Consider the following 72,089-nt stretch of genomic DNA (forward strand, 5'->3'; position numbering starts at 1 on the left):
CTAAGAATTGATTTTTACTTCTTTTTATCAGTGTAGTTGTGTACGTATAGCATATTTGAGATTTTTAACAATATAAGTAAGCATTTAGTATGAAAAAATGTTGATCTGACCTGTAGAATACAAACAACTAAGAATTGATTTTTACTTCTTTTTATCAGTGTAGTTGTGTACGTATAGCATATTTGAGATTTTTAACAATGTAAGTAACCATTTAATGTGGGAAAATGTTGATCTCACCTATAGAATACAAACAACTAAGAATTGATTTTTACTTCTTTTTATCAGTGTAGTTGTGTACGTATATCATATTTGAGATTTTTAACAATGTAAGTAACCATTTAATATGGAAAAATGTTGATCTGACCTGTAGAATAAAAACAACTAAGAATTGATTTTTACTACTTTTTATCAGTGTACTTGTGTACGTATAGCATATTTGAGATTTTGAACAATGTAAGTAGCCATTTAATGTGGGAAAATGTTGATCTGACCTATAGAATACAAACAACTAAGATTTGATTTTTATTTCTTTTTATCAGTGTAGTTGTGCACGTATAGCATATTTGAGATTTTTAACAATGTAAGTGACCATTTAATATGGAGAAAAAAAAGTTAGAAAACTCATCACTAAATTAAACTTAAAAATAATAGACATCATTCATATGATGTTCTGAATTATAGAATATAGAAGACTAGAGATGTTTTTTTATCTTATTTCCTCGTATTTGAGGTGATTAACTGTTATATATGTATCAATTAAATTTTTAAAAAAATATAAAACTTTTGACTGAATAAATTGGGAATAATGAACATTATTAATATGATCGGAATTATAAAATACTCCTCGTATTTGAGGTGATTAACTGTTATATATGTATCAATTCAATTTGAAAAGAAATTTTAAAACTTATTACTAAATAAATTGTAAATAATGGACACTATTAATATGATCGGAATTATAAAATATCAACAAACACGGACTTTTCTTATCTTACTTCTTAGGATTTGAGGTAATTAACTGTTATATATGTATTAATTCGATTGTGGAAATAAATATTTTTAAAAAATTCATCACTAAATTAAACATGGGTAAAATGGACATCATTCATGTGTTGATCTGAATTACAGAAAACAAACAACTAAGGATTTTTCCTATCTTATTTTCTTAGATTTGAGGTGATTAACGCTTATATATGATACGTATCCATTCGATTTTGAAAAAAAAATTATAAAACCTTAAGTCTGTAAAATAAAAATCTGAAATATATAGTTCTATTAACTTTACTAAAGAAGCAAGAAATCGGTCTTTTTTGCCAAGACCTCAAAGAAAATAGGCTTTTGAAAACTTGTGTGTGCAATTTATCGCTTTGGTAATCTTGTATTGGATTGTATCTACCGTATTTCTTTGTCTGTCTAACTTAATCTTCTTTATAGTTCAGTTACATCAAGAATAAAAAAGTTCCACCAGTTCTAAGAAAAATATCAAAATGTCATTTTCGATTGTAAGTCAAATATGTATTGAGTTAAAGTCATTTTTTTTTATCTTAGCTAGTAGATAAAAATGATATACGCTGGAACAATAAAAATAAAATTCACAGGAAAATGTTCGAAAATTTATATTTTTCTTTAATTGTTTGAGCTCACTTGTATGTTCGAACATATGAATAATAAAATCAGGAAAATTTTTAATGTTTAAATGCATTTATTACTTCGCTATCTTTTTTATTAATAATTATAAGTTCAAAATCAAATTTTACTTACTTGAGTAACTATTTGTTATTAACATTATTCTTTTAGGAAGTTTTTCAAGCATTTGAATTAGGTCAAATATCAATCCTTCATTTATTGATAAATGAAAACAATTTTATCAATATTATGGGGTTCCTTTCGTATTCGTTTTGTCAAAGTTAAAGCTAATATGCAGGGCGTCTTTAACTACCACTATCACCATCAGTAAAAAGACCATCCAAGCTAATATGCAGGGCATCTTTTACTATCTCCGTCACCAGTGAAAATGCCATTAAGGTACATTTTATACAGTATAATTTCTCATTTCTATAATACTAAAATGTTTATGTTAACTTATTGTGATTTCTTTCATTAAAATCAAGAGTGAAGAAATACTTAACTTCGAGGAAGACATTTTACAGATCATTTGTAACATGTAATTGAAACCTACGACTTCATGAGACTGTCGGGAACAAATGCAACAGCTATCAGTAGTTTTCTGGGCTTTTAAGTTGCGTCGTTTAAGCTATCTGATGAGGCCTCTCGGCATTACCAGTCTATCTTTCTGAACATCGCGTTCCAAACTATGGAATTGGTTTAGTTGGTTTTTGAAAGAAATTGATAGTTTAAAAAAATCAAAGCGGTGAGTAAATGGTGTTTGTGACAAAATGGTGAGAGTTTTAAAAAAATGTGTTAAGTGCTGTAAAAATACTAGATTACATGCAGGATAAAATCTGCCAACTTTATTCTGTAGTTTAACTTTGTGAATTGGGTCTTTTGCTTCGTCTAGAGTAGGCATTGTATTTGCCAGTCGGAAGTCATTGGTTTCCCAAATATTTCATGTCAAGTTTTAAGCATTATTACTAATAACCTACTGCACAATTTATTATTTATCATAATGATCACAATTGGCGAAATATAAGGCAAATATTGGAATAAAAATTGTGATAAAGAATTGCATAAAAAAATTCTTTAATGGGAATTTTATTAAAGTTAAGTGCCTAAATAATTACTTAATTATTTCTAAATGTTTACAGGCAGAAAACCAAATTTTGATAAAAAATAATTCAAGAAAAAAAATTTAAAAACTGCATGGATGTGCATGTATTTTTTAAAAAGCTAACTATTTTAACGAAAAATATTGTATATTTGTAAAATTAAATCAGTATAGATTTCAGGGTTGTTAAAACGTTAAGTTTCTGGTAATGGAATAGTAACCATCTGGATTTTCCTTTATATTAAATTTATATTATATCGTTTTGATATTCCTTCGCATAAATAATTAAAAAAATTGTATGTTTCAAAAGTTGTCAAATTATAAAGCAGTTTTTTAATACTTTTTAATCAATGACTTAATTAATTATTTACTACTTACTTAATAATTGACATTAACAAAATAATTTTAAATTCAACTCAATTCCTTACAAGAAATAGATTTATATATAAAAAGTTAAAATGTCGTAAATTTAAGCAGAAGCAATTTTTGTTGCTTATTTGAACTTCACGCCATGTTCAGTAGAAACTATTTCTCAAAAAAATAAGAGAAAAATAACATTTGAAAGGAGCTTAAATAACACCAAAGATAAGCAAGAACTTCAAAAAGTTGATAACTTCAAGAAACACCATTCCCGCAATCCTTCTGGAGCCTTTTAGCCTGAAGGCATATCTTCTTTCAGAAAATGAAGATTTTGTGGGAGTGAAGATCTAAAAAGAAAATTTTCATTTGAGAGTGTTTACTCTGTTCCTGAGCCCTTCATCTTTTCGAATGTGTATTCTCTTTGTGTTTACACTGGTAGTTGTGGGACATCTTAAATAAGTAAAGTATATTGGTTACATGTTTTTTTTTTAGTTTCTCTTTTTGGCCTAGAAGCTTATGGAAACTGTTTTGTTTGATTTGAAGAACTTTGATAGACACATCCAAAAGACTGAAGTATTATTTTTGTTTCCAAATTGCTTTTGTGGACTACCATCATTTGATAGGCTTTTGGAATTACTCTTTGATGTTTTGTTTGTATCAGAGATATCACCTGGAGCAGGTAAGTTTTGTGAGTTTTCTTTGATCAATTTTACAGTTTTATCTTCTTCGCATGTCGCTTTTAAAAGGTTTATGTATTGAATTATAACGTTAAGAAGATTACAAAACACTTTTCTCTTTCTTATTAGATTTTGTATAAGATTTTATTACTTATTTTCTTTTCAATTCTTAAATTCAAACGTAAAATTGAGACGTTTATGCAAGAAACAGGTAAGTCCATGTTAGATTATTAGAATCATTATTTCCTAACTTTCTATTTCTATTCTTAAACTTTTTTTTATTTGTTTTTAGTTTGTAATTGTAAAATACAATGTAATATCTTTTTGAATGTTTGTAATATATCTTTGGATTCAATTCAACATGCAGAGACAACTAGATACAAAATACAATTTTTAGATGCATTGTCTTTAATTGCTTTCATTTTAGCATAATCTTTTACAAGTTACTATGATATTCTGCTAGGAAACAAAAATTTTGTTCAAATTACCGTACCAGATGGTAATGATATACTGGAAAAATAAAGCCATAATTCAGGTAATAAACACCGAAATTACGGTATTTCAACCATTAGTTTAGTAATTTTCCTTTGCATATGGTAACGGTTAACCAGAAGTTCTGATTTCCAAAATTATAGTTCTTATTACAACACATTTAATAAAAAAATACGTAACTAAATGATTTTTACGCCATTCTCCAAAGTTTAATGGTAAAATTATCAAATTTTACTATGTTTGCCAAGTTTGACCACATATTATAAAACCATTTTTCATTGTTAATTTTACCAAAATCCTTCTCACTAGATTACAGAGATTTTTGGCGTTAACCTAGAACCAGAAACACGGTAAATTGTGCCATATTCTGGTAATTTAGACGATACTTTTATTCTCAGTGTCTCACGTCTTTTGGGTTTTTCTTTTGCCATATTATTTTAAAATGAATTATAGGTTTAGTTGGGTTGGCTCAATTAGCTTGACTTTTGGCAAAGCTCTTTTTAGATATGTCACTGATAACGGATCTCTTCTTGTATACCGTATCTTTACTTTATTTTACACTGTTACCTGTTGATATACCAAAATTTTGAAATACATAATTTTGTATACATACAAAATTTATTGTAAAGTATCACAATTATTCATGTGTAAGATACAACTAAAATGATGTAGTAAAATGGTCCTGATGGATGATCTCACACTGAGAAAAAAATTCTGGTCAAAACTATCAAAATATGGTAGAATCTATCATGTTTTCTGGTAGTAATACTTTTTGTAAGATTAACAATAAAATGTTGTTTTATGATCTTTGCTAAAATTTTGTAAAAGTAATAAAATTGGTAATTTTATCACAATGCTTTAGAGCATGACTTCAGTTTTTTATCAATTTCAATTTTTTGTTTTGTGTTTTTTTACTATTTGTGACGTTGTGTCGTAACAAGAACCATAAATTTGAAAATTATAATTTCCGGTACGTTACCATATGAACGAAAACCGTTACCATATGAATGGTTTAAACACCATCTATGAGTGATTTAACATCATCTATGAATATTTAAACACCGTGTATATTAGTTTTTTCTTTTACTAAAACAGTGGGTCTTTTTGTCAGAATCGTCTTTACGATACAATACGGTAATTTCTGTGCTCATTTGCGAACACTACAATGAGCTGTGCATTCATTACTTGCTTTGTCTAATACAAGAGCATTCGAAAACACATCGGTCCTCTCTGGAATCCTCTCTCGAGAATTGAAAATAACAATGTGAAAGCTAAGAAAAAAAATCGTTTTATTGATATTTCACATAGGATTGTAAGCTATAACACTTATTTCTTCAAGAATAAAATATAGCCTTCTTCTATGGAACAAAAGCGCAGTATATCAAAATCGTCCACCAAAAGAAAAGACAATGTTCGAAAGTGTGTTTTTTTACATAAAAAATGTTTTTTTTCTCTTTTCTTTTGCCGGTTTTTTTCAAAAAATCTGTGCGTTAAGGGGTTAAACCTTCATTTATTTTTTTACTTTTGCTTGATTTTTACTTAACTTTAGAGTGACGTTAGCAACCAAATCAAATAAAATATATTTTTTTAAATCTAGATTGACTTTTTAAAATTAATTGCATTAAAAAATAAGAGAGCTTTTTAAACACTTGTTTTGTCATTTGTCTATTCGTCCACGCCATTCTTTTCACCGCCATTTCTTTTTCGAAAGGAAAATTTTACACGCTACATTAATTGGCATTAGCAAACATAATCTTTTCGTACGTAATCCGACTTAATTGCAAAACTTAATTTACAGTGTAACGAGTAATTCAGAGTAAAATAATAAGGAAATAAGAAAGAAAACAGTTGAAACATTTTATTTATTCTTTTATTTCAGTAAGGTTTTTTTTAACCTTTGGAATGACCTTTTAATAATTAACTACTGTATGATTATATACTGAAGGGCTGTGGTAGCTCAGTAGTTGGAGAATCGAACTCCGGTCTGGAGGAGCTGGGGTTCAATCCTCGATTCCACTAAGACCCACTGGACACTTGCTTGAAAAATCTGTGGAATCGTCTATGGAAGTCCTGTGATCGGTTGCTGAGAAGTAGCATTAGAACCAGGTTCTGGAAGAAATTTCCTTCCCCTTTAGATCAACGTTTAAATTGAGAAAGCGACCTCCGGAAAGGGTGGTGTTATCATCTATCAGTGGGGTGTATGAGATAAGACATACTTTCACTCTTGTAGTTCTCTCTTGGAAAACGGATGGCTCACCTTTCTGACTTAATTTGCAAATGACCAATTGCTGGTGAGTTTTTGGCTGGTCCAAGTGTCATTAGGAACAACATGATGTACTTGGGTGGTTTTTATTAGCATTGGAAAAAAAATGCATGAAATATGTTGCTGTTGCCCCTAAAAAGATGCCATTTAGTATAAAACTAATATTCTGAAATTTTTAGCCCAATAAAATGAAAAATGAATTCCACTCAAGAGAGACAATGCTTGAAAAAAAAACATGATTTTTCTTGGAAAATAGCAAATTTTTTTTCGATGAAGTCCAAACGAATGATTGCAGAAACACAAATCTGAACTCATTTCATCAATAATGTTTTTATCTTTCCCTCTCACTACTGAAGCCAGTGCATAAAAAAAATAGACAAAAGGATACGAAAACGTGTAACATCCAGTGTCTTTTTTTATTTATTTTTTAAGAGTATAATAAAACTGTACACATTTTTACAGCTGTAAAATGGATCAGGTAATATAGACAATGATGACTTTTTTGATAGATGGATTGAAAAGCTTAGAGATTGACAAAAAGAAGAGGATAAAATTGAGTTTTAATATGTCTTATCTCTTTAGTAAATGAACACTTTTAGAAACCAAAGCATACGGATCTAGTTAGATGAAAATCGTGAAGGTCGTGATCGATAATGACATAAATTGTTGTGACTGGTAAATTATCACATTTTTATTTCCAAAAATAAACTTAGCTAGTTGTTTTCACATAACAAACATAATGATAGATTCAGTAGAGATCACTTTCGACAGAGGGTTAAATTAATGTTGGAATCTTAGCCTTTCCTTGTCTGGTGGTGTTGCAGATTTTGTGGGGAAAGGTGGGGAAAGACGAGTCGCGGAGTGCGACTGGTTACCTCGGTGGTGTCGAAATTTATTCTGTTTTTCAGCAGGCCTGAATTACATTTTGTTAGTTAAAAAGAAGGACAAACCATACTGTCGAGTCATTGAGGATAAATTCATGATATCTGTGTAGATAAGTTTGTTTTAATAAGTCAACCCTCTAATATTCTTTTGTTAAACTAGCCTTATTTGGTTATCGTTAGAGTTACGAAAAATAGGTTTAGCCTAGTTTATTATACGTTTATTAAAGATTTATACCTTAAGAAACAATTAGGCTTTGATCAAATGATAAAACTGATCTGTTACGTTTCGATAACATGTCGCATGATCTCGATAATGCTCTCGGGTTCAGACCGGGTACTACTCGATTTCGCCCCCACCCACCTTCCTGTGAGTTTATGCTAGGCCAACGAAAGCTGAGGAAAGGGAGAGAAATAACTGCATTAAAGGCTGAATAAAATCTTATGGGCTCAAAAATAAAATTCATCGCGGATTGCTTTCTAAAAGCGCAAAAATTATATTAATTAAAAATTATATTAAATAAAAAATTTAATATTTTTTTTTAATTTTTTGAATTGCCTTTATTAAAAATTTTAGTCTTATATAGATATAAAGAACTAATCAATAAGCAATACATTTTTTTTGGGGGGGGGGAGCAGTCCTGGATACTGGGACAATTTTCAATTTTCAATTTTGTTTAAAACTTGAAAACACTTACAATATGGTAAGTGCGCTTATATTATTACAGTATTAATTCAAGTGTATTGGAACTAACTTATGCATGGAATGAACTGGAACCCTCGGTCAAATAATAAGGAAATTCAATGCCAGCATATATTACACTATTTTGGAAGAGTGTCTGCATCCTACATTGTGACAATTTTATTGATTGGACCCATGCTATTATCTAGATGACAGTGATAGATATTATATCGAAAGGGATGTTGGCGATGAAAGTAACCGAATGAACACCTCTGCCCATTGCCTAGACCTCAACCTTATCTTGAACTTCAGGAACGAGGTAGATCACCGATTAAAAAGAGGGGGACAACCGTACAAAAGTCATCAAAGAATCTTACACGCCTATTTTTTGCATAATTTTTTTTTCCTTCATGTTTCAGCATGCTGAATAAAAGAAAATGCCACAGTCGTCATATAAACTTGCGGAAAGTATTCCTTGAATGTTTGAAGATGTAATTGCCTTTTGCAGAAGATTTACCAACTATGAAATATAAGCTTTTTTTTTAATTTATTTATTCATTTCTTTTTTTTTTTTTTTTTTTTTTGTCGAAGACATGTGAGCTTCTTCAGCACGTTGCGGATCGGATAGCCAATGCCCTCTCTTACTTAAGTGATCCAACTTTTCCCAGAGGTGGTTTGAACATTGCCACCAGACAAAGCCATCTCGCAAAATTAAATATAACATTGTTGTCCTGGAAATAGCATGGACGCAATTCGCAAAATAAAAAAAGTAGAAAAACGATGCCATCCACATTAGTGTAGTTAGTGTCAGCATTGAGCTAACCTTGAAGTTGCACTAAGATCCTACATCATACCAGGAAACAATGCTCCAGATCCATATTTCACCGCAGCAGATATGTGTTGGTCTCTAAATACTTATAAGCAGATAGCAAATCGTTTCTGGGGAATGAATAAAGGTATTTTTGATTAAACGATAATAAGTTTTAGACCTGAAATTTCTGAATTAAAGTACTGGAATGAATCTTTTTGTCTTTTTTCCAACATCAGTGCTTCGAATTTTTACTTTTTTTATTGCTTTTGTCTTAAATTCAAAATTGACGTACGATCTTTTTAAAATAATTGAACATTTTACTAATAGCAGGACATAATAACACTGCATCATTAAACTAATTTTTGTATTTATTCAATGATAAAATTATTCTTGATTCTGATTTTCTTATAAATAATGATTATCTTTTTCTCTTTTCATTATTAAATTTTATTTGATTACTTAGTGAACTTTTCATTAGTAATTCATTTTTTTTGTAAATGAAAAATTGACAAGAAAGTATGTATTTTCAATAAGTAAAATTAAGTTATTATTTTCACCTTCTAAAATAAATAAAAAATTGTGTTTAATTATCTTAAATGGATTAAGTACATATTTTAACATCAAGAGAAAAACGATAATAATATTCTAATCTAATATTTTGGAGAATCGAAAAAAAATTGCTGCATCTGTAATTTAAAAATTAGTTTCAATTTTGCGTCGTACAGCAATAGAAAGCCAACTGAAACTGAAGCACTTTCTAAATTAATTTGTAGAAAAAAAAAGTTCTTTAAAAAATTTCTTATGCGGCATCGAGACATATTTTTTGTGTGATTATTTTTTCTTTCATTTTTTGATTTATTTATTTATTTATTTTTTTCCTGCCTCGAGCGTTTATTTGATGGGAAATATTAAAACACAAGGAATAGTTAATGTAAATTATGAAAAAAAATTATTTTCTTGAAAGCAATTACAAAGTTTTAATACCTTTTCTTGTCTAGTAAAAAACGAAATTTTTTGGAAGGAAATTCTTTTGTTTGTTTTCTTTCATTACATTTTTTTAACCTGTATGCTAAATATGCATGTTGTTTAATTAATTGCAAGAAGCCTATTTACATAAGGTTTTCCTGTTATTTCCCTCAATGCTATATAATGCAATATTTTTCAATGCTATAAAATATAATTCAACTATTAGATATTTAATTGTATTTTTAACATAATGTATTATACATTTATTTCTAAATGTATTTTTATCATAAACAACACGCGTATTTTCTCTAAAATATGATTGTTGTGGGATCTTTTATATCCAAATAGCATCGATGACTTCAAGTAGAGAATTATTTGATGACTTCACGTATGCAAATTCAGGTAGCTTATTGAAAATTATAGTTCTGCTTCATATGAAGAATACAATTTATTTCCTTTTCATATTATTATTGAAAATAGTTTTTAAATGATACTTGGTTCTAGCCTTGAGAGGAATTTTTAAATAATAATTTTAATTACCATTATTTTAATTACAGATTATGTTAGAAAATGTAAACTAATAGCTTTGTGATTAGGATCTTAAATGTGACTGAGTGTTTTTTATTACTATACGCAAATAGCTTACCGACATATATTTAACGGGGAAAAGAAAGAAGCTAATTATAATAATAATTACAATTTTTTTGTTTTGTTTTCGGAAATGTAGCTTCATTTAAGTATTGTAAAAAACTTCCGTATCTTTTGTCACTGTATGAACAATAATACACGTTATATACCATAATAAGCGTTAATATATTATAAACTTAATGAGGTGATTATTTGTTTGATATGTTAATTCAATGCATTACGTTTCGGATATTATGTTTATATACTAATATATTACGTTTTCGAATGTTTGTTACTTCCTTTACATACAGATATGGACAAAAATACTCGTGCACCGAGTTTGTTTTTGAAGTAAACTAACCTATAAGCAAATAAAGTAAACTATAGTTATAAACTAACTTCTTGTACCGAGAAGATGAGTCATGCACGTCGCAGTGCGTTTGTCATAAAAATGTTAAAAGCGTGCTGTACAAGACGGCTGACAATCATAAGTGAAATAGAATAAATAAACAACAATAATAATGAAACGTTCGTAGTTTCTTCTGTCATAGAAATTGATGTCTTGTTCCGATTTCTACAAGAATTGAACCCTCAAAGCGTTGTAGTGAGTTAGAGATTGTTTTGGTTAATAAGCGGCGTTACTACCTCTGTAAATATTGAATACCAATTCACTAGTATATAAGACATGTTTAACTTGATTCCTTCATGAGGTACCTTTTGATAGATGCAGGTTGACATTGTCGATTTATAATTCCCCTCAATGGTAACCTACAGACGTGATATGAACTTGCCAATATTGATGGATGATCCACATCAAACATTTGATTTACTTAAAAATATACTGCTCAAAGAAAGAAAAAAAAATCCTGTGAAGTAAATAAAGTCACTCGGTCAATAAACAAAAATGAAGGAAAAAAAATAATGAACGAAATACTTTTAAAAAATGAAGAAAAAATATAATGAGCAAAATTGATATAAATAAATAAACAGCATGAATCAACTAGTGTTATCCGTTCATTGAATTTTATCACAGATAAAATTCTGGAAGGGGAGTAATGTGGTGTAACTACCACTACAAATATTAAATACCAATTCACTGGTATATAAGACATGTTAACTTGATTCTATCTTGAGGTACTGTTTGATAGATGAAGGTTGGCATAGTCTAAGATTAAATCCCCTGAAGCACATCTGGAAATTTTTTCCCCAGCCTATGTTACTTACAGTCATAAATATTTTAAGAGTTCCCTAAAATCGAGAAAAAAAAATCTTTTTGTTTTTATTATTCAAAGGAAATATTGCACAGGCATATTGAAAGCTAATTCATTCTGAAGATTTTCGGTGATAAAGCTGTAAACAAATTAATTGTACTTAAAATTGGAATAATAAAAATAAATAAATAAAGAGCTAATACTTATGTGTTGACCTTGTTTGTCAATGACCTCCTGAATTTAATTTGACGCGAATCAAAGTTGTTTGGTATTTCAAGGCTAATATTTTCCCATTTTTGTGATAGTAATTCTTTTAAATGAGTTTTTGTTGTTAATTTATGCGGTGGATTTCTGATTTTTTTCCCTTTTTCGTTCCATATTCGCTCAATAGGTTTAGTTTGTTGTAACTAGTGTTTTTAAATAATGTATTTTACTAATAAGGTGCATTGAAAAAATTCAAAGACGTACTTTTCCCAATGTATGTTGATCATTGTATTGTTGAAAATAATAATTCCTAGAGGGTCTTAATATTTGTACAATTTTCGCAAATTTTCTCAGCTGCTATTCAAATATAATTAAATATATTCATTACTCCGTCAAAAAACGTTTATTTTCCTAGGTGTTAACTCTCATAAATTCTTGTACTAACACCAATCACCCCTTTTTACAATCATTTGAATTTTTCTTCCTTCTTTCAATTTGGTATTCTGTTGTCTACAAATTATATAAATCATCTATCATTGAGAATAATCTCATCTCAGAAAATATTTTTATTCCAGAAACCATGATCACTTGTCTATAAATGCCTTTGCTAATTACAGCTTTTTGATTCTGATATTCTATAATATGATGTAGTCAGTATCATTTGCCAATATAATTTGTTCGATGAAGAACGCTATCTTATACGTTTTTTATGATTCTTTGTTTGCACATTTTTATTAAAATATATTTTTGATTGATAGCCCACAATTTCTGAAGAAATAAGTTTAGATTTTTTATTAACTGGATTTATCATATTTTATATGTTAATCTATGTTTTTTTATTTTTTTTTATCGACAGTCTTCCTGGGCTCCGTTCTCTTTTTATTTATAATTGAAGAGTGGTTTTGATAATGTACTAAACTCTGAATAGCAGATATAACTCTATCTAATATTATTAGAGCCGAGACAGATATTTTTTTGTTTTTGTTTCCGACAAATTCTAACAAAATTCACTCTTTCATTAAATTTTCTATTCACTAAATGATTTTATCAATACAAAATGATTATTTACTTTTTGCTTTTCTAATTGAGTTGATTTATAACATCAAACAATTTTTTGTGATTAATTATATTTGTCGATTTTTATTCATTAATTATTAATATTCTTATTTTGTTCTTGAGTTGCCAGTTTTTGATAAAATTGTTATGTGTACGAATAGATAGCAGAAATTATTGTTTATCAAGAACATTATTTGTTTTACTATTTTTCAATGCCCAACGTGCATATAAAATTAAAGACATAAGTATAAAAAGAGCTAAAAAATTCGATTAAAAAACAGTAAAAAAAATCGAATAAGAATTAGTTGAAAATTTGCAATAACGCAACTGCATGAATGATTTTTTTCTCATCTCGTATATCAAAAATAAACTTATGCTTTAAAAATAAGTGAAATGAAAAGGTTAAACTTTTTTTTTCATTAAAAGCAATTAAAGAAGATTAAAAAAAAGGTAGAAAAAAAAAGTTTTTCGTATTGTTTGATTCTGATAGCCTGAAGATAGTTCTTTTCCTTTCTTTATTTTCCTTTCTTTCCAAAAGAAAACGTTTCGAATTGATTGCAGTCTAATCTAGCGATCCTCATTTTTCCACAATTTCTTCTGCGGAAGACTTTTATTTTTACAAAACCATGATATACTCTCGTTATTTTCTATTAAAACTCACTGACAACGAGCTAGCAATTTTGAACACTTGATTATCTCAGAGGTGAAAAAAATAAAATAATTTGCACTTGTGCTGCCATCTATTATATAAATTAAGAAAATTATGTGGATTAAGTAAAGAAAACTGAAGGGAAGGAATGCGTATAAAATAAATAAATTCGATGAAGTTGTAAAATAATTTATTGAAGACAAGATAGATAATTATTCAATGTTTCTAACGCAGAAAATAATTCTCCAATTGATTTGATTTGAAGATTTTTTAAGGATGAAAAATAGTAATTTAAACAATTTTAGTTTTTTGAAAAAAGAAAAATTAAATATATGCATTTTTATAAAAAACATCAGATTTATATAAAATGATTGAAAGTTTATGGGAAGGAAGATCGAGTATTTTTCTCGATAAAATATTCAGAAATGCGGCAACTTAAAAGCAATATATTATTTTCAATTCTTCTCTTGTAATTATATTATACTTATTACTAATGGTATAAATCAATTTTAACTCTCACGCAACAAAAATTTGACATGAATAATCAACTAAATTAAATGCCTGTCCATTTCCTTTGCCCCCCCCCTAAAAAGAAGCTCTTGTGCATAAAATTACCTAATGTATTTATTCTAAAAATATCATTACATAAATGTAGTATTATTTTCCCTCAACTCTGAAACGTACACTCATAACTTAAAGTACTTAGAGCTTTAAAACTTAGAAACCGAGATGTGGGTTTATTGCAAGCGTAAATAACATGGAATAGTTTCAAAAATTTTTTTAGAAATATTGTCTGTTAGATGCTATTTTGAATTCATATGCTCTTCACATGATAAACATGCTATTTTGAAATAAAATATAATCAAAAATAAAGATTTCTTGCAACTTTAATTAATTTTTCGGAAAAAAAACTTAACATAAGCTTTGTGAATTACTAACAATAATTTCTATGACAAGAATAAAACATGTAGTTTCCATAGATTTTATTTAACGAAGATAAGACAAATTATGCCCCCCGAAAAAAAAAAGATAAGACAAATTTTGTGAAGAGAATCTAAATAAATTGTGAAATGAAAAATTATGAAATTATTTAAAAAAATTCGATGCATTCTTTTTCATAATAAATTTAACAATGGTATAATTTCGCTATTTACCATTTTTTTTTATAGACGTCAAATTAAGGTTTTTATATTAAAACTAAATTAAAATGGTCGCTTACAGTAGAAAATAACTTTTATTTATTAGTTATTGGCTAAAAATACTTTAAATGAAAGCCATTAAATTTTCCCGGAAATAACAACCGGTACTCATTTCCATTAACGCTAATTTTGAAAAGTATAATTTATAGAGAAAATTAGGACAAGAGATGTTCAAATATTGACGATTCTCATTTTTTTACAATAGATTATATTCAACATCGGAATAAAAAAATTATATTTTAGCTTATTTATGTATTTAAAATTAATAAGAAGCTTCATTCAAGCTTTTTTTCTCTTTTGAATAAAAAAAAATTATACACATTCTTCACAAGTTTTTAACTAATAAAGAAACATATAAAGTAAAGAGAAAAACAATGTATCATATACCTCTTATTCTTTTAGAATATATCTTCATGAAAAAGTTTTGTTCTGAAGTGCAGCATATAATTAAAATATCTCATGGAATGTCTAAGGAACATTCAAAATAAATAAATTTTTATGAGAGGAAAGCCATGAAGCTTGCATTTTTTGAAATAAAGATTTATAAAAATACCAAAATTAATGATGATATTCAATTAAGATATATCAGTATGAAAAGAGAATGAACAAAATATAATACTCCGAGTATATATATTTTTTAAGTAAGTAATCAGAAGCCAACCTAATAATTCTTTGTTTCGCAAGAAACAACGATTATAGTGCGGATTCCTTTATTGTGTAGTGATTCTATCTCAATTTTCATTTTTTTTTCATAACTTTGTTTTTATTTTTATATCAACTATCGATTTTAAGTTATTTAGTTTATAAAAGCATGCTTCAAAAGCATAACTATTAACAAATTGAATATGTTGGTTCAGATAACTTAGGAATACTAATTTGGTAATGTAGTCAACAAAAGCTACCACGTTCACGTGGACAGTTAAGCTTATTTAACGTAACGAAGAAAAATATATATAATTTTTAAAGAACGTGCAATAAAACTTTTCTTTTATCAGGCTAACAAGCAACAGTGAGGCCTTCTTAAAAATATTACATGGAAAAAATTCTGATAAGATCACTTTTTCCTCTTATCAACTGAGGTATAAAGGAATATAGTACAAAAAAGTTTTACAATTCCGAATTTGTATTTTACTGCTTAAGTCATAATAAGATGAACAGAATACGAATTACACGGCCAGAGAAGGTAATCATTTTAGATGCACATACCTGGACCTCAGGTTTTAACAAAGAAACATATTATAAATATTACAAATGTTAAATTACACCTAAAGTATAAACGAACACGCATAATGTTATATTATGGTTTATTTAAATACAATGATGAATAGATTTAATAATAATTCAGAATTTTTTCTTTTTAAAAATACGAAGTTTTTTTGCAATGTAATACAATACTAAATGCAATACCGATGCTTATCGACGCGTAAATGCATGACATTTTAGTTTCAAAACTATTTTAATTATGCAAACGACGCAAAATAAATAATTATTAAAAAGAATTTATTATTAACTATAAAAAAAATTAATTTTTTGGGGAAAAATTTCAAACTTACGGGAAAAAGACACAGAAAGTTGAAGTTATTGAATATATGTATTTACCTCAATATAAAGTAATTCATTAAAATACACATAAAATGTTATTAATTAGATATTAAATTAAATGCTTATAATACTGTGAGATTTCACTTGACTACTACGTTGTCATTAGTTTCGCCTTACGTACCAAGGTGAACCTGCAAATTATATACGTGAACCTGCATATTCTTGACTATATTACTTTTAAATATAAAGTAAATACAAATTTAAGAGCTTCATACAGATTACAGAACTATTAAGTAAAAAGAGAAAAATTATTTTCAGAATAACTTAATTATATAATATTTAAAATTAATTACATTGTCGAGGATGTGGATTTAGTGACATTTTTCGAAAATTGCTTCCGTTTACATGGATTTCTACACAAATAAATTACATGCTCAGCATCTATTGCGGAATCCTCAGAAAGTTCAAATATCCAAAAATGATTCAGTGAAGCTTTTAGAAGTTAAGAAGTGAAGATCCACATATGTTGTTGTTTATCCTCATCTGGCCTGACGAAATCAGACCAGATATATGAACCCGTTTAACTGAATGAAATCGAAGACCAAAAGAGGAGTGGTCTTGAAGATCCCCATGTGTGCACAGAGGTAATGAAGAAGATATTGATATTTCTGGTTAAAAAAGAATCGGTTAATAAAACCAAAATATATGATATTTAAACCTGTAATTTGGTAATTTTTACATTCATATTGTATCAGTTTGACAAGAATTCTGGTTTTCAAAATTCACAGTACGTACCACGCATTTAGTAAAAAAATAATAAAAAATAAATTTATAAAACCATATTTTATCGTTAAATATATCAGAATCTTTAATAAAGCAGCTCGGTAAACTCTCTGTTGTTCCCATAGAACCAAAAACGCAGCAAATTTAATAATATTCTGATTACTTAGACCATATTTTTTTTCCGCGTGAAAAAAAAAGATAATTGCGTAAAGTTTAATTTGCAATGCTGCCTATTGCTAAACAATCCGACATTTATCTTGAGCGATTTAATCAGAATTTTTGAATGATACTTGGATTGGAGGGCTTAAATCTCCGTTTTCAATTGCTGTCAAAATTCTAGGACCCTAGAGGAAACAGTTCAGGATTTATAAAAGGGCTTGTTAAAATTCATAGTTTTATTATAGATTATGATTTTATAATAGCTTTATCTAGTACAAAACTATGAAATAAATAAAAAAAAAATTAATCAGAATTGCTTAAAAAAACAGTTTTCGTAAAGAAAAAGAATATATATTTATTTTGAAAAACTGCAATGTAGTTAAAAAAATATCAATTACTCATTACCCTTTTCCATAATTCTTTTTTTTCAAAAATAAAGAATGAAAAGACTTTTTTATCTTTGAAAAAAAATGTTCTAAGCCTGCTTTTTTTCTATGAGAAAAATATATTACCTATTGCATCAAAACAAAAGAAATGAATGGCACATTTTTTTTACTTTTCAATTTAAAGTATCAAACAACTGGGATTTTTCATTGTCACATTAATCAAGACAGCCCATAAATATCACTAACCATTATTTTAATGGAATTCTTATTCTGCATTTAAAAGGGGAATCTTAAAAACTTTTATTTCCACATCATAGGTTTCTAGTTACAGACAACGTAATCGAATTATTCTATTCCTTAACTGAGACACATCAATTTCAACCCGCATTCACCCTATATTAGGGTTCGTTCCATTAACCAGAGACAGCACACGATACAATGCCATTAGTTATCCATTAAGTGACTTCAAATTAGGTGCAATAAATCCTTCAATTTGCAAAGCACTTAGATATATTTCATAATAGTTTAATGGAAAATTTAGGTATATGCTGGACTGACATTTAAAGGTATTTGAGTAATTTATTTTAGATAAATGATTGGTAATTTATCTAAAACAATATTTTCATTTAAGATAAAAATGAGCTCATTAGCCGATAAATAGATTTTTTTTTTGCATATTTATGTAATATCATTCACATGGAGTCTCTATTCTGTGTAAAATTTTTATTATTATTACTTTCATTTATAACGTTCCAAAGAAAAAAAATATCAGTCGGTAACGATGTATCTCGCTACACTTTCAGCAGATTTTGTAATCTTTCTTTAAAGTACGAATTATTTTGTTTGTTGTGTATCGTTGATGTGTTTTTGTATTCGATTGGTAGTTCGAAAATTATAACATGTTAAATTTGATATAAAAATGAACTATGTTGCTACTGTCCACTGAAAGGCTACTGCAGAATTAAAATTTGATGTGCTGATTGGACCATTTTGTAGTATAAGTTTAACAATAGTTTTTTCGAATTTCGCATTCGTACGAAAGTTATTGCCAATTTAAGTGCTCTTTCGTGATTTTTTTAAGCATTTTTACTTTAAATATTGACTATTTATTAATTGTTCTGGGAAATTTTTTGGATGTCAATCAAAAGTAGAAAACAAAGAGAGAGAGATTGCATGTTTCCAGATATAAATCTTAAAATTAAAAGAGAAATTTTAAAAATAATTTTAAAAAAACTTGATAAATAGCAATAAAAACCGTTTCTTATTTTAATTGTTACAAATTCCTTCAATGAGTGAAATTACATTATTTCTTATTATTATGTTTATTTATTTTATTTATTTTTACTACACTTGTTTTTTTTTCTTCCAATAAATCTCACAAACTGTATTCCTTAGATTGTTCTTTTTTTCAAGTCTGGGTAATCATATTACGTTACAATTAACGAAATGTTTTTGTATAAAGCCAAAAAATAGTTGCATGTTTTTAAACCGAATTCTTCTGTTTTTTATGAAATGTTGACGTTTAAGAAGAAATAAACAATGATGAATGAAAATCAATTACGAGGGTTGGTGAGCGGAGCTAGCATGGGGGTGAAGCTTCCTAGTAATTAAAAGTTATGTTTGGACAAAATAACTGGACAAAATAATGGACGTAAAATAAGAATTCAAATCTTATCAGGCTATTAACGTAATACAATTTACATCAGTCAATTTTAATATCATCGTAATCAAAGGCAAAGAACAACAAAGTTAATAAAGTCGTTACAAATGTTATTGCTAGACTAGTGCAATTAATATTATGATTGTTATTGGAAAGACTGCTATCAGTTATCTTTCTCTTAGCAGTAGTTGCTCTCTTGTCCAGAACATATGGTTTATGCATCATATGATCATAAAGGCTGTCAGATTCACCAAGAGCGAATTGAGCATTGATTACAGAGTGTTCTTTGTCACTAAAGTCGCTTAGAGAGGAATCCATGCTTCGAGTAATTATTTTATTAGGGTTGTCTTGAAGGGTAACATTTTTTATTTTAAGGTTATTGGAAAATGAGTCAGCTTCGTCTTCTGATTCTAGCAATAGCTTGTGAACATTAATATCTCTCCTGGTGACCTTTTTCTTACGAAATTTGTTTCTGTTAGCTGTTTTCTTCATACTAGATATATACCTATCAATACCAAAAGTAAATGTTAAAATTTTGAAATACAATACAAAGAATAAACTGATTTATTTTCTTAAAAAAATGATTGAATAAAAAGACTTCACGATGTAGACGCGCGAAGCATTATTTTTCATTTTTTATGCCGAATTCTAAGACAAAATCATATTTATGAGTTATGACTTCATACTTTTGACTTATCTACAGGACTAATATAGATCAATCATATTTGTAAGTTATGCATGAAGTATTAAAATGTATAATCTTTAATTATAATTAATTTCTTGTCTGAAACCACTAACTAAACAATTATCAGTACATATGCAGTTTCTTATACTAAATCAAATGAGATTAAAATAAAGTTTATAAAGCTGATAGTTCTGAAATTAAAAATTAAAAAAAAGAAGTTTTTATGCATAAAATCAATTCCATGTTTATACTTTGCTCTATACTCTAAAATTGCTAACTATATAAAAAATATTCGATGCTATGAATAATTTAAAGCTGAATCGAATAAATAAAACCAATTCAGTTGGATTGATAGCTTAGAAGTTATGCGATTTTCTAGTATACAGAATTTAAGTTTTCACTTACTACTTTTTTACCCTTAAAACCCAAATAGCATTGAAACTATTCAAATTATATGTTTAAATTTGCTTTTATTGAATTTAACGCAAATAAATGTATAATAGGAAATGCCTAACCAGTCATATAGCAGTGTTAGTCATATAAATGTGCATAAATAGTCAGTCGTATAAATGTGCATAGGTACAAATATTGTATTTTTTATGCATTAAAGCTTTCAGAACTGATAACACCTAAACTATTACACCTATTCACTTTATTTTGGTCTCAGATAATTTAGCACTAAAAAATATATGTATGATCCAATATTGCTATAACAGATGTGTAGATTGGTAAGTGCAAAATTGCACTTTTTATACATAAAAACTTAAAAACCTTTTGAACAATTAGTCCTACCGACATTAATTTGTTTTTATTACATTTAGCATGAAAAATACTTAAAAAATAATATGTTACTTGTCCAAATAAAAATTTCTGACTGAATGGCTGTCATCTAAAATTGTACAGTTTTATACTTTATATTAACTAAATCTGTTAAAATTACTGAACTATTATTTCTATTGACTTGATTTTGAATCTATTTGACTCATAATGAAAAAAAAGGTTATAATACCTTACTTGTTAAGATGGTGAGGATTAAGTTTTCCCTTTTTTGACTCATTCTCTTCTCAGTAAATTTAATATAATGGCTAAAACAATTAATCACAATCACAACTTATAAATCAATTTCCGGCCATCCTCAAATCATAACCAAATTTCCTTTTGTGACAAGGAAACTGGCCTCTAAGATTAATTTAAATATTTGAAGAATTAAGATTCTTATTTTATGTTTTATTTTAAGTACCTAAGTAGGTACAATTAAATTACATTAACTGAGTCACATTTACGTATATATTTAGTGATTTTGGGTGCACCTCGTAAAATTTATATTTTAAAATATTCAGTTACTTTTCAAACTTAGCAGATCGAATCTGTCTTAAATTGGTGACAGAAATATCAACAGCTGTATGAGATAATGACTTAAAAGACAGATATATAAGATCAAGGACTTTACTAAAATCATTATATAGGATTATATTGCACAGATTTGATACGAAAAGTTCGCCAAGTCTTATAAGACAAGTGAAGTAAGCACTGTAATACAAATTTTACGAATGAAATCAACTCTATGAGACGAATTGTGAATATTAACTCAAACAAGACAAGTAAGAACATTTTCGGAATATTCTTGAGTCTTACAATTTTACAGAAATTTTTGTTGCAAATTAGAAGTAAAAAATTATATCTCTAGAAGTACATATTTTCTAATAGGAATTGATAAAAGTGTATGAAGCTTAATAGCCATTCTATAGTTAATTGCTCGAAAAGCAGATGTTTATTTTATATCATTTTATGTATTTTAATCTTCGAATAAAATATGATTGCTTTCAGGTAGCTCAGGAAAATAAATTATAGTTCTTGCAGATTATCCCATCAACCATTTTCGCTAAATCTGAAAATAAATTTGGATGTGATTCAAATTTAATTATTCTGTGATTTTTAGCATGCAATAGGTTATATTTGTAGTTTGACTATTTCCTTATTATCAATTAATATATAAAAATAAATTTAGAAAATACCAAAATGACTAACGCGTGTTGTTGGCGAATATAGCAGCGGGATAACACATAAGTGCAAAATTTACATTTGGCTGCTCTCTTATTCTGGGCAATTTTTTTAACGGCATGATAAGCTCCAAAAAGTAATAGTTTTTTTACAAATCTTTTTAAACCAGTTAAATGCTATTAACACTTTTGATAATTATATTATTTATCAAGCAAAATTGTTTTTTTTTTCATGCATCATAAGCAGAACGAGATTCAAAACAATGATGAAAATAGCGTTTTCCTTCGATCGCCATTACGCGTCAAAAAGAATATTAATGGCAACCACAGAAACGAAGAGAAATTGAATGAAATTTCGTCGTTTTTCTATTGCAATGCAATATACAATAATGAAAACAAATCTGCACAACTTTTACATTCTATCAATTCTTGCACTTTTTTCAGAAATCAAATAAAATTTTATTTGATAATATTCCAGAATTTGATTACATTAATACAAACTTATATAACTTTTTTTAGCAGCAAAAAATTGTTCTTGTGATTCACTTTATTAAATATATCAAGAATATAATCATTGATCTTGTAAATTTAACTGACGTCACAAAGTAAGATCAGAAAAAAATGGAAACAGGAGATAAGAGGTTATGTCCTTTTTATTGGTTTCCAAACCAATATTATACTAGGACAAGGGGTAAATTGTTTGCAATTGTTGCTAAGTTAATGATCTAGTTTAGTTTTAGTCTAAGAAAAAGGCAACTTGGTTTTTTTTTTAATTTTTTTAATTTTTTAGACATAATATGGCGACTGTATGAAATGAAGTTTAAAAAATGTCTATTAATAAATTAGTCTGGTGCTTGATGACAACTATTTTTTAACATGTTTTGAAAGTCTGGAAAAGATAGGACAGGGATTTTAATGAAAATAGGATTCCATCTATTACTATTTACACAGGTACCATAATCATTTAGGAATATATTTCAGTTTCAATAAAATTACTGCATGAAGAGAGAGGCGTTTTATCAACAGAGATCTGTCAGGTATAGTTGATCAGTAATTCAACCTAATTTTCATTTTAGCTCTGATATACTATCTTCATTTTTATCTATTATACTGTTTTTTAAATTTATTACTTTTTTTGTTTTTCACTTATACATTTGCTTTTTTTTGCCAGAATAAAGGAATTGAAGTTATTTCTTCTCCAAACAGATATATTGATGATTATACTCAAAGAGAATTTCTATGAGCTATTTGTTCCGAATTTAATTTTCATGTGAATTGCATGTAAATCTAATCAAAATACGAATAAATTTAAATGTTTACGTATCATGGGTTTCACAAAGGCGACCAGCCTGTGTAGGGGTCAGGGAACTGACCTTGCATCAGAAAGGTTCAGGGCTCGAATTCCGCGCAAGGCATTAACGTTCTTTCATTCTCCGTGCTATCTGTCCTTACTGTGGGAGCAACGTTGGACCACCAAATATGGTGCCACCGGAAAGAGTGACTAACAAATCTGCCCTTCAGATGCCTGTATGAAGAAAGGTCATTCTCCAGGTGGGCAATAGAAAAAAAAGGTTTCACGGGAGTTATATTTTTTTTACCGAGGGAAGGAGTATAACAAGCGAGGAAGATGCTCAAGCATCTAGTGATACGGAGTAAAAAGCGAGCTCGAATCGCATTGTGAAAGAAACTCGAAAGCAGTTCAGAAGTTGAAGAGCGCAGTGTGCTGAGATGTATGACCCCCTAGTTTTTAACTCTCACTGAATTTGCTTCTGTCTTTCTTATTGCTTTACTTTTTTAATTTTAAATCAAGCTTGTTTTCAGAACTATAAAAAAACATTATGCGGAATTTATAACCATTTCGCAAAATTTATTATAATTCTGAGCTAGGATCTAAGGCCCTTCATCACTGTTGATGACCAACCCCGATAATTGCTTCGAAATAATTGTTGTCTCTTGGCATGTAATACTTTTTTTTAAATAAAGTTGTAATTAGTCACTTAAAGTACAGTCCTTATAAAGCCCATCAACCACCGATCCCCAACCATCACCCCTAGTTTTCCAAAAATTTAAGTAGACACTGTATCAGATTTATTGGTCTGGTTTTCAAAATAACATTCTTAATGCAAGAAAACAGAAAAACACACTTTACTTTTATTTATATTGAGTTATTGAACACATTTATCAAGTAGCCCACCCTTGGCGTTGACTACAGCCCTGTTTGAATCATCCGTTTGATTAATAGAACCAAAATTTGACAACGTATCTAACTCTAACAACTTTTAAGAGCCTTCTATAGATCTTTCGTGTTTACCGGCATCTACTTGCAGACCTTCTTGTCCCATTCATCCCACAAGAGTTAGACCAGATCAAGAGACTGTGGTTGCTACTCCGATTGGAATCAAATAATTGAAATTTAGATTCGTCAGTCGAGACGACCCTCCTCTGACATTGTGCTTTGGCCATTTTTTTTATGCTTTTTTGCCCAGATGCACAATTTAATTATTTGCAGCTCATAGAAGTGGGTTCTTTATCTCAATCCTAACATCAAATCTGCAATATTATACGATCTTCTTGAAAATCATTGGTGTGTTCAGATGCATTTATGCTTTAAAAATGTGTGTGCTTACACTCTTGCCGATATATTAAATACAATTTGTTTTGTGCATGCATCTCATTTCGCAGGAAGCTGATCGAATTTCCTGATAATGTAACGAATCTCTTTAACTGTTTTTTAAAATAATATATTAAACTCCGACAAAAAATATTAGTTATAAAGCGGTCAATAAATTTTGACACTGATGAAAATAAGTTTATCTTAAAATGTAGCGTATTATAGTAATTTCATAGATATTATAACAACAAAAAATTCTTTTAGTCTTAAACTCAATATTGAACAAAACAATCAAAATCCAAAACGAAATAATAGCAAAAACAGGAGGAATAAATAATACCGATAAATACGTTTTAATTCAGGGTAATTTAAGATATTTTATACACCATCTATATAAAAAACAACCTCTGCATAAAGTCTTGTTGTTTTCTGATGACTTAGAAGAACGTGACTATTTCTTTTTATTCAAATCTTTACTCTATAATGCCTTACTCTTTAATGTGTATTTATGGAATTTAAACATCTTAATTTCAGATACCAAATTGCTTCGATGCATAGTGCACCCAAAAGCGGGACAACTGTCACTACATGCAAACGATTTTTTTTTTCCATCAAGAACAAACAATATTGAAAAGTAAATCTAAAGATGATGCAAACAACAAAAAATTAAATAAAAAATGGAAATAAATGCAATAGAATCATCGACGGAAATTAAAGCAATCCTTGCAAATACTGCCCCTTACCGTTTGGAATAAATTCAATTGGAAAACGATGTATTTATGACTTCTATTAATTTCTTCATGATGTCAACTAAGCGTATATAGAATTTAAAGATATAAAACTGGATCATACCATGTGATTTTCTGGCTAATAAAAATGCACCGACAACAATGAAAAATTATGTTATACAATTTTGTTTTTATGTTATATAGAGATTTAAAGCTCGTATTTGAAAAATATTAATCAAAGCAACAATAATTTTTGATATATGTACGTTCCCATTTCTGATTGGTAGGTTGATACATTAAAGGCGCAAACTTTTCTTATTGTGAACTACTTCATTGGATCTTGCGTCACCTTCATTCAATTTTTTATATAGTTAGAAACATGTATTTTATTGAAATCTTTTTTTCCATCTTTTTTCTTCAATTTAAAATAAGTGTGTTTTCAGTATTGAACAAATAATTAATAATGAAAAAGTATACTCTAGAAATTTAAAATATTTTTATTGCCTGCTAACGTGATGCCATTCAGTCAATTTTAATAAAACCGTAATAATTTGCTATAAATGTAGCTGTTAAAAAAGTTGTTACAAACGTTATTATCAGATTGGTCCAACTAATATTATTGTTGATAACAAGAGTGTTATTAGTCATCTTATTTTCAGCAGTGTTAGCTGTCTTCTCCATATCGAGTTCTTTGCGTATCGTGATATTGTTTGGATAGCATGATTCGTTAGACGTTAATTCTGTATTAGTGGTAGATAGCTCTTTATCGTTGAAATCACGTTGAGGTGGAATGATGCTCTGAATTGTTATTCTTTTAGGAATGTCTTTTCGAACAGAATTCTTGATTTTATGATTATTCTGGAGGAAACCAGAGTCGTCTCCAGATTCTTTCCATAGTTTGTGGGTTTTAATTTCTCCCCATGTGACTCTTTTCTTACAAATATTTTTTGTAGTTTTATTCTTCATATTGTCTTATTACTCTATGATAATAAAAAAAATAGATCAATTTTAAATTGATTTGCATCGAAGCTGTATCGATAGACAACGAGGCACATTGGTTTAATTAGAAACGCTAAATATATAATTCACGCGGCATCTACATGGTTACCATTTCTTTCCTGTGCGGCACATTAAAAAAAACGAATATTATTTAAGCACTAAAGTGAGTCAATAAAGTTTTCACCCTCAATGGCTATCGGATTTTTGCGTACTGAGATACATACTTACGGTTTGTAGGGTGGACTTCGAAAATGTCAAAAGATTGATACTACATATAGATAAAGTTACGAAAGAGATAAAAAAAAAGTTATTTCCTTAAATAACGTGCCTTTTTTCAACAGAGTTTGATTTCGTAATTCATGGAAGATAGCCGAAATTAAGAAAATATGGTTCTAATAATCTATGATTCTCTTACAGTCAGGTTGGAAAATGTTTGTGAGTTTTTTCTTAAATGTCAATTACACTTTTTACGTAATTTGATGTAGGTTCACAACTGAATAAATCAATATTTATTGTATATACCAGCGCTTTGCATAGATCCAGAACTCTATATGAGATTTAAAAGAATGCTATACCGATTTAAAAAAAATGGTTTATAATCGCTTGCAGAAGAATTATTTTTAATTAAAAAAGGAAATATTTTCTTATCCATTTTATTAGTGATCCTCAGCATTTTGAGAGAATTTATTTGAATCAAATGAATATAAAAAGAGATTTGGTTCAAAAAGATGGCACATGTTAATTGTACATCTTTCGATTTTCGCACAAATCAGAAAACTGCCACTCAGTGGTAAAAACAGAAAAAAAAACTGAAATTAAAAAAAAGGAAAACTTTTCTTTACAGTAATTTATGCTACTTTTTTTATACACAAACGTCCTAAATATTTTTTCCCCGAAATTATTATATCCATAAAAAAGGAAATATTTTCTTACCTTTTATTCATTAGCGATCCACAACATTTTGAAAGAATTCATTGGAATCAAATTAATATAAAAAGAGATTTGGTTCATAAAAATTACACACGTTAATTTTACATATTACGATTTTCTTGCTAATCAGAAAACAACCACACAGAGGTAAAGACAGAAAAAAAAACTAAAATAATTTTACAGTAATTTATGTTGCTTTTCACACACAAATTATAGCATTATTTTCGTAAATTATTAACAAAAAGAAATTTCAAAAAATGGCATTTGTGATTGTAACTTAAGTACTGTAAGTAAGACGGTAGGATTTGGTGACACTGTATATGCAAAAAAAGGATATACATACTGCATTATAGTATGTATATCGTTTCCCTTTTTATATCCCTCTTATGTCCTTATATATTCTTTGTGTGTCCCTATTAGTTGAAAGAGAGACTCGAATTTGCCCTCTTTTTTTTTCTCTTGGCCAGTTTTAACTTACCAGCAGTAAAGAAGCTACTAATCGGTATAAGGGGAAAAACAATAATTGAGAGTGTTTCGTCCATTCATAGTGAAGACATTATAGGACCAACCAAAACCAGAGAACCAAAGATAAAACACATGATGATATATTCATACTTTGACAAAAGATGCTTATTACCAGAACCAGAATCTAAGTTTTTGTAGAAGAAAATTCAGTTACCATTGATTTAATGATTTATTCCTTTTTTAGGAGACACTAATGGTTATTTATTCTATTCTATTTTACTTAATAAATAAAATAGATAAGTTTCTATGTTCTAACTTTGAAGCTAATGACCTAAATGTTTTGTTGAAAAAGGAGTAGTGTACTTGTTTTCAGTACATTAACAACAGTTACCAAGATTGAAAACAATGATCTCTCGAAAATGAGTTGAGTTATAAACGTGGTTTTAGTTTTGTTCAATACCGAATAAAAATTTACACATGAAAAACTGATCCGATTTTTTTGGCATTACATACTAGATGTGATGTGAGTACTTTTTTCCGCCAAATTAAAGATTTTAAGCGTTGTGTTCCGTACATCTGAGAAAAAAACGCAAGTTTTTCACACAAAAAAATGCATTTACATTTTTTCGCCAGCGAATGCTTACAAATGTGACACCTAGGAATTTGCATGACGGATTAAATATGGTGTGATATGCAAACGATAACATTTATAGCACATTCATGTGAAGCAGACAGCAGTAGTGGCACAGTATAATGCGAATAAAAGCAGGTGTTTAATAGCAAGTTCCTTCATACTCAGTTTGTCTTCAAATATTATTTTCTGTTTTAAACGGTATTGTAATACTTCGTGTAAGAAGAAATATCTACTTGTGTCTGATTCTGATTAAGGAATGATGTCTACCGAGGTTACTACTTATCGTACTGTATTATTGCTACTCGCATTGTCTGAGACCCCATAACTATCCACAGAATAAGGAATCGTTAGGTTCAGGACGGTCAAGCGGAATGAGGTCAGGTAATGCTGGATTTAAGCGGGCCAATAGCCAAGATGACGATATCTTATTCACATGGTCACAAAAAGTTGTGCAACCAAATTGCGAAGCATGAGTGTGGAAATAAAATCGTTTGCAAGAGAAAAAAATTGTGTTCGAATAGTTCGTTAACGCTTGAAGTAGTATGGATTGTCAGCGTGGTAACCAATATCTGTGCTGTCTTCGAAGCTGCATCACAGATAGGATCAACTACTGTATTGTGATAGATGACAAACCTCTATAAACAAATGCTGGGTCTGTATATAGAGCCATGATGATATCATACGAGTTCATTGGGAACTCACAGTGAGCATCATTGGAAACTCACTTAGCTAAATTGCATTCGACACCTACTGGTTTAACAGCAGCAAGAATTTTAATTTGTATTATTGAATATGTGTTTCACTGGCCTCCTCTTTCTATTCCCATTTGGCATTTTGAAATCCAGCCATTACATTTCTGACGTGCTAATTCCCTTGTCTGTTTAACCCTCAAGGCCTCTCTACTACTTTATTTCATCAGGATAATGGACTACAACCCTGAAAGTCGGAACAGTATCGGAAATACTGTTCTGACTTTACTTGATGTAAAACAAACTCGGTAGCACGGGGAGAATGGTTGCCGAGTGACTGCCATACTCTCCAATTACTACTGCCCACGAACTGTGGTATAGACTAGATGCTGCAATGACCGAAGTTTTTGAAAATACCACACAATATTTGTTTGACTTCATGTAAATAAATGCTGTTATTTCTGTCAGAGGTAATACTTTTGGTTACTTTTTTTGGAAGATCATTTAATCATTTGCTCTTCGTTCTACTATAATGAATGTGTTCAATAAATGACTTTCTGTTATTTGCTATTACTGGTGTCGCAATTTTAAAACCCAGCCGTGTATTATAAATTTAATGTATGCTGCTAAAACGTGTTTACCAAAACGAAATATTTTTTTAGTTATTAGATGCATACGTGATGCACAAATTGTAAAAGAAAAAAAATGATATTATTGTTTTTCAAGGCTCTTAATATTTAAATAAATATGCTTGGGCTAAGATTTTTTTTAAATAATTTTCCCTAACACGGAAATACATTTTTTTCTCTATAAAACATATTTTTTTACGAGTTTGACGAGGTAATTAATTTCACTGATACCGATCACTAATATACGAGAATCAGTAACTTTTCATTTTTCTTTAGTTTGTGGAAAGTTTACTCTTTCTGAGTTGCATTAAATTGTAAATTTTTTAACAACTATAAAACTTAAAGCGTGCAACCTTTTTTTTATTTGCTAAAATATAATGGTACTCATCCGTAAAAAAGATCCGTTGGCGATGGCTAAATTCATTTCCCCAAATCAAACTTCAATCATAATAAACGCTGCTTATTGTTTGTTATAAGCTGATTAATCAAAGGTTGTGACCGTCATTCCCCGCGTGTTACCTTACATAGATGTTTTTTTTTTTTTTTTAAGGTTAAGTGCCACTGCCCGACATGCATGCACCGACTGTGTGGCATGTACTTTTCCGGTGCACCCTACATTGATTTATTAAGCTTAAGTGGCATTGACCCTGGTATTTCCCATTCTGACTGTTGAGGTGACTGAATTCACTCACATTTTTAACCGAACAGGGAAAAATATACTTGAGTTTGCCCCTTGGCGAAATTGGCGACTTATGTTTGGCGCCATACTTGTTTGCCCGGAACGCCGTGGTAACCCACAAACAGGACATTTATATCTATTACTAATTAAACCTTCATTTTTACACCAGTCAATCACTGTTTTTTTTCATTGTTTTTAAAATCGTACAGAAACTTAAGATTTATCTTATTGACAGTATTCATTTTTAGTACCAGAAGCAAAAATAACCTTACCAGCCGGTATCCAAAGTAGAACTAACGTATCTCTGAAATTACATTTAAAAATTCATTTAAAAACAACGCTAAATTCTAAACTAATCAGAATCACGATTGGTTTTCAACATCGCCCAGCTTGGCGATCAATCGCGATTAAAACTTGGCAGGGGCACTCTCAAGTATAGTCTACCCCCGAACAGTACCAAAACAACATATAATAATTGTAAAAAATTTAAATTATATACATCTAAATATTTTCTTCAAATAAGAGTGAATATTTTAATATAGCATTTTGGGTAGAAGTTTACAATAGGATGAATCTGTGATTTTGGCAATTCCTAATGTTCTTGCAGAAAAGAAGGAAAAGTATTTAAAAGTGAGTTTTTCTAACAATTTGAAACAATGATAAAATTAATTGGAAAATAGAAAATTCATATATAGTAAAAACTCAAAATTAAAGTGTCAATCCAAGCTGTTTTCTATTTTATACTCCAACCGCGTATTGATATTTTTTTAAAAAAATCAGTTATAAGAAACACTTCTTTCTTGATCATTAATAGTATATGTAACTTATCATTGTACTTATCATAAACAATGTAAGAAATATTTTTAAGAAGTAACCAAATATCATAAATATTTTATTTACCTGATTTTGATCCAATTTTAACGAAAGATAAAAGTTTTAAAGAAAAATTTAGCTAAGCAATTAAAAATAATTTGAATGAAAATTTTGAAAACTTTAGTATAATTTCGGCTACTTTTTTTAAGATTTCCTCCACTGTAACACATGCTTATGGTTAACCTTATTTAAAAATATTTAAAAATGAAATAATTATTATGGAAAATTTTCCTACTGCTGCAAAAAAGATTGGAGAAAAATTAAAAAAAGCATGATTCTTAAAATTTTTTAAAACATATATTGGTCTGAATGAAAAAAAGCATTAAAAAAATCTTAGTTTTAATAATTAAATATATACTTATTACTGACATTATTACTACGACTATAGCATGTGTCATATTATAGACATTGCCCTAATATCATGTCACTACTATGACGATGTTAAAATGCTGATTCTGGAAATAGTGGCTTGGAAGTCGATGATTACAACTTTTTTTTAAAGCCTAACGTTAGTTTTGGGAGAGATAATTTGAATTTTTGAAAATTTCATTTAATGTAATGCTATTTTTTTTTAACATTACAGCCATTTGTTATTGAAAACTATAATTTGTAAAGTCTAATGATTCCACTGCTCACGTTTGTTTTATTTTGCTACATCGACTGTTTTATTTAGTAAACGTGGTTATTTCAGTTAAATTCTTCTTCACTGGTTTGTCAGCCCTGGGTGGGCCCTGGCCTTCTCTAGGAGTTTCCTTTTATCTGATTTCCTTCAAACTCTGTTTGGTGATTGTTCTTGATTTTCAAAGTGTTAATGTCCTTCTCAACACTTTCGATCCACCTAAGACGTGGACTTCATCTGCTCCCATAGGTTTTGATAAAAATATTTTCTCGCACTTTCGGTCTTCCTGTATTCAGATTATATGTCCAGCCCATTTTAGTCTTTGTATTCTTGTGTACTTGACAACATCAGGTTCCCTTAAGATTTTACACAGCTCTGAGTCAGTTTCTAATTGTTAAAAATAGCTTCTTATTTGGTTTGGAAAAACTAAACCAAGTGTTTAAGATTTTAAGTCATTAGCGTATGTATATTTGACCGAAGCGCCACCTTTAATTTTCATCAGATTTATTTGTTTTAATATTTCACTTTAGGTTGCGTGGCAACCAGAGATAGTTTTGTTGTTGTTCTTTTTTGTTGTAATTTAGAATTATAATTTTTAGAATCCGTTTTTGATGCTAAATTATTTGTTATTAAAAGATTAAAGTTTTATAATTGTTGTCATTCATCTGTAGAACTTGTAGTTCATTTGATTGATTTTATTTAAAAGGCGTCCGCATTATTTATTTTCATTTATTAGCGACATTTTGTGGCGTCCGCGACAGGACGGTTGATACGCTATTTCTGATTTGAAAAATGTTTTTAGCATCAAAAGGATTTAAAAAGGAAGATCTTATTATTGTTGCCCAAGAAATTGGCGAAGTATTACCTCAAAAGGCTACTGTAGCGGATCTGAAAACGATCATTTTGAAAAGTAAAGAATATTTAGCTGATCCAGATTTTGTAACAAGTGTATTGGTAGCTACTGTCAATGATCGACGACAAAAGGAGGAATATGAAGAAAAAGAGAGACAAAGAGAATATGAAGAAAAAGAGAGACAAAGAGAATATGAAGAAACAGAGAAACGAAGAGAATATGAAGAGAAACAAAGAGAATATGAAGAGAGAGAAAGTATAAGAAACCATGAACTGGAGTTGGCGAGAATTCAAGCTACATCGCAAAGAACCGGTGAGTCTCCGCCAAATATTATTTGTGCCAGTGCCAGAAAGCAGTTTAATTTGCCAAAATTAGAACTTAGGCAATTTAGTGGAGATTTAAAAGATTGGCTACCATTTTGGGGACAATTTGAACAAATTAATAATGATACAGATATTGCCCCTGAAAACAAATTTCAATACCTGATTCAGGCTACAACTGTTGGATCTAGAGCTAGAGAAGTTGTAGAAAGCTTTCCTCCAACAGCTGCAAACTATACCAAAGCAGTAGACAGCCTTAAAGCCCGATTTGGCAAGGATGACCTTTTGGTCGAAGTTTATGTTAGGGAATTGTTGAAGCTCATAGTTTCCGTTCAAAAGCATGAAAAGATATCTATGACGTCCCTTTATGACAAACTAGAGTCATATCTTAGAGCTTTAGAAACGTTAGGTGTTACGACCGAGAAATGCGCTTCAATACTATTCCCTATGGTAGAATCTTGTTTCCAAGAAGAGTTTCTAAAAGCCTGGAACCGAAGTTCTTCCCGCGTTGCTTCAGTTGACGCCAAAGAGCGATTAACGAACATCATGGCTTTTCTGAAGGCAGAAACGGAAGGTGAAGAAAGAATTAATTTGGCCATGTCAGGTTTTGGCTTGGGATCTGATGAAAAACGCCAACCCTTTAAAAAGAAAGCAAGAGATTTGCCAACAAAAAGATTTTCAACAGCGGCAAATCTATTGACTACAGATGTAAAAGATTTGAAGAAAGTGTGTGTGTTTTGTTCAGGGAAACATAAAAGTTCAGATTGCTTTTCCGCTCGAAATATGACTTTAGCTGAAAGAGAGAACATAGTAAGAGAAAGTCAATGTTGTTTTGCCTGTTTAATGCAAGGACATCCAGTTCGTAAGTGCAAAGCTTTTATAAAATGTGTCATATGCGGTAAAAGACATGTGGTACTAATGTGTGAATCTTTAGCTGCAAAAAATCGTGAACCCGATAAATCCGGGCAGAAAAGTGAAAGTTCTGAAATAAACATGTCCAACATCACGTACGGTCCGAAAGTGTTCCTTCAAACTATGAAACTAAAGCTGATATCTGATAGAAAAGAAATTGTGGTGAGAGCAGTTTTAGATTCTGGATCACAAAGAACATATATTTTAAAAAATTTGGCTGAAACGATGAAATATGTTCCCTTGAGAAAAGAAACTCTCATACACTCTTTGTTTGGTGGTCATAAATCAGATAAATTTGAACACACGTGTTATAGAATTAGATTAAGGAATCCAGAGAATAACTTGACTTGTAACATGGAAGCTTTGGATCAAGCATCTATTTGTGATACTATAACACCTGTTAGCTTTGGACCCTGGTTAAAAGAGCTTGAAGAAATGAATATAAAGTTGTCAGACGTCGGAAATGAGTCACAACCAGTTCAAATTCTGCTTGGAGCTGACGTAATAGGAAAACTTATGACAGGAAAACGAAGAGTTTTGGCAAGTGGATTAGTAGCAATAGAGACACTATTGGGATGGACTTTAACAGGGAAAGCACCTGAAAATGATTTACCGTCAAGCAATGCAATGTTGGTTACTTCACTTTTAGTAAAAGAAATGGATATTTCTGAGCTGTGGAGATTAGATTCTTTAGGAATAAAAGATCCTTCAGAACAAAAATCTAGAGAGGAACTGCAAGAAGCCTCAATGGAACATTTCTTAAATACAGTGAAAGTTGAAGGAGATGGCCGTTTTATAGTTAGTCTGCCATGGCTTGATGGGCATTTGCCTTTGCCAGATAATTATGATTTGGCGTTAAAGAGATTGCAAATGACAACACGCAAGTTGAAAACCGACAAATTGTATGATGCCTATGGAGAAGTGTTCAAGGACTGGGAGAAAGAGGAAATAATTGAAGAGGTTCCAAAAGAAGACATGGGGATACTTTGTCATTACTTACCTCATCGACCTGTGATAAAGGAGAGCAGCACAACTAAAATCAGGCCCGTGTTCAATGCTTCTTCTAAGAGAAAAGGAGTTCCTAGTTTAAATGATTGTGTAGAAAAAGGGTTAAATTTGATAGAAGTAATTCCCTCAATGATAAATAAATTTCGGAGATATCAATTTGGCGTAACAGCTGATATACGTAAGGCTTTTTTGCAAATAAGTCTTTATGAAAATGATAGAAATTTCTTGCGATTCTTATGGTATGGAGAAGATGGACAGCTGAAACATTTTCGTCATCGAAGAGTTGTGTTTGGCGTTTCTTGTAGTCCGTTTTTGCTAGGAGCTACTATTCAATACCATTTGAATAATAAACTAGAGGAAGCAATGGGAGGGAATGAAAAATACCCTAAAGAGATTATACAGGAACTAATATGCAGTTTTTATGTAGATAATTGCCTCACAAGCGTGAAAACTGAAGTAGAGCTGAAACAATTCATAGAAGTTGCTACTAATATTATGGCTGAAAGACAATTTGATTTACGAGGGTGGGAGTCTACTAACCCATCAGAACTTAATTCTAGTGAGACCAATATTCTAGGAATGAAGTGGAATAGACAAAGTGATACTCTGTTAATTAATATTCCTGATATGAAAGACACAAAACTTGAAAAAATCACCAAAAGAAGCATTTTAGCTGCCTCACACAGAGTTTTCGATCCTATGGGGATAAGTAGCCCGGTATCGCTACGACCAAAATTATGGTTACAAAATTTGTGGAAAGCTAGAATTGGTTGGGACGATGAAGTTGACACAAAAACACGAGAAGATTTTACAAAGTGGCTAAGTCAGCTTGAATATCTGAAGCACATAGAAATCCCAAGGTGGTTACATTGTGACAAAGGTTACGAAAGCATTTCATTACATTTCTTTTGTGATGCCAGTAAATTTGCGTATTCCACAGTAGTTTTCCTGAGAATAGAAGATGAAAGCAATGTTCAAGTTCACCTGATACAGAGTAAAGCAAGAATTGCACCTAGCGGGAAAAAGGAAACAACGATTGCTCGACTTGAACTTCTTGGTGCCACAATTGCAGCTCGTCTGTCTATTGAAATAGTAAAACAGTTTCCGACGGACAAAGTTCATTTCTGGACAGACTCAACAACTGTATTAGCTTGGCTTAAAAGAGAAGACACATGGGGTGTATTTGTGGAAAATCGAGTTCAAGAAATCAGGAAATTGACTCCAGTAAAAGCATGGAGGCATTTGCCCGGATCTATGAATCCCGCAGACTTACCAAGTAGAGGTTGCTCTGCTCAACAACTTGGCAATTCGAAGTGGTGGGAGGGTCCCAGCTGGCTATATATTTCCCACACGCAATGGCCTGCAGCAGCTGACGAAATTTCCGTTAATGAAGAGGAAATAAATTTGGAAAAAAGAAAACAAGTAGTTATTTCCATGGTAAATATTGAAGTAACGGAAATATGGTGTAATTACTTTTCAACATATAGCAGAAATGTAAGAGTAGTAGCTTGGATCCTACGTTTTGTCCACAACGTTTCACATCAGGATAAGTTGAAGGGAAATTTAATCTGTGAGGAGTTAACAAAGGCAGAAAGTGTGATTTTTAAGTCAATGCAAACAACGCATTTCCAAGATGATAAATTTCTCGCCAAAATACAAGCTTTTCGAGATAAAAGTGATATTCTGAGAGTAAAGACCAAACTGGTACATAGTGATGAGAATGAGAATTTCAAATGTCCAATCCTTTTACCTGCTAACAGTGTTGTGTTAGAATTAATCCGTGAAGAGCATATAAAAGCGATGCATGCAGGTCGTTCCATCTTACTCTCAAGACTCAGAGAGCGATACTGGATTCTTAAAGCTAAAAAGTTAGTAAATAAAATTATTTCCAAGTGTGTGATTTGTAAGCGTCATCAAGCTAAACCAGTAGAAGTTCCGTTTGTGCCCCTTCCAAGAGAAAGAGTTACTCAGACAAAAGTTTTCCAAGTGTCTGGTGTGGACTATGCCGGTCCGCTGTTTCTAAAATCGAATGAAAAAGCTTGGATCGTTTTGTTTACCTGTGCTGTGTACCGAGCAGTTCACTTTGAATTAGTACGGTCTCTCACTACAGATGCTTTCATTCAAGCATTCAGACGATTTATCGCAAGAAGAGGTAGAATATCGGTCATTTACTCGGATAATGGAAAGAACTTTGTAGGAGCAAACAATTATTTAAAGAATTTAGATTGGGATAAGATTGCTGTGTACTCAACAGCTCAGAAAATAATTTGGAAATTTATTCCACCCACAGCAGCATGGTGGGGTGGATGGTGGGAGCGGATAGTTGGAATGCTTAAGACTCTTCTGCGTCGTGTGTTAGGTAAATCTGTTGTGGATTATGAAGAACTAACTACAATTTTATGTGACTGTGAATCGGTTATAAATAGCAGACCATTGACCTACATTCACGATAATCCATCTGAATTAGTACCTTTAACTCCGGCAACATTTATATACGGGGAAGGTAGCAACAGCAACGAAACTCCCGATCTAGACCTTGTGAATCGAACCTCTATGTTGAAACGTGTGAAATTTTTGCAAAAATTACGTGAAGATCTCAAACAAAGATTTAGAAATGAATATCTTGCTCAGCTAGTGCACAAGGGAATAAGAAGGAATGATGTTATAAACATCGGTGATATTGTTTTAATAGGACAAGATAATGCTCGACGCATAGATTGGCCTCTTGGAATTGTCTTGGAGCTTTATCCTGGAAAGGACAGTATTCCTAGAGTAGCCAGATTAAGAACCTCTCAAGGAGAAAGGATCCGACCTTTCCAGAGACTTTATCCTTTAGAGTTATCAGCAAAGAACGATATGGATGTTCTGGAAAAGTCTTCAAAGAAACTTAACTTGGAAGTTGATAATATTCCTAAGTCCGTTGATGTGCCTGATAATTTGGAAGTGAATTCTCCTATCAAAGGCAGATTGGGAAGAATCATAAAAATTCCTCAACGTTTGGATTTATGAACTTTTTGTTATTTACATAATGACTAAATATTTTTTAATTAGTTTCATATAAAGGTGACCAATATACATGAGTTAGTTTGTATTTTAAAGAAATGCTAAATGATTGTTCCAAAGTGCTATTTATAATATCACTTTGCAAGGTGGGAGTATGTTTAAGATTTTAAGTCATTAGCGTATGTATATTTGACCGAAGCGCCACCTTTAATTTTCATCAGATTTATTTGTTTTAATATTTCACTTTAGGTTGCGTGGCAACCAGAGATAGTTTTGTTGTTGTTCTTTTTTGTTGTAATTTAGAATTATAATTTTTAGAATCCGTTTTTGATGCTAAATTATTTGTTATTAAAAGATTAAAGTTTTATAATTGTTGTCATTCATCTGTAGAACTTGTAGTTCATTTGATTGATTTTATTTAAAAGGCGTCCGCATTATTTATTTTCACTTATCAACGACACCAAGCATTTAAAAACAGGCTATAGAAAAAGCGCTATCAGTTGACTTTTATTCAAAAAAGACGTTAATTTAAAAGTGTAATAAAATACAGGTAATTAGGAAAGTCAGCCTCTTGTTCACGGTGATCGCTAATGCCATTCCCCTCAGATTGTTTCCCTCAAACATCGGATACTAATTTATTTTAGTTGAGCTTTGTATGAATTTTTGAACTCTTTTTAAAATAAAGTTCTAAACATTTTCAATATGCAGTTACGGATGCTTAATTTTATTGTTTGGATACAACACTTTTAAGTTATTTATTCTTACAAGTTACCATGAAATAATAATGAAAAAAAGATAAGAAAATGGCTAAAAAATCAGTAGCAATGGGCAAAATAGAGAGGTAGTATTCCGAGGCAAAAATTAGAATTTATGTTGAATCAATGAGCAACGTCATTCAACATAAGTAGCATGAAAATGGGCTAACCTGAAATTAATAAGTCCTCACTTACTCCTTGCCTTTTTTTATAAAGCTATTTATGTTATTATTTGCCAAATAAATAGTTATTATTTTCTTTTTTACAAAAAGTGAGACACCTTACTAAGAAATTATTTTTAGTGAAAATTTTTGCTAACAATAAGAAAAGAAATGTTGCATTTTTATGTTTAAAGAGCTTTATCTGCACATCAACAATTTGTTGTATTTATACGTAGTTTTGTGTGTCTTGGTTGGAAAAAGAAAAACGAAACTTAACGTAACACAATATTGGCACCATAGCAACAAAGAACTCGTTATATTTCTGCCTACAGAAAATCAAAAGATAATATTTATTTACTAATTTTGATTGATTATGCGATGAAATATCGATTGAATATGAATTTCTAGTAGTATTATAAGAGAATAAATTATGCTTGTGGCTAAGTCGTCGAAGTAATTTTGTTTAGTCATCAAGTTCGGTTTAAACACTATTTTTTTTAGAAAATAGTTAACATTTTTACCAGTGATCAATTAACTTTGCGATAGCAAAATGGCGCTAAATTCTGACTGCAGTGTTCAGGAAATGATTGATACTTGATTAGTCGTCAAGTACGAAAGGTACTTTCTAATTGTTTTTACAACCAGTTCTTTCTGTAACGCATCAAAACTTTAAAAGGTACCATAAATTTAAGTAATAATGAAACTTATAATTATTCATTGTTATTTTAGATGGCAGGAAAGGAAGAGCAAATTTCAGGAAATGATACCAAATTGTTTCCAAATTAAACCAGTGCATATTTAATAGGGATTAAAACGAAAAATTAATTTTTTAAAACGAAATGTAGAAATCAATGTTATAGAACATACAATTCAAGAAACTGTGGCATTACTTGTTTTCAAAAATATTTAAGTGTAAAAGTACTTTAAATTATTATATTTTAACAACATCGAACAAATCTGGTTTAGCAAAGTAACAAACATTTACTTGGCATAAAGTACATTATTGGCGAAAATCCATATTGTTTGGAGCCATTTTTTGGTTTCAACGAAAATGGTTGACATGATTTTACACAAGTCCCTAATGCATTAATTACCAAATGAAACTTATAAAAATTGCAAGTTTTTAAAATTGTCACAAGGAAATCTATTTAACTTAAATCGTTATCTATCACTAATTTTGATTCCACTTATTTTAAATAATGTAGCGATAAATTCATTCATAATATATTTTCTCAATCAGATTGATAATTTTAATTCGACGTTGATTGTTATTTGAATCAAACTGGGATTCTGTTGATATCTTAGGAATTCATCCTTCTTAATCAATAGAATTCTCTATAGTCTTGTGCACTTAATTATTTGAAGCAATAAACACCATTCCTTAACTGCTTTGAATCGTCTGTAGAGATGCAAGCGGTTGTTTCAAATACTTCTGGGATATGTTACGCTATTTATCCATTTGTTAGAGACTAATATATTTTGCTCGATTGATTGCTTTGTCTAACAATTAAAGTGAATGAAATTATCCAGTTGTTAAATCAAATAAGATTAGAAACTATTTCGAAAGAATTGCACACGTTATAACTCTTATCAAGTGCTTATTGTCTACACACCTGTCTACGCATTAGTATTTTATGTAATACCATTTCACTTTATTTGATATATCAACGCTTTATTACTTTCGTGAAAAAAACAATCTTTACAGTCTTTAACATTCTATCTACATACTAGCATACGCAATAGCGTTTCGCATAATATCGAAAAGTTGAACTGTGATGGCTCAGGAAATAGACAGTTTGCCTTACAATGAGGTGAACCAGGTTCGAATTCCAGCAATGGCTGGTCTATACGAATTCCGCATTCGGTTTGCACCGACCCATGTGCTGACATAAAATATCCTCAGTGGTAGACGGATCATGGGTTAGAGTCCCTTGCAGTGTGAGGTTTTCGTAGTTTTTCTCTCCATGTAACGCAAATACGGGTTAGTTCTATCAAAAAGTCCTCCATAAAGGTATATTTCTCCCAATGCTTGGTACAGGAGTTTCCTTATCTTCAAGATTGGGTTCAAAATTACAAAGCTACGGAGTTGAACATTAGTAGTCGTAAACCCTAAAATTTGCTCGGTTCTTAAACGTTGGTTATAAAAAAAATATAGACAAATTGACGGAATAGTTAAATTAAATAAAAATATATTCTTAGGAAGTATCGACGTATCAAAGCACAACACGATATTTTTCTTATTTATCTAGTATCGTGATATTTTAACTTTGATATCACCCAACAATTACAGGCAAGTAACACATCAATAATGGTGATAAAAAATGAAAAAAATAATTACTCTAAATAAAAAGAAATAAAACGAAAAGAATATTTAAAGCTTTCAAAATTATTTTAATAATTTCTTTGTCTAATGCAACGTACAATAAACTTTAGTTTTAACACTTTCCTGTTTTATACTTTCTATTTCCACAATTCAATGAGAACTTCTCTTAAACTAGAATTTTCAGAAGATGGTGAAGTATATATTTCACAAAAATACATGAAAGTAAGAATGTAAAAATAAAGATTTTAACCGTTTTACTGCCTCGAAATAAAACTAAATACAAGGAAAGAAGAGCTTCCGTAATGGGTTCTAGCTTTAAAATTGGACTACTTTACACGAGAAAAATTTCAAAGCATTTTTACGCGACGTGTCAATGGTACTCTTGGGACAAAAGTATGAAAGTACTTTTATTTCTGGCAATTTTAGTGGTACTATTGTTCTTTTTTATCAACACTTGGCTAAAAGCCTAACTTAATAGAGTTTTTTGTTTCCTGAAGTAAAGCATTTATAAAGAAAAATAACGGTAATTTTTTGTTAGAACCATTAAACTGGAAAGGGAATCTTTGCCAACTTCATGCGAGTTTTTATTACTCATATAGAACTTTTTTGTTTATATGATGTTTATTGCTAAGGTAAAAGAAAAATAGCCATTGTATATATATATATATATATATATATATATATATATATATATATATATATATATATATATATATATATATATATATATATATATATATATATATATATATATATATATATATATATATATATATATATATATATATATATATATCTTGTCAAAAAAGTTTTTTTTCCCCAGAGATAGAGAATTGCCCTTTCAATGTTTTGCTTATTATACTTTATGTTATGCATCATATATTATGTTTTAAGTCAGATATCATCTATAATTATAACTTATATCTGAACTTATAACTTACACCATAAGTATTCGCTATACTTAATCAAACTTGAATACTACTTATTTCCCTTCTTATAATTAGAAAAGGTAGTATCGGCCGATAAATATATATCCCTGACTACTTTAATATGGTTCATGCAACATACTTGACTCACAGACTTCTTGACTTAGGCATGAACCTTAGTACTAAAAATTATAATACATAAGATGCAGCCCAAATAACTTTCGCGATAAAATTTAGAAATTTTCAATTTAGAAATTTTTTTATTCAGATTTCTGTGGGTATAATACATTAGCATTGTATGAATAAAAGGAAATATGAAATAATTTTCTTTTAAAAAAAGGGGGAAACCTGAGAGACAAAAATTAACCTTTTACAAAATCACATAGCTTTGTTATTTTTTTTATTTTTTCATTATTCTTGCATTATTAAAATTCAATTTAGGTCATAGACTAAGCATTTGACATATTTTTAACATTAAGAGATTTTACAGAAAATAGTGAAATTTATATGACAAGAAAGGCCAAAAATTGCAATTAATTTATTTTATTTTAATTGTAAAATACAAAATAATTATTTAATTTATTTGTCCGTAGTCTTTCCTGACATATGTATAGAAAACATGAAAGCAAACTTTCTTGTGATTCCAAATAAAGTATTTTAAGATTTTGCATTTTGAATGAACGAAAATAATCGAAAAAGTACTTTTGAGGAAAAGGGCAATGAGTAAAGAGTTATCTATTTAATAACTAAATTAGATGGGTTTTTTTCTCTCTGTTTTATTTGACATAGTAACAAAACTCAATAGTTAATAGTTTTATTTTATATAAAACAAAAAAAAGACATTTTATGTCAAAATTGTCATTAAAAAGGTAGTAGGGTATTTTAACTATTTAGATTTTATATGTGTAACTACTAACTTTGGACTTTTTTTAAAATTAACGATACTTGTAAATAAGGCAGTTTTAAAATTTATAGAGTAAGCTTTCATTAGATTTTAAATCAGGACTCTAAGCTAGGTAAAATCCTCCTCATATCTTTAGAAAAGACAGAATGAGTATGCAATTTCAACTGTTTTAATAAGATTCTCACACAACATACTTGACTCCCAAAAGATTTAAACACACTGGATGACGAAAAGTGACGCTTTGCTTAACCGCTATTTAAATTATGGCTTTAGAAGTTCAGCGAAAATTTTGAAGCAGAATCAACGCCTCAGGAAAGTCACTAATGAAATATTTAAGCACGCGTGTCCTTGCAAATATGAAGTCCGCTTGTTGCCTCCAGAGAAACAGTGTATCTTTATTGTAGTCGTACTCATTTATTTAAGATATGGATTGCATATATACAACATTTAGTAGACCAACTAAGCTAGTTTATATATGGTTTTTTAATAAGTTTTAATCTAAGGGATTCATATAGAATAATTAAAAAAGTTACCAAAAGTATATATTTTCATGAATGTTATTTAACTTAAGAAGCTGTAGAAAAAGTGGATTACATCGTATATCCATGTGCATGAGTCAACCTACTTTGTTTGATTACGAGATTGCAAATTTCTGGAACATCAGATATATAAGTCGACCGCTGAAAAAAGATAAATATGAAAAATTATAAATTTAAAAAAAAACGTAAAAATATATTAAAATATAAAACAATTATACGACAAAATTTTCTCAAGTAAACTTTTTTTTCACAAGGCCTTATTTAGATATGAGACATTTGCCCTCAAATAAAAATATTATGAGGCGCCCCTTCAAATACACTATAAAAAAGTTTGAATCAAAATAGGGTAAAATGTACCGGCACTCGGGGTCCCGGTACTTTTTATGGTAAAATTCGTTTTTTCCAGAACATGTTAAGGAACAAAATTCAGACATACTGTAAAATCCCTGAATCACTCTAATTAAATAAATAGTACTGTAAAAATTGTGGTATAATATTTTACGGGAAAAATGGATTTTATAAGAAGAAAAAAAAATTAATGAGTTTTTGAGATAATGCTTCTAAGGTTCCGGTACTTTATACCAAAATTTGTTCTGGAACTTTTTAAAGTTTAAACTCGCCTTAACAGCCATTGTGAGGGGATCAGTTAATCAGAATTATCTTACCGTTATTGTCATTTCATAATTTCTTAGACAGTGTGGAATTTCGAATTCTTTGGACATGGGAGAAGGGAAGTTTTTTGCAAGACTCAGCAGATCAAAATGAAATAATGTCCATGGCTGAGTGGGACACGTAGGATGACACTGCTAACGTTATTGAATCCGATACAGATGATGTTCCGGAATTTTAACGTTTGTAACGCTATGGTTTGTTTTAATTGTGTCATATTTTTTAAAAATCTTACCTTTTTTTAGTCTAGTTTCAGTAACGACCTTTTTTAGTCTAGTTTACCTTTTTAAAATATTATTTCTAAGAAAATCTTTATATGTAACGAAAATAGGATGAAAGAAAATGTAAAATTAACTAAAAGTAAAAATGTTAAATGAAAAAATCACGGCGTGAGAGAGTTATCTTAAATATCTTTGTGATTGCTTCACGCTAAGATTGTTTTTATCTTATTAAAAACTATGTATAACATAATAGTCTGAGTCAACTTTTTAATTTTTTATGGAAACTGTATTTATTTTTTCCTTTGGTATGAATTTTTAATTTTTGAGAATTTGCGTTAAATGGTTTAAGGTTTCATATTTTAGTTTAATGTATCGAAATAAATTTTAAATACATATTAATGTTTAATAATAATCTTTCTGATTCTAGTTGCACATTAGTAGTTTGTTTGCATTAAAAGTGACGCATATTAAAAATATTTTCTAGTTTTCCACCATAAAATATTTTTCATATTTTTTTTCCTATTCCCCTGATTTTGTAGCACAATTTAATCAATTTAAATCTATTCTGTTGTCGAAATCTTTTCATGGCGTTTTTCATTTTAGTTCTTGCTTTCATTTAAATCAACGTACTATACCGAAAATTTTTCTACTGCAATAACAATAGCTTTTTTCTTCAGTTTTTGACCTAAATACCATAGAAAAGTTCAGCACAATCCTATTCTAGACATTTATATAATTTTTCGGTTTAGTATTTCAGTGGTTAAGTGCGTGATATATACGACACTTTATGCACTTACAATAGTGATGCAAGCACGCTCTTTAGGTTGCCCTAAATAATCAAATAATAAAGCTATAAATAAATATTTTATGAATTTATCTTGTTTTGTGATTGTCTTATCTTAAGATTTTCAATCAATAAAATCTCAGACAGAACGCCAATTTGGAAATTTTTCGCATCATTCATTCGAAGATTTGTTGCTTTTCAGAAAAGAAAAGGAAAAATTTAATTTAATTTAGCGAAAAAAATTGATCTTGGCTGATAAGATCTGTAATTTAATTTTTGATGAAGTACTCTGTCTTTCAAAATGACATGATTTACAAGCCTTTGCATTTCTGTAACTTCAAGTTTATTTTTAATATTTGGTCAACTAACATAGCTTTTATCTTCATGGTTAGTTTTTAATTAAAGTACGTAAGCAATACATACTAGGTATATGCATGCACATAAAAATAATACTTGAAAAGTACAAATAAATTAGTAGATACGAAAAATCGCTAATGTGTAACAATTATAATTGTATCAGTGCTATAAAGGTATGGGATATTTAATTCTTATCTTATTATTTCTGTTCTGTCTAAATTTATTTCTTATCAGAAGCATCAAGAACTTCTGGAAGTGTTTTCTTTGCGTAACATAGTTTTTGAAACTTTTCTGGTTTTTGCCCATTAATATATTCAATAAATATGAAATATTTATCTTTGATACATTATTTAAACTGTCGAAACATCAAAAATTAATTTATACAATGAATAATTTATTTAGTATGAATGGAGCCAAAGTACAATAAAACTTTAGAAGAATAAAAAAGAAATCTATAAAAAATTAACAAACACCATGCTTTACTTCGTCACGTATTAATATTCAACGACGCTTTCCTTCATAACTTCAAAACCCAGTAACATGTAATAACCGAATCTTTAAGACTGTTTTGGCAACCGAATAATATTTCAAAAACTGCCATGCCCTTTTCCGCATTTTCGACGTCGTGAGGGTTTCTATAAAATATGATCAGCATTTCTATTTGAATATTTTGCTGATTCTGCAAGTTATGCTTTACATTTTATCTTCCTTATTTATATAGAGACACTTTTCCATTTTTTTATATTGAGACGCCATTTTTCTCTGACTCAATATTTACATTTGACTTGTTATGTTACGTTTGTCTTGAACTTCGATGGACTCAATGAATTTGTTTGGCGTTCTTCATTGTTTTGTTACAATGACTTGCATTATTTTTGTATAGCTTTCTTACTATGTTTTCAATTTATCTAAGAATAAGATAATATGATGCAACATTTTGTTTGAAAAAAAAAGCAAAAAGCATTTCTCCGTTTCTTTATTGAAATAATTTTTGGAATGAAGTATACTTTTTTTGGCTTTAATTTATTATTTTGGTATGATGCTTCCAAAATATATCTTCTCCATTAAACATTAAAAATCTTCCAATTTGTAAAAATTTTTTAAATAGTGAAAGTTCTATTAGTTAGGTCATATATTTCTGTTATTTTTTGTGATTTAGTTCTCGTTGTCAAATCATTTAAATAATTACACCTTTTTTGAGATTTCATTATACATTTTTAATAATTAAGTATTTTCAAAAATTAGTTTATAAATATTGTTTAGTTATTATTTCTCTCACAATTTAAAGTTTTTTCAGTATTCTTCTGAAAGTTAGTGTTTATTGCCGATGAAAAAAAAAGTCAAAATTAAACCATTCAAAAAAATAAAGCAAGAGTTGAAATTGATATTGCAAAAATAAATTCTTAAATAGATTCGTGATTGCGATAAAGTATAAATCATTTACCGACATTTTAAGTGTAACTTCGATCATTCTATATCAATTAAGAACTAATCTCCCGTTTGTACACTAAACAGTACAATATAGTTAAGGGCACTTTTTTTTTGAAAAATATAAGTATTGATAATGTGAACAAATTGCATTTATCTGTACGGGATCTGAAGCTTAAATAAATGAGAAAAAAACAGCTTATATTTTTGATTTTAGTTTGGTTATTTCTTAACACACAGAACTCATTCAATCATAAATAAAATAAAAACATTTTGATAAGTGTAAATAATATCATTAAAGTATATAAATATTATTTGCATTAAAATATCATTATTTAATCATTTTTAAACATTTAAAAATATTAAAGATACTTGATTAATCTTACATTAACTTGCATTTTTCAAACAAAAATTATTTCATTCATCTAAGTACTTATCTCTTCTCATTGGCAAGTGACATGAAACATTTATGTGTACTGAGTCTTGTTTTAAAAATGTATAAAAAACCTTCTTAAAATTTTTCACTACAAAGTATTTTCTCTTACTTTTATCGTAATATTTAACGAGAACTTAACAGCACAGTTAGTTACTCTTCTTTTCTATTAAATTGAAGGAGACATAATTCTAGGAAGCAGTTTAGGTTCTTATTTTTTTAAGAATTCCTTGTTAAATCCTAGTTGTAATACTCTTATTATAATGATTAAGCCGAAAATGGTTTGAAAATTATAAACAAAACGTATTGTTGCATCATTTTAAATTGTAAATAGGCTCATGCACTCTTTTTTACTTTATTTCCTGATTGTTTTATGTTTATTTGCCTAATATTTTTATCTCTTTGAAGTTTTAAATCTTTGCTTAAAAGTCACTTACAAATTAAATATTCTAAAAGTGGAATTATATTTTACATTTTTAAAAAATATTTTTTAATTTATTTAGATGGATGCATTTTGACTATAAAGCAAAATAAATATTAAGCACTATTTAGCATTAACATTATTTAACCTTTTGTTCATTGCAAATAAACGGAGCTTAATCATTGTTAGCACCTATAAAGAAAGACATTCTGTAGGAACATATTTTCTTTGAATAAAAAGTTTCAAGTGTACAATGTACAGGAAAATAGTGAGGAAACATTACTTCAGGTTTTTAAGCTAACCGTTCGTGAAAAAAAAAGATAAATACATACAATACGAATCCAAAGACTTATACTTATCTTGACTTAAACTTTTTTGGTTTAGTTCATTTAGTTCTTTGGTTTCCTTTTTTCATTCTTCCTTTGATGTGCCTTTTTTGAATTTAAACTTTCACTTTTCGCTTTTTGAAACTTTCTTTGAAGGTTTTTGAAATTCTGGAATTTTTTTTTAAAATAGGACTGGGCATTTAAAATTTTTAGAAATAACTAATTTTGTTCTAAATCATTTAATTCATGTAGGTTCTTCTACAACATGCAATAAATGTATCAAATATGACGCTAAAACAGTATAAGTATTAAAGTCAGATTCTCTAAGCAGTTTTTATTTAAGTTTTTTCCCCTCACATATAACCATCGGGCACTGAGAGTTAGTTCTTAGGTACAATGAATAATCTAAAATGTATTCAATTAAATTAAAAAAATTAATTAATTTAAACTAGTGCTAAAGAACATGTTTTTTTTAGTTCAAAAACTAGCAATTGTACTCAAAAATATCGTGGAAACAACATTCTTGGGTTCTCAACAAATTTTTAATAAATGGGAAGATAAATTTACTGCTTTTGCATAGTTTTTATGCAGAATATTGCATTTGATGGAATATAGAGCAGCTCATATAATATCTTAAGCAAAAAAATCTATTAAAACTCATCATATCAGACAAACTGTGCATAAAAATTCAAATAATACCTTTTTTGAAATGCCACATGGAGAAAAAAAATCTAGTAAAATTACCATGCTGCGTGATAATATGATTTCTAGTGAAAAAAAAATAATTCTGTTAATAAGCACTAAAATATAAGGTAATTAAACCTATAATTATTTAAACCAATAGTAATTTTTCCGCTCACAGGGCAACTGTTTACCAGAAATTCCGGTTTTTAAAACTATAGTTAACGACATAACTGAAAAGTAAATTTTACCCAATAAATGATTTGTATGCCATTCTCTGATGTATTACGATAAAATTACTAAACTTTACCCCATTTGCCAAATTTTATCGCATATCTCTAAACCATATTTTATTGTTAATTTAACCAAATTCATTACCAAAGCTTTTTGTTGTTTCTATAGAGCTAAAAACACGGTGAGTTTTACCATATTTTTGTAGTTTTGACCAAAATTTTTTTTCTCAGTGAAATGAGTTACAATTAATTCAACAATTTACTAATTTTACATGGAATGAAATTTTCTAATTTTAACTCGCTGTTCTTCTCTCTGTATGAGATGCGTTGAGCAAAACCATATTCTGGTAATATTGACCATAATTTTTTCTCAGAGTAGAAAATACATCTTTGGGCTATTTTCTACATCATGGTAATTTGCTTTGTCTAGTTCAAAAACAGTAACAGGGCTGATACCTAATCTCCATAATATTTTAAAAAAATGACAGTTACATTAAAGCTGTTTTTGAAAGAATGAGGGAATCATTATAATCGATTTACTTACATTAATATATTTATCCAATTATTTAGACGTGTAATTTTTTTTTCAGTACAAAATGCATAATGACAGTTACTTCAAAGCTGTTTTTGGAAGAATGAGGGAATCATTATAATCGATTTACTTGCATTAATATATTTATCCAATTATTTAGACGTGTAATATTTTTTCAGTACAAAATGCATAATTTGGCCTCAATGTACTTTTTCAAAATTCCCAGCTATTAATTATTTATCTCCATAAGCAAATTCTTTCTTTCTAAGAATTTCTTTCTAAAGTTATAACACAGGCATATCGTTTTCGAAATTTACATTCTTTAATTCTAAGAAAAAATAATGATAAGTTATTGAAATATTTCATTTGCAAAATTAAACACATTTGATTTGAGAATAAAAACTTCTTCGAAAGAAAGTGCGTTTTATCTATGAATGTTTATGCCGTATCTCTTTATATTGATTCGAACCGTTCCTAAAATTTGAACATTCCTCCCAATAATTCGTTCTGTTGACGATTCCAGAATTGAAATTTCGTCCCGTAATCCCAAGTATCAAAATGAATTGGTAGTTTTCAAGATCTCTGGAGTATCGAGAAGCGGAAAATTTTCAATTCCCCAAACATATAAATAAATCATTGTCGATCGCAAGTGTGAACGAATAGCACGAAAGAGATTACGGGATTTCTCTGAAAACATCTGCTCTCTCACAAAGTGATTTCTTATGCTATTCGTTCGCTTAGAGATCTCCTTCAAACATGGTTGAAAACTTCTATTTATCACACAAAGAATTTTTGGAAAAAGAAAAAAAAATGGTCCCTTTCTACTTTAAACTGACTGGCTTTCAAAAGCAAGGAAGAAATTCATGTCAATTATAATAGAAAAAATTGATTTAAATTTAGAGCATTTGAAAAAGGCCTTATTTGAAAGCTTTATTAGAAAATATTATATTTGCATTTTGTTCACTTTATTAAATTTCGAGGAATTTTACAGAAACTTAGCAAACTCTTTATTGAGTTACACAAAATCTGTTCTATTTTATTGTAAATTTAATTAAAATTCGTGGTAATTGTTGAAAAAAATGCGAGTGTATCTTTATAATAAAAGAAATGTAAGCATTTTATGCATGGAAAACCAAACGAAGTAATATTTACGAAGACAAAAATTGTGGTGAAATTACCGTACTTTATGGCATTTCTGGGGAATGAAACATAATTCTTGTTAATAAAACCCAAAATATACGGTACTTTACCCAGGTACGGTAAACCCAAAATATACCAACCATTTTGTAATTTTTTCATTCATCGTTGTTTATTTACGTCACCGTAGAGCTGCGCACTGAGCTATTAGCGACAGTTTGAGAAACATCCCTGAGAAGGATCCGAATTTATACCATCACAATTATGATCCTCTACGGAGGGGATAGCTTCCCTGCTTTGGTTGCCTAGCAATCTGCGTTCGAAGTCGAGCCCTTTGCGGTAGAGTAGTTTAACGAGGACCAATAGCGTATACTCTCAATTCATTCATAGTCTGATCAAAGTGATCTCCTACCCGCACACTGAGAGCAGTTAGAGATGCTTGGTTTCGGTGTTCTACTGGGAGCCGTGTCTTTCGTTCAGACCAATGAGGAACTTTATCATTCATATGGTAATGGTTTACCGGAAGGAAATACTGGTTTTAAAAATTAGAGCTCTTATTACCGTATATTTAGTAAAAATGCAAATCTGAAACGTAATTTTTACTGAATTAATGATTCTTATATCATGCTATAACGTAACATGATAAAATTACCAAATTTACCACAATTACCAAGTGTTAAAACAATTACAAAATTTTACTATATTTTATTAGAAATTTTAACAATATCATTACCAAAGCTCTTTGATAAAATTTACCGAACTTTTTGGTATACCCATAAAACCAGAAACACTTACTATATTCTGGTAGGTTTGACCATACTTTTCCTCAGTGTTCAATATTCTTTTTTGAAAGTTCCATTTGTATTTTTTTATTTATACTTTTTCTCTCTAAATAAACTTTTAGAGCTCTTAGTGATTCAAAATATTTCATCTAAAACTTTTAATAAGAATTAACTTTATTGTTTGGGGTGCAAATTCGGAGTAAGATTTCATTAGGAAATGGAATAGTGGGGCTAGGCTACCGACAATGTCAATTTTCATGTATCTAAAGGCACCTCCAAACAGATTTGGGTTAAGTTGTTTTATGTTCTAGTGAACTGGAGTCAAATAGTTGCAGCGGTGCAAATTTATTAATTTTCAATAAGAGACTATTCTATATACCATATTCTGTAAAAATTTTATATCAGAAAATGGAAAATATCGATATTTGAAAGCTTTTACTAACATTTCAACTTTCTCACATTTTAATTATATTTAAAATGAAATTTTCACATTGAGACAAAAAATCCCAAACAATAACATATACAAAAACAATAACACAACAAAAACAATAACATATTTCTTAACAATATAAAACAAAGAAAGACAATTTTTTTTAGTTAACTATTTAAAGAGATTTAAATTTAAAAGGGGAGATAAAGTATTTGCTTTCTTGCATGAGTGAACTAGGTGCGAGTAATAGTTAGGACTGCTGGCTAAGTCTAATAGTGATCCGATCCGGACTTGTCATGTTTAATTTACTTGTTGACTTAGGACGGTTTTTCGAAGGGTCAGTCGCCACATTAAATAAACACGTATTTGTAAATAATATAATAATGTAATTGTGAGTTCGTATTATTTATTCATGACTGTTAGGTAAAATTTTACCAATCTCTAGCCATTTATGTTAATTCTGAAAATGGCGAAATTTGTGCTTATTCTAAAATGGCCATTTACGTTAATTCTGAAATGGCCATTTATTCTAATTCTTAAAATGGCGCGAAACATCAGTATGAAGAAAAATTGCACTTTGGTGAAAATTAGAAGCGTTTGTGATCTAAATCTTCTTGTATCAAAAGTTACACTAACGCTAAATCAACAAGGCTCATAAAAACTTGGAAAAAGTGAGAAATTCATTTTGATTTCCTCAACACTCTCAGAAATGAAACTCTCACTTTTGACGATTCAGCAATTCATGAGATGTATTGTATTAATTTTGTGAATCATCTCGTCACAAAATCACACGATTCGTGATAAAATGTGAACTCTCAACTATATGACGAAAATGTTTTCTCAATTCGAAACTTTGCGCATTGCGGGAGATTGTTAGCCTGAAAGACGAAATTAGAATGAAGACTAAACGATCGAAAATAAAATGGCAAAGTAAGCCAACCTACTGTATGGTGGTCAAGGAGTTGGCCTTGAAGCAGGAAGAACTCGTGTTCGAATACCGCTCCGGGCAGGGGTGCAATTTATCTCCCTGTAATACAAATTTATCTTGCCCCGATTAAGTGATTATATGAAAAGTTTGTACATTAGTGATTACAGTTTTTTCTTCTTCTTTTTTGTTTGAAAAACTCTGTTTTTTGAAAGAAAAGGCAGAAGTGTGGTAGTGCGTGCGGTACACTCCTTGGTTAGATGCCCCTAAAATGAAATTTTTTATAATTATAAGGGGCAAATAAAAATTAATTAAAAGCACAAACTCTTGTACTAGAAAAATATATGATGTTTGACATTGATATCCACACTTTAAATTCATTTTTTGCGCAGCAAATTCAAGCGGAAATTTTTTTTTTGGTAAAAATATCTCAAATCATATTCTTTCTTTTAAGTTTTGTCTTTCTTTTTAGTTCATCATCGATTTTCCTTAACCCAAGTATTTATCTGCTGAAAAGTGTAAGCATATGGAAAATAATAGCAATAAATTTTTAGTTTTAATGACTAAATTATAACTTTAGAGTTGCGAGGATTTTGCTTACTATGAAATAAACTTCTTATTATCATAATGTATTACAGAAATAGTGATAGAAACCACCTATTTATCAAATTTATCAGAAAAGGTGAGGAGGTAAGAAAATGACCTAAGGTAAATAGTAAAGTAATAACGAAAGTAAATACCCATTTCGAAATTAATTTAACTCATATCCCTGACAATGAAAGGGAATATAATAAATTTGCATTTACATTTTTAATTTCTTCCAAATGAAATTTTATCTTGGTCATTAATTTGGATCACCTTTCAGTTGATGTATGATAGCATTATCGGCATTACATACTTGCTAGCTTTTAAAATTTCTTTAATTTCATAAATTTAATTTCTAGATCATTCTTCATCCAATTTTAATTAAATTAAATCAATTATTTATTTTAGTATATTTATTCTCTTCTTAACTACCAATATAATGGCTAGCTTTTTTTATTCAATACAAATGTATAACTCATTTTTTCACTGTCATGACAAAATCAGACATCAAAATCCATTTTTTTACTCTTTATTCCTTAAATTACCTTATTTTTCTTAACCACAATAATGTGTTAGTTAAAGTGTTACATTTATTCTCACGGTCAGTTTTTGGGGATTATGCTGTAATGAAATAATTTAAAATTTAATATTATTAACACGAGGTTGGGTTTGTTTTGGGCTACTTAATCTATCGATAAATCTACTATATAATAAAATATTTATATTTGCTTTTTTTACAGTGTAACAAAAATTAAATAATTGGTTTAATTTAATTAAATGGAATTACGAAGGATTTAAAAAATAAAAATTTGAAAATAAAGAGTTGTTGAAAACTAGGAAGTATGTAATGCTTATAATCAAATCACATGGCCATTAGAACAAAGTTATTCAGGGTGATATCATTTTATTTAGCGTTGACATAAAATATACGTTTCATTTAAAAATTCGTGTATGAAACTATCTATACATAACCCTTTACAAAGTGTATTTGCCTTTGCTGAGTACCCAGAGATTCATCCATAAAATTTAAATTATATGTATAGAAAACAAAAAAACAGGAAGATTATATACATGAATACAGACACATAAAATGATATCTATTATACATTTACCATTAATTACGAACGCATATCAGATAGTTATTCACAAAATTAAATGCATAATACAAGCCCATTGATTCATTTATACCTTTAATTACAAGGAACGAAAGGCCATTAAGTAATTTACGAGCAATGACTCGCAATCAACGAATTAGCCTAATGAAGTGAAAATAAGATAATCTTTCTAACATTCTGAGAGTGCAAGTTAATAGACTATTTATGCTGCATTTAGTGTCAGGAAGTATTTCTATGTACCCCGTCTGATGACGTTTACAAACAACAGTCATCTCCTTTCGGGAAATAAAGATAATTACACTGTTAAGGGAATGGCGCTAATCCTAATGTTTGTTTCAGAGCACGTATTGGTCAAGCTGGGAAGTGAAACGGAAATGTGTCTATTTTAGTGATGAGTATCGTTTAGGTTAGCGGCTATGGAATAATGATCTGATGAAGCTGTAACCAACGCAATCAGCGGAACTCTATTTTCACGTGACTAGGTTACATTCGGAATGTAACACAGACATCAAGAATTTAAGGACGAATGAAGGTATCTAAACAATAATCTGAACTACAAATTGGAGCTGTATTGTTAGGTCCAGAAAGTTCATGAGACCTGAAAGAAGTTGGGAAATTCAAATACAGTACGATCAAATTGTGTCATACATTTATTATATGGTCATTCCGTTTTGCAAATTTCCTCCTGTTTCAGACTTTATGAAAAGCATTTCAAGTTAAGAGTTATCATCGTCAACTATAATTTTAGTACAGTTGTTAAGAACACTCGAAGCCGTACACGGTGACCTTCCAATTCCATATTTTGCTACTTTAATTTCTTTTTGCTACTTTAATTCCTCTGATTGAAGGTGATACTTTTCTATATTCGTTTTTTTAAAAAAAAAATTTTTTTTTTGATTATTTTGGCAATTGAGTCAGAAATCTAAGATCATTTCAAATAGCCGGAGCAGCCATTTCTTGGTGCAATATATTTCAACAAGTGATTATAAATTTATCACCGCCAAGATTCAAATTCAAGAAACTGCAATTTTCATGCATGAAACTATTATGTACGACAGCAGTTATAGCACCTGACGTTTATATACAATAAAGTAGTTTGATAGAAAAAGATGGATGAGAAGAGGACTTAAATTTAAATTTTGAGATAAATTTTTTTTTCAATAAAGTTTGTTTACAAATACTTAAAAAAAATAAAACGTTTTATGAAATGATTTATGAGTTTTATTTCGAGAATTAAATAGTAAGAAAACACATTCATTAAGAAAGCGCTTCCTGAGTTGTTTGGGTGAAATTTGATAGCAAGGTTTCATATTTATTCATAAAAACTAGTTTTGAATTACATTTTCATCTTCTTTTATGAAACCGCAAAGTCATGTAACTGAATGCTCCGCATCTCACTGTCTGCCTTTTTAATATCAAAACATTTTTTTTTATTTCCAATGGCAGATTATAGGTAGTAACAGCATACATAAACATCTAAAAATAAGAACAGAAACAAAAGATGCTGCAACAGAGTCTATTAAACACAACATGTCTCTAGCTTCCCAATAGCGTTCAGTGATAGAATTCCTGCAAAGTGCAGAGCAGCGGTGAAGGTGCGTAGAGTCCATGTCCTCGCCAGAACTGCAAAGAGTGCATACCGGGAAAGGAACGATACCAAATCTAGACAGATGTATCCGCAGACAGTCATGACTTGTGGCCAAGCGGAATTCAGTCACCGCTCTTCGTCTTGGGCCATTTCAAAACATGGTTACTTATTGGATTTTTAATTAGAATTCATGCATGTTAGTCTAGCACAGAAAATATCAACCATTGAATAATATATCACTTTTTTTTAAGAATGAAGTCAAGACGGAACGTAATAATTTTTATGGACAAAAAATTTTGAATGTGTTTCTAAAAAGTAATGCTCATTTTAACGATATGGTTAAGGAAAAGGGTTTTAACCTTTTAGTAATAAACACGTGCGTTCAATTAAAAATGAAAAAAAATTTAAATGAAAATTGTAACACGTTTTTGAGCGTTTTTACAATGTTTTAATATTCAGATATTAAAATAATTTTCGTTCAATTCTGATTTATTTTAATACAACTATGCATAAATAATTTCATGCATAGTTGTATTAAAATAAAGAGTGTATTCATAGACTTTTATGCATGCACTCTTTCACTATAACTTAAGCTGTTCGATTGTAAAATCGATGAGACATGAAACTCGTAAAGGAGTTAACAAATATCACACAATATCATTATTTTAATCAACATTTTAAGAAAATTAACTTCGAAATAATGTATCGTGCTTAATTTGTTTAATAAATTTTACCATTCTCATTACAGTTTCCAAACACGACATTTTAATGAGTTTCTAAATCCCAACTTAATTGTTTGTTTTTGAAGCCTAGTAATTCCTTTAAATTAGCTGATAATAATTCAAAAAAGTAAAGAATAGTTAACAACTCATGGAATACATGGAGTGTACACTAAATTTTTTTTATAAAATCTTAGGATAAAAAAGTAGTTAAAAACATTGTATAAAAAGTAAACTAAATGGTAAAATAACTAGTTCAAATATATAAACCAGCTTAAAAAATAACAATAACGATGTGCAATATCAATAATTACAAATAAAACTAATATGATTCTAAGATGCGTAAACCAGCTAATGATGATTCTGAGACACGTTTCGTTTTATCTAAGAAATAGTAGTTATTTCTTGAATTATCTGGTCTGGAAAACGTATTATTAATTAGCTTAAATCATAAAGTTTTGAATCAATGTTTTTATTTTTATTTTTATTTGCTAACAGAACATCAGTATTAAGATTAACATTTTTTTCAAAACATTGTGTTCAAAATCATTCATACTTAAGGAAAAATTATATTTATTGCTAAATTTTTAAATATTATGTTTTTTTCTAATAATCTAAACAAATTTCTTTCAATAATTTAAAAAAGATAAATATTTTTTATTTTCATTTTTCTATATTCATTCTCTTTGAGTAATTTTCGAAATAAAAAATTCTTAATAGTTTTGTTATTTACAGTTTGAAAAATGTATCGTTTTTTTTTCAGTTCTGACACAAATTAACTGCTCAAATTTTATTAGTTTAACAGAGTATTTTTTAGTGTTAAGAATGCGATCTCATTTTCATCAGATTAATATCAAAAAATAGATATTAGTAAAATGTTACGGTGCTTTGTAAAACCTAAAGCTATAACTTTTTTTGTGAAATATGTAGTTTGCTTCAAAAGAATTTTTATGCAATGTCCGTATAATCCAATTTTTGTTATTTGAAAATTCTGCACAAAAACTGAATTTGCTGATTTAGGATAGAACAGAGAAAATATCTTTTCTGAAATTACTTTTCTAGTGTGGATAAAGGACTCCCACTTTGCTATGCATTCAAGAAAATAAAAAAAAAATGTAAATATTTTAGAGAGACGCGGCATTTTTCGAACGGCATCTTTGAAAGACAGTAACTCAATTGAATAACTCAGCCTATTCTGCATATTAAATCAAGAAAAAGAAATAAAAATTTTATGAGTTGGTGTTTTATTTCTTTGCCAGTTTTGAGTTTCTTGGATAGTACTGTTTCAGTTTCATACATTTATATTGATTTTTTTTTAAATCTACTTCAAAGCTTTTTGCGCGCAGCTTTTAATGCAAAATACATAATGTTTGTTTCAATTCCGGAAAAATAAATGTAAAGAAGTTGCTATTCGCTCCATTTTTTATATACTATTGTTAAATTGAGTCCATGGAAAAACAATACAACTGTACAACTAAAAACACATGTTAAGCTTTGCAACTGTGTTGAATTTAAATGTTAAATCATAACTTTTTAATTTCCATAAAACTAAAATCCATATAAAATTCAAAAATCGATATTTGTTTTATGAATTATTACGCGTGTTGAAAAATCATCTCTTATAGCAGAGAAAGATTGATTTTAATGTAAGCACCAGCCTTTAGCTCAAAGTAGAGTAAGGTTTATAAATAATAAGCAAATAAATCATGCCAATTTGAAACTATGTTGTATTGATATGCTAGTTTATGCACTTTGAGGATCGCATTAAGCTTGCATGAACAACCATTTATATTGAGATTCGATCCTGCCTTTACAAAACAAGGCTAGAAATACCTTTTGAAATTGAGGAAAAATCATCCAAGATTAGAATGCATTCGTAAAAGAGGATAATTTCTTATTTTCTTTATCTTACTTTAGATTTTCTTACCATCTTTGAAACAAAGTTTCTTTATGCAGGCTTTTATATGCTTCCTTTAGCACTTTATAAGTAAATATTGGCCTAATCTTTAAGTTTTCAACTCGAACAAAATAATGCATTTGAAAGCCTGGACAAAGTTAGAATGAGAAAAAAAGTAAAAAAACAGAAAAGCTAAAAAAATGATATTTTTTTTGTAAAGTTTTTTACACGGCTTTACTCAATCTTTAAGGAAACAAACTTGAAATACTAATTATTCTGGTGTAAAAAAGGGTTAATTAGTTAACCTTTATATAGTAAAAGGAAAATTAAAATAATAGATTTGCCGTATAGTTGCCTACTCTCTGGAGTTATATTATTATGAAATGCATGCGTATCTTTTAACATTGAAGGAGAAACTAATTTAGCTTAGAAATAAAAAAAAATGTGTCGGAAATAATTATTTCTTCTTCAAAAGCAGCTGAACATACACACTGAATGTATACTGATAATTACAATTAACGCCTTATATTAATATTAAAGAGGATATAGATGCCTAAAATATTTTTTTTAGTTCTCGAAAATCATCAATTTTAGAAGAATATTTTTCCAAAACAAAAGTTTACTTCAAATAACTATATTATTACCATAAAGTAAAAGAAAAGATAGAAATTCATTTAATTTTTGATATTTTAATAAAAAATATAAACAAAATTTCTTAAACATGCAAAACTGAAAGAGCTCGCCTATTTTAATCTATTACAGTAAAATTAAAACCACAATTAAAAATATGATAATAAATATGTAATAAAAATGTTGCATAATTATGTGTACTATAATAAATATAGAAACATATATGTAATAAAAAAAATATATGTATATAATGAGTGCAGTAATTGTAAATCATGTAAGTAGAAAAATATATCAATAATAAGAGCTTTGTATTCCTAAAGACTGCATGGGAAGTAAAAAATTAAAAATATAATTCTCTACACCTAAACAATCAAAATAGTTGTCAAGAAAAATAAAAATAACCATAATGAAGTTTTTAACTCATATAGGTCTATCCGCACATGAGTATGGAATTATTTATTAGAAATTCATTTTATTTCTAAAACAATTAGAATTCATAAAAATTGGTGGAAAGAAAAATTAGTTCTTGTTTTCCTCACAAAATATCTAACTAAAATGTGTAAAATCAAAAAAATGATTTGTTTGAAAAATTTTTAGTCTTTCAAAAGGTAATTGGTAAAAAAAATAACAGTTTTTGTATTACTTAGTTACGTGGAACAATTATGAATTATACGTAGCTCGTATTATTATCCTTAGCTAATAAGATTTCCAACTTTCTTTTCGTTCATGTCATTGATTAGATAGCCTTATTAAGGAATGTTTGAATAAGACCAAGAATTCTATCATTTTTCTTTTCTTGCTTTCATGATAGAGAGTTCATTATCTTTAGAAGAAACTGACCCTTTCTTATGGATGGCCGACGAGAAACTTGACAAAAGGGTAAGAACGCAAACTAATTATTTTTTTTCAATAGCAATATAAAGCTCACATGAATAAAAAAAATACCTTATATCACAACTTTAATAAGGGTAATATATTTATTTCCATAGTATTGAGGGGTAGCTTTGTAATAGATAAGGCTGATTTTTATTTTAAACAGACATTACTTTACAACAAATCAGAATTCAGGACGAAAATGTGTTTAATTACTTAATTTATAAATTTGTTTGTATTTGTTTAAAGTTTTATAAGGTTTGAATAAATTTTATATCAAACATTGCTACGCGTTCAAACATTCTTAATGTAACTATGTAGAAAATAATTGCTCTGTATAAAGAAATTGTTGCATATAAAGGAATGTTAAAATACAACTAAAATTATAAATTATAAACGAAAATTTTTACTGAAAGTTCTTAACTTGAATAATGAAACCAAATTGTTTCCAAAATTGATTGAAAATAAAACTGGTTCTTCCAAATAGGAGTTACAAAGCTTATACAACAGGAAAACGTTTTTTTATTTCTTTTAGCAGTATAGATAGGCAATTTTAAATTTTTAATTTGAAGTCATTAATTTCACAAATGTATGTCCTCCTTAATTAGAGATAAGCATTTTGATAGTATAGTTTTTTGGCAAGCAATTGAAGATTTAACTTCTTTTGTCTAATAAACAATCTCCTTTAAAAGTAATGTTTTGAAGAAAGTATCATTTTCAAAACAGAATTTAATTTTTCATCAACAGCTGTCTTAAAATATTAACACTTGTTTAATTTAAAGAACCACATATCCATTACGTTTCTTGCGTTATTCCGCATAACTTATGTTTTTATTTATGACTGATAAACGACACTAATGTTTTACAAATTGAATTAAGACTAAAGCAATATAACAAATCAATCAACGCTTCGAAATAAAAACAAAACAATCAAACGTTGCTTAAAGTAAAACTTTGAATTTAATTAACAAATTCGTTTTAAACTAAAATGTTTTGAATAAAGTTTTCTATTCCGAACTTAGAATTAACTTTTTTTTCTTCAACAGCTGTCTAAAATATTGCCGATTCTTTTATTTTATTGAAACACATATATTTTACGTTGTTTGTGTTATCTCGTATTTCTTACGTAATACTGTTTTGTTTATGGCTCCGATAAGCGACACTCATATTTTGGTTCCCGATTCTTTCCTTATGGCATGGAAGCTATAGAAATCAAGATATTTTATTCGGTTCGGTTAGTACTAGCAATGGTAGATTTATAACTTTCCCTCGGAAGGAAAGTACGCTTGGGAAATAAGGAAAGTCTACTTTTTATTGTGTACTTGAAATGTGTTTTCCTTCCTTATTGCACAGATAAGGTCCTTAGATATATCACGTTGATAAATATTGCATGGTGGAAAGTAGTTGTTGGAGTGTAGGTAATATAGCTTACTGATACGAAAAAGAGTAGTCTTTTTTTCTGCCCAATGGATTCCAATGAAATTTTGTTATTGATACTGATATGTAGCTTGCTTTTTCAGCATGGGATGTATATTTTGAATACACCATTCTTGTGTCTTTATCGAATTCGTATAATTATGCAGATTTCTGGAAAACTCAGTAAATATCTGTTAATTTTCTGTTTAAGTTATGTTTTAACTCAGCCTTTATGTGTTCTTATTATATGCGGTTAGTACTAGCGATACATTTTTCGGTTAGCACTAGCAATACGTTCATAAATATTGCATGGTGAAAAATAGTTGGTGTGTAGGTAATATAGCTAACTGATACAAAAAAGAGCAGTCTTTTTTTCTGCGCAATGGATTGCAATGAAATTCCGTTGTTGATACTGCAGTTTGCTATTTAGGCATGGGATGTATATTTTGAATGCACCATCCTTGTGTCCTCATCGAATTTGTATATTTATGCAGATTTCTAGAAACTCAATAAGTATCAGTTAACGAACTGTTTAGGTTATGTTTTAACTAAACTTTTATGCCTTCTAATTATATTCGGATATTACTAGCAATACGTTTTTAGCTTTTATGAATAAAAACAAAACTTAAAATTAACGAAACACATTATTGTGTACTTGAAATGTGTTTTTCTTCTTTATTAGAGATAAAATCCTTATATATATCAAGTTGATAAATATTGCATGGTGAAAAGTAGATGTTGGAGTGTAGGTAATAAAGCTTACTGATACGTAAATTTTGCCGTTGCCGTAGAGCATTCAAACTCGATAAATTTTATCATATGCTGTTAGATTGTGGCATACTTTTTTTCTACGTTTTTAATTAGAAACAACAAAGATTAAAAAGTATGGATGATTACTTATATTAAACAAATACACGGCAACATTTTTCTCAAGTGTATGGTTTTGAAATATTTCTCCACGCAGAGAAGAATTACAGATTTTTTTATTACAGAATTTTCAATTACAGCAGTTTCTTTTTTCCCCTCGCTCTAACATATGTCGAGAAAATCAGAAAAAGAAAGGTGCGTCTTTTAACTTGTTAAATCATCTCTTATGTTCAATTTTATGACAGGAAATGCTGAATATAAACAGAGCATCATATCATTATACAAGTGCTCCTTTTTCACTTTAACAACCTTATATCCTCTTCAATCTATGATAAAAAATTTCAAAGGGAAACGTTCTATTTGGAAGCAATGATAAATTTTATCGAGAAAGAGTAATCAAAAAGATCTTGAAAGAGAGTATTTTCTAAAGAAAATAGATGCTTTATGTTTTAACCGCTCAAGAGAAGAAAAAATATAACAAATAGAAAATCCTTGTTTTCTTTGATTTAAGTGCTTTGACTAAGATCAAAGAGTAGCGAATCTAATTATTGTCACTATTCTTCATTATATTTAAGCAAAAAATTACTTTTAAAATCCGTATTTTCTTAATGGTTTAAATACATTTGTAGTTTCTTATTAATGTGTTGCAACCTTTAAAATAAATTAAGATTTTCCATCTTTAAAACGCTTTGCATTATTCAAATATTTCTTAATTTTTTAAATATATTCATTTTCAATTAAGAAAGAAAAAAACTATAAAATGGTGTTCTTTATTTAGTGTTAATAATGTAGTCTGAAAATATTTTTAAAGGAACTCAAACTTTTTTTTTCTTTTCGTCACTTTGCGAAAATGATGTGGGTTTTATACTCAAAGTCTGATCGATCATAAATCAAATTTAAAAAAAAAATCTTTGCTTTAATGAAAAATGGGAAAACTATCAGAAAAAAACCCTTTGTGATAAAATTTTAATTCTAGCTTTTCCTAATATAGTTATTATTTTATATTTGCCACAATGAAATTTGTATGCATTTGCAATTTAACTGCATATAAAGAGGAGAATTTTTTAAAAAAAAATTATTTTTCGGGCCAGTCCAAACAGCATTTGGGAAGTTAAGCAGACCCTGCCAGTTACTAGAATAAACAAACCATTAAAATTGTTTATATTCTTTCACGACAACATGACTTTGACCTTCGATTATTTAACATCAATGATAATTTTTATGAAATTGAGGTTTTGTGAGAACTAAATTGCTTCTTCTATGCGTGGAGAAAACAAATTCTGGTAAAATTACTGTATTGTTTGGTAATGATAATTTTGGTAAAATAAACCCTATTACTGGTTAATGAAACCGAAATTTTAAACCATTTATTTGCTAACTTTTAAAATCATATGGTAATTGTTATAAATAATATCTTGATTTCAAAATTATATTTCTTAATATTACTCACTTAGCGAAAAATACGAAACTGCAAAGTATTTTAAATCGAATAAATAGTTTTTATGATAACTAAAGCTAACGTTTAGTGCTCTAAGGCAACATGATAAAATTTCCAAATTTTACCGCACTTGCATAACTTTATCATAAAGTAAAAATATATATTTTATTGGAAATTTTACCAAAATCATTACCAAAAGTCTTAAACTTAATTTTCAATTTCTCTGTTATTCTCAGAAACAGAGAGTGCATGATTTTTATAAAACTAGCTTGCTATATATATATATATATATCTTTTAAAGGGAAAAATTCAAGGTTCTCATCAGGATGTGTTCCTTTGCGATGATAAATGCGAAATTTCCAAAGAAAGATTATTTATCCTAAGATAAAAAATACTCTTTATGATGCGTCTATTTCGCTGAAATGTAAAAATGTAGTTGAAAATGAATTTGAGATAAAAGAAAGCAGAAAACAAAAGTAAAACGTGGAGCAAATGTAAAAAATTTCTTATAAATAGATATACTAATTTAAAAGTTAACAAAAATTCGCTAAGATTAAAAGAATAAAAAACAGTAATTATAGCTTAAATCGTGCAAAATAATTTTGAAAATATATTTCGTAGAAAAAATATGAAGGAAATTACATTTTAGTGCTGCCATCTATGAGAAAAAAGTTTTAATAAACAATTATTTGGGAAATTTAAGTAACAAAATCCTTGATAAGAAGAAAAAATTAATTACTAATAGAAATAGATAAAAAATTATTAATAATTAATTAAAATTAAATTTTTAATTAATTAATTTAAAAAATTAATTAATTAAAAAATTCAAATTAAATTGCAAAAAAATACATTCAAATAGGTAATTGTTGTAGAGTACACATTGCAAACCTAAATTAAGAATAAACCATTTAATTCATATTCCTTCTTTCATAGGGGGAATATATATATTTGTACGGGATGAAAACAATCTATATTAAGCATCACTACTATTTCGTGCACAAAACTGAAAGAAATATACTACCCTGGAAAATAAAGTTAAAATAATTAAAATATCTTTTATTTGTAATTATATTCTGTCCCTCCCTATAGCTTTATGTCATTAGATTAACGTGTTATTTGTAGAACATCCCATTTGTAGTTGAACAAATTTTTAGAAGTACTTACTTACCTCTTTCGAGGATCCATAAAAAAATTTTTTCCGCAGTATCTATATTAAAACTATATTGTAATTTCATTAGGCACAAAACAAATCGATAATATACATTGCACTTATATAAGTATGTTCGGTACCTATTAAACTGCTCCAATAATCATAATGCCAGTATTACTTACTTCCGAAATTAATTACACACCATTGGTATAGCATTAGTATGACGAAATTCTTCAATCCTAATTAGTTTCAATAATTTTACTTCATAGTGCATAGTAATTTTTTTTTTAATTTCAATTAGTAGCTATTACCAAATTAACTAAGCATTATAGATTTTTCTCAACATATAATTTTTAGGTTAAAAATTGAGAAAAAATTCGCGAAAAGTAGTGTACTTAATCTTGCAGCAGCTTTCGCTCAAGTAGGACTTTAAAAAAAAGAATCGTGTCAAGTATACAAATAAAAACGACCTTTTCAGCACGTCAGTAACTAACAGCATGTAAAGCGTAACGAATGTGGTGCAAGTATCCACATTTCAGATGCTATTTTCGGAGATGCAGAGTGGACTTTATTATTTACTACAAATGTGATGTCTAATTATTCTCACACTATGTATTGAATAGAATTTTTTTTTATTCCATTGTACGCTATGCATATTTCTCTATAAATTTTTACAGTTTCACGTTTCCAAGTCTTATAGTTTTTTTTTACATAAGTATCAAAATATTGAGTATCCAAAGCATTGAAACCAGCGGAGGCTCTGATGAGTTTTTAGAATGTAGAGAAGACATAGTTTCCATAATTAAATGTTGATGGGTTTTTCTTACATTTATTTTTGTTATTATTTACCAATAATATAAAAATTTAATGATTTGATATATGTATCGAACATAAATCAATTATTCGTAAATATCTCGATTTTATTATACATGTTTAAATTACAGACAATATGTTACATCAATAATTAATATTAAATCTTTCATGGTCCTATTTACTAAAGGTAGGGGAGAGTGGGGTCAACTGTAACAGAGCAAAAATTTCGAGTGTCGGGCTCTAGATTTGGTTCCTAGGTGGCGCACAAGGTGTATTTAATAAATCTACATGCACACCCCTGCTGGCAACCATTTTTATGTACTTTTGAAAGAGTTACATCACAAAATATATTTTCACGCTACGTATGTACTTTTTTTGGTATTAGAATATTATATTGTAACAAAGTAATTTTGTTTAAACAAATAAAAATTACTAACCGAATGTGTAAGTGGACACCTTAATTAACATTTCAATAAAAAAATTAGTTTTGTTAATTAACTAGCATTGTTTTTAACAAATGAAGCTGAAATGGCGTCTTGGGGACAATTGTAACAGCTGAAAATAAATAATCTTATGTTTACAAACCATTACTTAACTCTTTAAGAGCCGCAATAGTTTTCTATATCATTTATATTATGTTGCATGTGTATTATTTTATTTGTCACCTTTCACAGCATAAATTAAAATTTTAACCCCTTAAAGTTAAAAGTTTAACCCTTTAGGTCTCTGATCATTATTATTTTTACTCCTAAAATATCACTACTATTTTGATTAATAAAAAAATATATCACAACTATGATAATATGTATAATTAACTATGTTTTAGTTGAATTTATGAACTGTTACAATTGACCTCGTAAGTGGGGACAATTGTAACAAGTGCACGACTGTCAAAAATTGTTAATAACTAATATAATAACATTTAAAATAAGGGTTTTTTTTTTCTAGTTGAGGATAGTCTACTTTGGGCGATTCTTTCGTTACGTGTGTTACTTTTACACGACATATTTCAACTTTAACACTTATTATAATAAACTTGTTAGATATTTTTTATGTTTTTCTTAATTTGTTGTTAAATCTATATGTGTTGTAAGTTTTCAAAACGAAGATTGAAGGCGCAAATTAATTTGATGTTGAAAAAAAAAATTTCTGAAATGCTGTTACGTGTGTTACCCTTTATAATGCTAGATATTTGAAACTTTGAATATATTCATTTAATTCTGTGAAGTATAAAGGCAAAAAATTAAGATATTTTCTTTTATAGAGAGATACAATATCGAAGCTGTGTTTAGTGATTTTTAAAAATTTCTTGCAACAGTAAAAACTTCTTTATTTTGGTGAAATTGGTGCGTTACGTGTGTTAACTGAACGTTACGTGTGTTACCCTCTGTGAATATTTCAACTGAGAAGTCATAAATGTTGCACTAAAACATTTATTTATTTTAATTTAGCAGAAGAAAAACAATTTATTTTAGCAAATAAAATAGTTAATGGTCTGGAAAGATGGTTGTAGCCCTTCTTTATACTGGTTTAGAGAGTAAAACATAGCAAATCTTAGGCACATCTATTCCTTCAAAATCATTTCTGTTTGGAAACAAAAATATGCATATTTTCCAATTATTTTATGCAAATATTGCATTTTAAGTTTACAAGCATGTGCATTTGCGTCAATAATGTTCCCGAGATAGAGCATATGTCGTTTTAATTTCAGTTATAGGCGCACTTCTGATCAGGAGGGAACAGAAATTGACTTACTGACTATTTGTGTGCCACAATGTGCATCTATGCATCTTATTCAAGTATCTAACGATACTTATACATAGATTTTATGCTTTGTATTACCGTTGCCATGTATTGATCTTTTCAATTAATATCTTTATTTCCTTTTGGCTAATATATAATACTGTTGTATTAGGCATGAGTTGATTGGTTAGCTTTGCAAACAACACTGGATAGCAAATAAATTTTTTTGTATAACAACACAATGATATAAATAACTTTGCTTTTTGCTTCGCTTTCAAGATTTTGTACTACACACCTATCCCATAGAAGGAACTTCTGCATGTGATATCGTAAAATATTTCCAAATTAATTTCTTTTTTTATATTTTGATTGACAAAATATGAAATAATTCAACCATATATTTATTTTTAAATTCTTAACTTGACTTATTACTATAGAAGGTTTCTGTTAGCTCATCTTCTGAAGTAGAATCGTTTTTAAACAGTCTTAAAATAAAAGTGTAGACATTGTTTCACCTTTGTCTTTGCCTTAGGAAATATTGTAAAGGACTCTATTTTAAACTCTTTAGGAGAGTATCGTCTAAGACAACAGCTGCCGTGAATAACGGAACTGTGACTGGATAGCATAATGCTGATTGAAATTCGTTTTGATATTCAAAAGAATATGCCATTGCAAAGTCAACTTGAATTTCCCTGGTTTTAATGCTAGATATGTTTGTTTGGAAAGTATCACCTCGGATTCTTTTAACTCTTACGTATTATTGAAAGTTAGTCCAATTTTCAAGAGTTATTTCAAAACATTCTTCTTGCACATTTGCCATTATATATTTTTTATTGTGAGCTATTGTCATCTTTTTCTCATCGTTACCAAACTACAATAAATGATGGTTAGAAACCTATAACAAACAATGAGAAATTTTTGTAAGTATCAGAAGCACCCTTCCAACAATTAGATCCAAAATTTCTTTTACTTTATGTACATAAATACTTCTACCATCACCATGTATTGTCATAAACTTAATTTTAGCCTTCCAGTTAAAGAATAAAAATTTCATGATATTTGTTTTGATTCTAAGTTTTACAGTAGCAATAAATTTTTTAATCATAAAGTACTAAATATGGAAAATTAAACAATGTTTAGGATGCAACTGACAAAAATCAGTATAAGCCACTCTTAGAAACATGTTTCTAAGAGTGGCTTATACCCCAGTAATAATCCAGAGAACCAGCTCTTGTTTCAATAGAAGCATAGTATAAACAATCTAACTTTTGAAGAAAATCCATTTATTAATAATTAAGTTCATCTGAAATACTTAGTGTTGAACCTTTTACATCATTATCAATCTGTTTTGAAAGTTCAAGTCTAACTTTCATTATTTCCTTATTTTCTTTCCTTTGAAGTGCAGAATCTTATGCTCTTTTCTTTTTTTCTTCATCTTCTTATTATTTTAAATCCAGATAAGGACACTATTTTAAGTTTATCCATTTTATAATAATCTAGCAAATGCAGTCGAAATATTCTACTTAAACATAAACGTATAAAAAATAGAAGTTTCAAAACTATCGTCTTATTATGCTGTTTTTTTATTAATGCTTATACCGACCTGATTTTACAAAAAACCACAATCTTACAATTCCGTATTTGTGTCATTGAAGTTGTGCGGCGGTTATAAAAAATGTCCGAACATGATTTAAATCTTTTATTGAAAGTAAATAAATAATTAAAGCGTATAAGTACCTCTAACACCATAACAGTAAAGCGCGTAACTTTTCGTTACGTGTGTTACCTTGAATAAAATTAATTATAAAATTTTAACTATTGGCAGTTTTAATTCAAGAATTTTTTCAGTTGCATATCTTGCCTTCTTAATTTATAAAACAAAAAAATTTTAAATTTTCTTTTCTACTAAAGTTTTTACAGAAAAAAATGCAAAATTATGTTACGTGTGTTACTGGGAAATTAGACTATCTTGATTAATCGACTTTTAAACAAGCAAAAAAATTTAGGCCAAATTAAAAAAATACATTAAACAATGATAAAAGAGTAAAATAGTTATATTTATTACTAAAAACTATTTTATTGCTCTTTAATATTTTAAGAACTCCATTGGAATATAACATAACAAAGAAGAGAACTCCTGTTAAAATTCATAGTGTTCCACCTTTTGTTAGAATTCACATAAATATTTTTTGTAATTCAAAAAACTATCTTAACTATTAAAAAATGTACATCTTCTAGATTCCGAAATTGTGTCATTTTTGATTTTACGATAATTTTGAAAATTTAGTCACTCAGGACCACTTTTCGTGGAATCGCCCTTTACAATTAATACTAATAATATATTGGATTTTTTGTTAGTTAAAAATAGTTAAGTAAAAAATTTTACAATTGACCCCACTCTCCCCTACTTTTAGAGAGTGTTTTAAGTAAGAAAAAAAGAAAAAAGAAGAGAATATTTTGATTCAAATACGCTATTTGCGGAATAATAACAGTTAAAAGGACATTGTAATGCGTCATTCACGGATGGCTCATAATAATGTGCCCAAGACGCGCACAAGGATCTTTTATTATCCACTAAGTCGTTAATTTTAATGTAGTGGTCACACGAATAATTTTTATGTACTTCCTAACGACCTAAACAAGGTTTTTTTTTTTTGTATTCACTTAATGGTACCATTAAGGTAACAGCTTGCAATACACCGCCACTAAAGAGATATTTTAATGAGACTGACATTTGCAATTATAATATCTTGAAAGTTTTTATGGTAAAGTTTATAAACTATTTGAATTCAAATTTATTTACTATTATATGGAAAAGAAGAAAATATATTGTAAAGTCTGCTGTATTCATGCATAAAAAAAATATATCTGATGCTTACAGTCGTAATGTCACCCTGAAATATGCATAACATATTTCATAATATTTAAAAATCAAATTATTATCTTACTTAATCCTTTTACGACAAATAAAATCATTAATATAATCTGTATTATTTTAATACGACAACCTCGAATGGAAGGCAGAATAAAATCTATTTTTAGAGATTACCTCTACGTCTGCCAAACATATTATCATAGAATTCGAAAACCGTTGCTAAAGTTTTGGATTCATTAAAATTCGTTATTATTTCTCGCGCTTTCTTTTCCGCAAACACATTTGAACGCAGAAGGCTGGGGAAAAAGAGCCCTTGGCATTAAATTTAATCAATTAATAGCCAATACAGGAATTCCTTAGCTTTCCTTGGCGAAAACTATGCTAACGCACGCACACACGACATTCGCGTTTTTGATTTCTTTGCGAACGGAGGTGTCCTGTAGGGCTCAGCCCTGCAGCCGCACCTACCGGGTCATTTTCTAAATTCATTAATTTATATGTACACAAAAAATAAACAATTTGTTAACTTCGGTGCTGTACATGATTCCATATCTCTGAAATAAAATATTTTTATTATTTATTGAAAAAAAAGAAGCAATAAAAGGATTAAATAAGATAATAATTTGGTTTTTAAATGTCAGGAGATATGTTATGCATGTTTCAGCATGGCACGTAAACTTGAATTTTATTCTGGAAACACCAACCTTTGATATTGAAAATTCAACATGATGAATTAAATTTACTAAATACAGCAATTTGCTGTATTTAGTAAATTTTGTGGCAGAATAGAATTAAATATACAAGGTTATTACGTAAAGTAAGGAGACATTTTGTGTTACTGAAAATAATTTTACTTCTGGACTAGAATAAAATTATTACAACAAAAGCATACTTAAAATACGGAAAATTAATTAATGTTCATTTTTGCCAGTCTACAATTATTTGTCCACGTTTTGGCTTTTGGAACCATGCATTTGTTACAAAATTTTATATGGTATTGCAAAACAATATTTAACGCAAACGTAAACAGAAGGACGAGTAGAAACTTGACCAATCTATTGGGATCATATTACCCAGATTATGGTAATATTACTTTCCCTGTGGTAATATTGGGATCATATTAACCTCCCCCCCCCCATTATTTTTTGCGTATCCGATCCGTCAAAAAAAAAAGAGGTAAATTTCTTCAGAGAAAATACGTTTAAGTGTCTGATTTCGTAACTTAAAATATGCACAAATTAATTATCATATTTTAGTTCACTCCCGTAAACCATTCTATTAAATTTAGGTTCAATTGTATGAAAATCCGATTATTAAATCAAATGTCATTCAAGGTGTTTTATTAATTCCTGCCTCATTCAAGTCTTTAACGAAATAAAAACTGAAAGATGCAATCTTTTTAATCGAAAAATAGGAAATAGTTCTAATTTGTTCCAAATCTTG

At 28.9% G+C, this 72,089-nt stretch overlaps 2 protein-coding genes across 2 annotated transcripts; one reads left to right on the forward strand and one right to left on the reverse strand.

Annotated features, from left to right (window-relative positions):
* Positions 1 to 19,306: 19,306 nt before the first annotated feature.
* LOC147816489 (uncharacterized) lies at positions 19,307 to 31,388 on the reverse strand. The gene is made up of 2 exons (XM_087166606.1): positions 31,283 to 31,388; positions 19,307 to 19,838 (listed from the first exon to the last, which is right to left on the reverse strand). Exon 2 carries the CDS (start codon positions 19,823 to 19,825, stop codon positions 19,376 to 19,378), a length of 450 nt encoding a protein of 149 aa, XP_087022732.1. The 5' UTR covers positions 19,826 to 19,838; positions 31,283 to 31,388; the 3' UTR covers positions 19,307 to 19,375.
* A 1,278-nt stretch (positions 31,389 to 32,666) lies between these two features.
* Positions 32,667 to 37,976, forward strand: LOC147816490 (uncharacterized). Its single transcript, XM_087156641.1, has 2 exons — positions 32,667 to 32,784; positions 32,905 to 37,976. Exons 1-2 carry the CDS (start codon positions 32,667 to 32,669, stop codon positions 37,974 to 37,976), a joined length of 5,190 nt encoding a protein of 1,729 aa, XP_087012767.1.
* Positions 37,977 to 72,089: the final 34,113 nt, after the last annotated feature.

Source organism: Parasteatoda tepidariorum, chromosome 1, assembly GCF_982258835.1.
Source record: "Parasteatoda tepidariorum strain Cologne lab strain chromosome 1, Ptep-v5.0, whole genome shotgun sequence".
NCBI lineage: Eukaryota > Metazoa > Arthropoda > Arachnida > Araneae > Theridiidae > Parasteatoda > Parasteatoda tepidariorum.

Bases quoted from the DNA above. Each gene is read 5' to 3' on its own strand.
- LOC147816489 (XM_087166606.1), bottom strand. From the start codon at position 19,825: ATGAAGAAAACAGCTAACAGAAACAAATTTCGTAAGAAAAAGGTCACC.
- LOC147816490 (XM_087156641.1), top strand. From the start codon at position 32,667: ATGTTTTTAGCATCAAAAGGATTTAAAAAGGAAGATCTTATTATTGTT. The intron at 32,785-32,904 runs GTAAAGAATATT...ATGAAGAAAAAG, and splicing joins GAAAACGATCATTTTGAAAA to AGAGACAAAGAGAATATGAA.